This window comes from Panthera leo, chromosome A1 (assembly GCF_018350215.1).
Source record: "Panthera leo isolate Ple1 chromosome A1, P.leo_Ple1_pat1.1, whole genome shotgun sequence".
Lineage (NCBI taxonomy): Eukaryota > Metazoa > Chordata > Mammalia > Carnivora > Felidae > Panthera > Panthera leo.
In genome coordinates this window covers 237,764,445-237,833,113 of record NC_056679.1, presented here as the reverse complement: position 1 = coordinate 237,833,113, position 68,669 = coordinate 237,764,445, and the positions used below count along the sequence as shown (strand labels likewise).

General features: G+C 59.1%; 3 protein-coding genes across 5 annotated transcripts; 1 reads left to right on the top strand and 2 right to left on the bottom strand.

The window, feature by feature from the left end:
• Positions 1–28,049: 28,049 nt before the first annotated feature.
• LOC122198699 (proline-rich extensin-like protein EPR1) lies at positions 28,050–51,208 on the bottom strand. The gene is given in 13 exon segments (XM_042903428.1): positions 28,050–29,010; positions 32,404–32,598; positions 33,237–33,376; positions 33,664–33,747; positions 36,203–36,313; positions 36,789–37,015; positions 37,018–37,128; positions 37,131–37,241; positions 37,244–37,441; positions 37,444–38,866; positions 38,869–39,325; positions 49,271–49,395; positions 51,173–51,208. Coding segments are annotated over 13 exon segments (4,179 nt in total).
• Positions 51,209–56,642: 5,434 nt separating this feature from the next.
• On the bottom strand, positions 56,643–63,600 carry MRPL36 (mitochondrial ribosomal protein L36). Of its 3 annotated transcripts, none has more exons than XM_042953623.1 (3): positions 62,913–63,600; positions 62,117–62,618; positions 56,643–57,057 (listed from the first exon to the last, which is right to left on the bottom strand). In XM_042953623.1, the coding sequence occupies exon 3, from the start codon at positions 57,042–57,044 to the stop codon at positions 56,742–56,744; it is 303 nt and encodes a 100-aa protein (XP_042809557.1). In that variant the 5' UTR covers positions 57,045–57,057; positions 62,117–62,618; positions 62,913–63,600; the 3' UTR covers positions 56,643–56,741. The 3 variants fall into 3 exon arrangements, with proteins under 3 accessions (XP_042809557.1, XP_042809544.1, XP_042809549.1); XM_042953610.1 differs by lacking the exons at positions 62,117–62,618; positions 62,913–63,600 and adding exons at positions 57,356–57,597; positions 57,681–58,089; XM_042953615.1 differs by lacking the exons at positions 62,117–62,618; positions 62,913–63,600 and adding an exon at positions 57,356–57,608.
• Positions 58,761–66,274, top strand: NDUFS6 (NADH:ubiquinone oxidoreductase subunit S6). Its single transcript, XM_042953634.1, has 4 exons — positions 58,761–58,939; positions 59,756–59,809; positions 65,088–65,210; positions 66,096–66,274. Exons 1-4 carry the CDS (start codon positions 58,808–58,810, stop codon positions 66,162–66,164), a joined length of 378 nt encoding a protein of 125 aa, XP_042809568.1. The 5' UTR covers positions 58,761–58,807; the 3' UTR covers positions 66,165–66,274.
• The last annotated feature ends 2,395 nt before the right edge of the window (positions 66,275–68,669 follow it).

Sequence of the window (68,669 nt, the reverse complement as noted above, 5' to 3'; positions counted from 1 at the left end):
AAACAGAGACTACCGATTCTGGCCAACACAGAGTAACAAGAAGGAGGTTAAGATGGAAACAACAAAACCCGACCGTGTACACAGAGCAATGGTGTACGGGGCACTGGACGTCGGGGAGGGAAGACAGACCCCTCCAGCTTACCACCCTGAGACGGCTTCCAAGCCGAGATGCGGGGAGGGGGCTCCACGGGCGGCTGGCGGGAGGCACGGAGCTGAGCGTCCACGCGGGCGCAAGCACCGAGCCTGCAGGTCGTCTCCAGTCGGCGCTGGTGTCCAGCAGAGTGCTGATCAGCTCGTGGGCGTGAGGAGACCGCGCGAGGCCAGAGGAAGAACTTCCGAGGGGATCAGACGTAAAGTGTCCGACATGCTGCAGGGCCAGGGAGACTGCCCGTTCCTGCCGGGCAGAGAGGAAACTCCTGGTTCGTGGTGCATCAAGCAGAGCTCATGGAGGAGTGTTTCCTTGGTAGCCGGGAATAACGGACCCTCGGCGCACGGCACATGTCCTGCCTCACTCTTCCGAAACACGGAACCCAGAAGGATCAGTCTGTGTCAACTTAACTTCGTCTTGAACACCGCTCGAGAATATCTATAGAAAAACAAAAATATTTGGCACCCAAGAAAATAAAATTCTCAACTAGTGGTATCCTACTATGGATTGAATTGGGTCCCTAAAAATTGATACGTTGAACTTCTGTGGTTTCTCTTTGTTGTGAATATGGTGACTTAGGTGCATTTCTAATGGGAGACCGATCTTGTGATACTGACGTGAACTTGGTCATCATGACATTTTATCTCTTTTATATATTGCTGAGGTTAACTTGCTAAAATTTTGTTTAGAAGTTTTACATCCAGGTTAATGAGAAACCTTTTTCTGTAGTTTTCTCGTAAGGCTTTGTGTGGTTTTAGGATCGGGGTAATGACAAGCCTCTGAGATGAGCTGGGGAAAAATTCTCTCCTCTTCAATTTTCTGAAAGAATTTGTGTAGAAATAGTGTAATTTCTTTCCTAAAGACTTGATAGAAGTCACCAATGAAGCCATTCCAGAAGACCGTGGAAGTTTATTAAGAAGTTAAACATATACCCACCAACTTATCCAATCATTTCATTTCTAGGTATTTATCCCAGAGAAACTAGAGCCTAAGTCCATACAAAAACTTGTATGTAAGTATTCTGAACAACTTTATCTGTGTAGACCGAACTGGAAACACACCAAATGTCCATCAGTAAGTGAAGGCACACACAAACCGAGGATATGTCATCATCTTGATTGTGATAATGGTTTCATGGTCCCATTCTTCTGTCAAACCATGCAAATCGTACACTTAAATACATACAGTTTATCATAGGTCAATTATTTTTCAGTAAAGCTGCTATAAGATAAAACATAGCACGAAGCTTATTTTTATGGACAAAAACTGAAAGCAACAAGTGTACTGGAAACAAAACAGCCATATATACTTCTATAAACGTTGAAATGTAACAGTAGATAGAAAACCTTGATAGGTGAATTAAGTAGCAGAGAAGACACAGATAAAGAAATAGTAGAAGACAAATCTGAAAAAATTACCTAGAAGCCAACAGAGTCAAATAAATAAAAAGATGTGGAATAGAGTTTGGCAGATGTTGAAGCTGGGGTAAGAAGGCCTGATATGTTACCTGGTTGGAGTTCACAAAGTAGATCATTGATCACCGACAGGATGAGGGAGAGTCAGTATGCAGAGGGTTAATAGAGGAGAATTATCTAAACTTGGTGAAAATCATGAATCCTTAGCACAGGAAGCACAAATTCAAAGCAAAGTGTCTAAAAAGAACCCTGCAGGTAAATGTAATACAGTGACATTTGAAGACAAGTAGATCTTCAACGACAAATACTTTCAAGATCTATTGACCTATCATAATTGACCTGCTAGAAACCAAAGAGTGAGGCCGACACCTGACTTCTCCGCAGTAAATACGGAAGCCAGGAGACAATGGAACTACATCTTCAAAGTGCTGACACTAAATAATTGTCGCCTTTTCTTGTATACCCAGAAGAACAACTTTTCAAGAAGTTTTCAAGTTTCATCTTAAGGGTAAGAAATGTTTTCAGACAAATGTGAGTAAAGAGGTGAAAGCCCGAGTTGCCTTCCTGGAGGTGGTTTTCTCAGTCTCCACGTTCACCGTTGCTGTACGATCGTTCAGTCCCCCAGTGTTGCTTGGTATCTCTTTTTCCTTCTTCCCTAATACGGTGCACCCCAGAGACCTTACACTCTGAACTCCTTGATGTATCTCACTTGCATCATCTGTGGGTAAAGAATGAAAAGAGAGGAGTATTTCAAGAATGTGCTAGATATTGTGAGTGTTCTTCCCGAACCCTCTACCTCAGTACTTCCGTGTCTTAGAGAAACATTTCCCCCCCCCCCCGCCAGGGAAAATTAAGGGTATCAAAATGGGACTCCCTTAATCCCCCCAGATGTGCTAAATGCACCCAAATTGTTTTCCATCTGTTTGCACCCTTTCTTCTGAGTTCAGAGAAAGAATTGCAAAATGTGTTTAAGGCTGGCATCTCCTTTCCTCACACATACTCCTCCTTGTCTCCTGTATTTCTAACCTCTCTCTCGGGACAGAAGTCCCACCTCTCCCTCTACCTCTAGAGATTTTCCTGCTCCTGTCTTCTCGGTCAAGCCCTACACATCTTTCAAGACTACTTCTCAGGGTCCATTTTCCCATCACGGCTTTTGGAGCATCTCCCCTTAGGCTGGAATGGTGTCTACACTGTGGACCCACTGCCCCTGTGCAGACCTGGGTCGCGGCTTCTATGCTCCTATCTACGTGCGTACCTTTGCTCGTCTGTCCGTTCAGCTCAGCCGGTCGAGGCTTCCTTTGGACAAGAACCGCGTGCTTTTCTCTGCATCCTGGATGCCTCACACGACGTCTGACATTGATTGGTTACTAACTAGATGTCCGGGGAACGTGGGGATAAGCTAATGAGCATTTCCCCCTGGATTACTTACATCTAAGTTTCTGTACTGATGTGTGATGAGGCTCCCGGACCAGGGTGTGAGAGGGTATGGAAGGAACAGGAGACTCCATCAAGGGAGGACACGATGCTGGGGCTGCTTCGGACGAAGAGAGCTCCAGGTGGCTGGCGAGCCTTGCTCGGATTCTGGTGGGACGTCACTGGGGGTGTGAGCATTCGTGCGGTGTCTCGGCAGGAGTCGGGTCGGAGCTGTTAGCCTGCCACGGTGGATTGGATGGCTTCTGAGGCCTCCACCCAAGACGAGAGTGGATGAATGTTACCGGATGCTTCCAGCACTTGTTCCGTCCACTGCTCGTAGCCCTCCAGGAAGGCTGCAGGGCCTTTCTAACGAAGCCCCTTTCGTGAAGGCCCTCCGTCGGGTCGGCCTCACCCCATCACTGGCGCAGGAGCCGGTCCTGCTGGGTCCCCTGCCCCTGTGCCCACGCCTTCTGGCTGCCCTGACCCTGTGGGACGTGCCTCGTCCATTATGGAGCTTTGCTTGGAACTCATCCAGAGATGTCCAGGGGGAAGGATGCAAATTGGAGACTTGATGTTCAGGCTCTTTAGCTGGGAGGAGACTTGAATGTGTCCCCAAATGAAAGGGGATGTTTTACAAAGTGGCAAGTCCCCCACGACCGGAAGTGTCCAAGTAGGGAATAGGCAGCCATTTTCCGTAAGGGTGTTTGACCTCGTGCCAACCCCTCCTACTGCCAAGATTCTGAGTTCCAGTTGGTTTAGACACCTGCTGCCGTAGGTCAATCAGGTTGCTGTCTCGTGTGTGTATCCTCGAGTGTGCCAGCTCCTTCTCCGTTGCTCAAAGAAAGCCCCGGATGCACCGCCATCACCGCCCCTCCCCCGCCGTCTGCCACGTGGTGTCTGGCCCTCCTTTAGACCCCTTGTTGTGTCTTTCTCATTTTTGTAGGTCCACTGCCTGCCTCAGAGCGAGGCACATCGTGGACCCTCCATAAATCCTGGGCTGGGAGGGGAGCGGAGTTGGGGGAGGGGAAGAGAAATCCGCGAGCCCCAGCGTGCAACAGCAAACCTGATTCAGCTGAGAGGCAGTAGCTGCTTCTGGCGTATCCTTTGCCATCACTTATTGGAGGGACAGGCTTTTGGGGACAATTATATAAAACCTTACTTCCTTCTGTATTACTCTCCTGCCATTCCTAATAAGCTATATTTTAATTTAAAATGGCAATTTACAGTGAAATTCATTTACAACGACACAATCCATTGTGATCACAATGCCATAAATTTTATGTTTTAAGTAATTTTTAATGCTTGTAGCAGCTGGCTCTCTGAAGTGTGGAAATAGCTAACATTTTTCACCTTGTGCAGCCAAGGGAAAAAAAAAATCTCTGCCCTTTAATTATATAACCACCAAAGACAGCATGCAGTGAGCAGAGCAAAATAATTGCAAAATACAAAACGATTGGCCTCAGAACACAGCCGAGACCTTAAGTGTAAACATGTAAGTGCCCAGGTTATAGCGGGTGGAGCCTGGAGCAAAATGTGTAGACTCCGCATTCACAAGCTGCCGTGATTGCGTCAAATTGATTAAAAAGGGAGTGTTATGAGGGAGACGGAATTCTAGAAGGAGTGGCCCCTAACCAAAAGGAGCCACATCCACAGGGCCGGGCCAGAGGGTTATTTCTGTTTGGCGATGTCGAAAGCGCTCACACATTCTGGGCTTCTGGGATAGATCACGTGCCAGACCTGAGTGCAGTGATGGCAGGTCGCCTGTGCCCTCCCCCTGCCCCCTGTCCCCCTGTCCCCTGCCCTGAGTGCAGTGATGGAGATCTCCTGTGCCCTCCCCCTGCCCCCTGTCCCCGGTCCCGAGTGCAGTGATGGGAGGTCGCCTGTGCCCTCCCTCTGTCCCCTGCCCTGAGTGCAGTGATGGAGATCTCCTGTGCCCTCCCCCTGCCCCCTGTCCCCCTGTCCCCTGTCCTGAGTGCAGTGATGGAGATCTCCTGTGCCCTCCCCCTGTCCCCTGTCCTGAGTGCAGTGATGGAGATCTCCTGTGCCCTCCCCTGTCCCCTGTCCTGAGTGCAGTGATGGGAGATCACCTGTGGCCTGCAGCTACCCCCAGGCCTCCTAGGGAATTATGGGAAGATAAATTTGCATAAACCTGTGTGCTCCCCCTCCCACTGGCATCCTCCTCTAGGGACACAGACTAAGGGGAAGGGAGTAAGGAGCCTGAGAAAGCCTTGCTGACCCCCCTGATGAGTTTTGTGCAACTTCTCAGTCTCTCTGTGTCTGTTTCTATCGACCGCACTTTTCCCTTCCCCCTCATTTGGGTACCATGTTGGGAAGTATGCAGTTTTCCTGATTTGCCCACCGAGTCCTGGGCTAGGTTCCCCACGGCGGTTTCGCCCTGGCGACTGGGCTCTGGTTCCTCTGCTCCTGAGTGGGAGGTGTCCTGTGTCCCAGGGTGTAGACGCCCCCCGCAGTCCAGGGGAAACATGGTGTGAGCCACGTGTGCAACTTGAGCCAGAAGAAACGGGCGAAGTCATTGTATAATACATTTTATATCACCCAGTGCATCCAAAGTATTTGGCACATACTGACTAGACAACCACTGCTGAGAGAGTTTACTTCCGTTCTTTCCTGCCTGAGGTCGGAGCCGGCACCTCTGGGTTCGGACCAGGTGTGTTTCGAAGGGTCCAGGGAGCGTGGGCTCCCGCTGCCATATTGATGGTGCCGGTCTAGACCCGGGAGGTGCAGATGCTTCAGACTGAAGTTGCTTCAGACCAACCCCGAGCCGGTTGAGTAAATGGGACCCACAGCAGACGATTTCCCGGCGAGGCAGGCAGGCACCCTCGTGACCCTCGTGGTTTGGGTGTGGAGCTCATGTGCCCTGCGGTGAGGGTCTGGGTGAGGGTCTCCCGGGGTGGGGGCGGGGGGAAGGGGGGTCAGGACTGGTCCGATTTCATCCTGCTGGAGACCCCTCCACCTCACTCTACACGCCTGACCCCGCCTGCGGGGGCGGGGCGGGGAGGGGCCCACCGACCCTCCCCCATCCTGGAGCCCCTCGGCAGGTGCACGCTGTGCTTCCCAGCCCCACTCACTCCCCTCTCGGGGCTCAGGGCACCTCGGGGTGCAGGCTCCGCTGACCTTCTGCCTGGCTCCGCCCCCAGACCCCAGGGCTTTGCTCACCTGCCTGCCTGACTCCTCCCGCCCCACCCAGACCTGCCCCGGGGCAGCAAGACGGTCTGGAAGGCTAGGGGGAGGGGGGAATGCCCAGGGGGCCCTCAGCAAGGCTTTCCCGTTCAGTTCCTACTGAGAAGTGTCTGCTCACCGGGAGGTGGGCGAAGGCGGCTGGTGGGGGTCACGCTGGAGGTGGAGCCCCAGAACCTCGGGGAGGAAAATCAGGCTGTAATCAAGCAAAACGGGACTGAAATGATCCGTGGACTCCACCCCAGCCCCTCGCTCCCCCAAAGGCCTCTCTCTCCGTCTGGGGGATGTGAGCCCGAGGTTTTGCAGGAAAACGTTTAAGCATGGCTGCTGTGTAGCCGGCAACGGCATCGGATCCTGACCCCTGGGTCCGGGACTCCCAGCCTCCAGAACCCGGAGAAGCAGGGGGTCTCTGTTGCTGAAGCGCCTGGGTCATTAGGTATATTCAGGGTTGAGCTGGGCAGGGTTTGAGGTCAGGATCAAGGGGAGGAAAATGAACTTCTCTGGTCCAGCACTTCCCACGGAAGAGCAGTTTGCATCAGGATACGGGGCCCTGCCTCTGTTCTCCTCACATCCCGTGTGGGGCCAGCCCCAGGCTCCACCTTGGGGTTCCAGATGCAGCCGCCTCCCGGCTCTGCGGGCCTCTCTCAGGACAGGGCGCCGCGGCGGCCGAGGCCCAGGCTCAGGGGACCACGACGGGGCGGCCGGGACTCCGGGGAGAGCTCGGCCCACAGAGGTCCGGGTGCTTCAGATCCTGAGACCACATCTACCCCGCCCTTCGAGGCCGGCAAACATTCCACGACAGGGGCCTTTCCAGAGGCAAGAAAGAAGTAACTCTGGGAGACAGCTTGGACTTTTGAGGAGCTTTCCTACCAGGGTGGGGTGAAAAACTGAAAATTACTCTGAAGCATGCGCTGTAAACTCTGTGCCTATCGCACGTGTCCTGACTGAACCTGTTTGGTTCTGGGAAATTTATTTGGACGCTTTACAGTCTGAGCTCCAGCGGGAGGGATGGAACCCAACAGCTGAGTTCCCCGCACGCAGCCCCGGGCCGGACGGAAAAAGCGGAGGCGTCACCACGGCCACTGCAGGTGCCCGTCCTTCCCGGGCCTGCACGGAGCCCACTGCTCGGGTCTGTCAAGCGGTTGGTCTCCCCAAACCTCCACCCCCGCTGGGGGCCACGCTCTTCTTGCCATTTGATTCATGTGGCCTGTGCTGCTCGGTCCCCAGCCAATGTGCTGGACAGGCCACAGGTTCTGTAAAATCTTGGCGCGTGCACAGGGAGTGGGGTGCCTGCACTCACTCGTGGCAGAACCCCGTGGCTGCCGTGGACATGAACTAGGCACCGAGTGCCAGGCCAGGGCGGGGGGCGCCGTGGGCGCGGTGTGCCTGCTTCCTGGCCTAGTCTGGGCTGGCAGTCCCCTCTGGAACGCCCAGTGCCCAAGGGCAAAGCCCTGTCACAGCTGTGACCCGCTCTGTGCGTAGTGATGGGAATAGATGAGTCGGAACGGCCTCTCTAGAGCGACCATCACTTTATTGGAGATGAATAAAAAAAAGACTTTTTAAAGGATTTTTTTTTTTTTAAATAAAAGAACACTGTGTAGACGTGCACCTTTGGAGGCAGGACCGGGAGACCCCTTCCGTGTTACACGGGCCGGTCGGTTCTTCCATTTGTCATTGATCTATGTGGCATGAAAATACAGAACGCATGCATAACATAAAGGCTGCGTAAATATACATTAAGGAGAAGCGGTTCCCTTATCTGCATTTGCAGGGTCGCCAGATCCATCAATACGGGTGCAGCCCGGCTCTGGGTCCCGGTCCCGGGGGCCGTGGGCAGGTGGGACCCATGCGTTGTGCAGTCAAATGCAGCCGGCTTCCATTTAGAAATTCCTATTGCGGGGCAGGGGCAAAGTATCTATAATAATTTTAAGGACATTTCCCAAATGTTTATTTAGATAAAAGATGGGTAACAGTAAAACTCGGGAACCTGCAGCCTGATAACAGGTTTTATTAATGACCTGCCATACGCCAGGGCTGGATAATTAAAGTTTTTCCCCCCAAAGGAAGAGAGTGGACAAATTTATTTGATGGTTTGATAACCAGGGACACTGGTTGAAAACTATTGATATAATCGGAGCTCATTCGATTTGCTCAAGACAGCCACTCCTATCAGCTAATTTCACCTGTGCATAGTTAATTATCCTCCGAATGCATATGGGCGAGCCATTAATAAAATTTGACTATGTCATAGTCTCTTTGTCGCCACGTGTGCCTTCTATCTCCTGCATCTCCTTCGTCTTTCGCCCCCTTTTTTCGTTTTCAAAATTCCTTTCCATTCTCTCTTAAAAAAAAAAAAAAACGGAGCGAGGGAAGACGGATGCGGCGGCGCAGGGGCGCGCGTGGAGGGCGCCGGAGCGGCCCCGCAGCTGCGCCCCTGCTGACGCCCGGCCCTGCGGCCCCGCAGCCTTCCGAGCGTGTGCAGGCCCCGGGCGGCAAGCCGCACCCGGAGCTCCGGGCGGGGCTGGGGGCCGCGGGGGGGCCCCCCCCAGGAAGCCCTGAGCGTGTCACCCGCCCACGCACCTGAACTTGTCGAGGCCTGGTCTATCTTCATCCGGTCATGGCCCTGAGCAAGTCAGTTAATTTCTCTGATTTCCCATTTTCTCGGATGTAAAATGGGGTTGATAATATCTACTTTCAGTGAACATGTGGGCTGCAAAAGCGACAGATGTAAAAGGCATGTTTGGAAGACACCCCTAGAGAAGGGAGGCCCCAGAGGCCAGGGAGGGCGGGGGAGGAGGGAAGGGGGGAAGAAGGGAGGGGAAGACGGGGGAGGGGAGAGGAGAGGAGGAGGGAGAGGGGAGGGGGGAGAGGGGGAGAGAGGAGGGGCCGTCGGCACCCCCCGCTGGAACCACCTGGACTCTGCCCCCGTGGCCCCCAGCCAAGTCCAAGGCCCACGGTGGCCTGACCTGGTCACCCTCCCGGCCCTACCTCAAGGTGGGTTGGCCCTGCTGGAGACCCCGTACCCCAGCCCGGCCTGCCGGGTCATGGGTGATGGCACCGGCTTCCCGGGTCACTGGACAGACAGCACGGCCCCAGGATGGCCGTCGCGGCCCCATCATTTGCCCTTCTCCCCAGGTGCGGCACCTCTGTCTTACTCGTCCTGCTCAGACCCTGCCCCACCATTGGAGGGTCCCCTCGGTGACCTGCCGTCCAGGCAGAGTCCCCTGCCCACTGGCCTCCTGCTTCTACTCCTGCCTGGGAGCCTCCTGCCGGTCCCCACAGCCGCTGGAGGGATGCTGGCCGATCCACCCCAGAGCTGGTCACTCCCTTGCCGAGCGCTGCAGAGGCTCCCACGGCACCTGGGATAAAATCCACACCCCTTGCGCCGGCCCACGGGGTCTCCCAGGCCCCACTGACCCGCAGTCCCCGTCGCCCTCTGCCCTCCCCCCCTGCTCTGTGGCCCCCTCGGCAGCCCCAGGGCCTCTGCTAGGCCACTGCCTGGTGTGCTCTCCCACCCAGACCGGCACACCCCGCCTTCCTCCCGCTCAGGTCTCCCCTGACTCTTCGTGGAGGGACCACGGTCCGAGCACCCCTCACCGTCCCCCACCACACATCATATGCTTATCACTCCCAACCTTTCCTTCCCACGTCTTGTGACTTTCTTGCTCATGTCTGCACCCTGGGGGTGAGGAGGGGCTCAGACACCTGGCTCTTGGCGGTGTTCCTGCACAGAGTTAGCACCCCAAAAGCACACGCTGAGGAATGAACATCCTTTTGTGGGGAAGCCTTACTGCACGAACCATGGGTGGAATTTGCACCTGCCGATCAAGCTGACCTGGGTGAGAGAGTCCAAGATGCCCGAGGCCCTTCTACAACAGGGCCCCCGCACCTGCTTCCCCCGGACCTGCATGGGGGAATCCCATAGACGTGCTCTCGCGGGGCTTCCCAGAGCCTGCGGGTCCCCTGCAGAAGGCGGTGGTGGAGAGGGCACAGGTGGGGGATGCCTTGGCCTGTTTTGAGTTTCTTGTCCTGGGCCAAGTCCCTGGGACGTGGAGTCTCCCTGGACCACATGTTCCTAAAAGATGATGTTCTCAGTTTGAGCTTGGAGGTCCCACTGCCATCTGGGGCCCTGGTGCTAGAGATGAGGGGTTAGGGGCCCTGGGGTGGGGGTTGGCTGGGAGGAAAGCTGATAGGCCCCCTTGGGCTGCTGCAGGCTCGGGGTGAGCCACGTCCTCGGCCACGGCCAGCCCTCTGGTGGGGGTGGGGATGTGGGGCCCGGGTCTCTGGAGCCCCTGGAATCAGACAGGTGGCAGCTGGCGGGACCCGAGCTTGCCTGAAGAAGGCCTTCCAGGTCCTCATGCGAAGGGCCATAGGTCCACAGTGGACGCCCCAGTCTAAACCAGGAGCCAGAGAGTGGGCGTGGGGCCTGGGGGTTCTGGTGGGACCTGGGGAGGGGGCCGGGCCTGGATTTCAGGGTTCTCTGCAATGATACCCGGGTCAAGAAGGCCCTGAAGGCTGTGCCTGGTGTTGCTCGTGGGGACCGTGCTGGCTGGAGCGTGGGGAGAAAGGCTGCAGCCTGCCCGTAGCCGGGCAGGGGGTAGAGCGTGGGTGAAATCCAGCAGAGGGAGAGGCCGAGATCTGGAGCCCGGGAAGGCTCGTTACTGTGATGTTGGTAGTGGGTGCAGGAACACGGGTGCGGGCCAGAGTCCTCTAGCCATCTACGACGGCGGCGGGGCATTAGCCCCCTGCCGGCCTCGGGAGTGGCTGGTCTGGTGGACCGTGGGCGTCAGATGCCACACACGGGTGGCCAAGGGGCCGCTACCGGAAAGCGCGCAGGGCGGGTAGAGATGAGAGGGTGCCCCCTCCAACTGACCGTATGAGGTATTTACGGTCGGCTCCTCAAGCCCGAGGGCTTTGTTCTCTGTGTGACGAGAATGACAGCCTCAGCCTCCCGTGGTCTCTGCCCTCGCGCAGACACGTGGCCTGTGTGTGTGCAAGCACGCGTGCCACTCACAGCTCCACGCACCTGGGGCTGTTCGGGGGAGGGGCTGCTGCAGAAGGCAGGGTGCTTCCGGCGTGTGCTACCCACTGTGTGTCAGATGCGTTCCGGGCAGGGGCGCTCGGAGGTGAGCAGAACAGGACACTTCTACTCAGGGGAACGACAGCCCCCAGCAGGGCCGAGTATCCGATGGCTCTCGCCCTGTAACAGATCGCCGAGTCTGGGGGCTGCAGACAACCACCACTGGGATCTGGGTGTCAGCAGGTGGCTGGAGGGGTAGGAGTTCCCACACTCGAGTCCCCACAGCAATAATTTGGCAGCCACCTGTGGACAGAAGTGCCTCTGAGCACACTTCAGGATCAAGGTTGGGACCCGAGAAACCCCAGACCAGGGAAAGTTGTTTTGAGAAGGGATGTCTACTCTTGGATGGCAGTCCCAGCCCCAAGCCTGGGAACCGCCCCATCCCCTTTGGAGATCAGCTACATTTGACCAGGGCCCTGGGGGCAGTTGTACCTGCCCGAAGTCCCGAGCCTGCCTCCTGCTCCTCCCAGTGACAGTCCAAGAACGGTCCTCTCCACCTAGGGACCTGCTGGGAAGTGTTCCCGTCCATGGCCCTGGAGGCAGCTCAGCCACGATCCAAGGGCAGTCCTTGGTCTGCGTAGGAACCTGCCCAAGGACGTGACAGGATTCCTTCAAGGGACCAGGTGGGAGCCACTTCTTCCATAAGCATGGTAACAGGCCTGTTGTTCACAGACCAAACTTGAGATTGAAGTAGACACTTGTCCCAGCAATAGCCCTGCTGACCGAGGACCTGGAGGCAGTTCTGTTCGCCCTGGGACCAGAGAGGGTCCCTACCCTCCCTAGTCTCTGGTGACAAACATGGAAGAGGAGTCATTACAACAGATACCACAGAAATACAAAGGATCATAAGAGACAACTATGAACAATTATATGCCAACAAACCAAATAACCTAAAATAAATGGATAAATTCCTAGAAACACACAACCTACCAAGACTGGATCAGAAAGGACTAGAAAATCTGAACAAATAGAAGGCAAGGAGATTGGAGCAGTAATCAAAAACCTCCCAGCCAGGAAAACCCAGGACATGGATGGCTTCATGTTGCACCAAACATTTAAAGAAGAGTTCATGCCAATCACTCTCAAACTCTTCCAAATAATTGAAGAGGAGAGAACACTTCTAAACTTACTTTATGAGACCTGCATTATGCTCATTCCTAGCCAGACAAGGACACTACAAGGAAAGAGAATTATAGGGCAATATCCCTGTAATGGATGCAAAAATCCTCAACTAAATACTAGCAAATCAAGACTAATAGGACATACAAGGGATCATACACCATGATCAAGTGGGATTCATCCCTGGGATGCGAAGATGGGTTCAACATGCAGAAATCAATCAAGGTGATCCACGACATTGGCAGAATGAAACACTTATAAAAAGCATTTGACAAAATTAAACATCCTTTCATGATAAAAACTCCACAAATTAGGTATAGAAAGAATGTACCCCAATATAATAAACACAGAGATGACAGCCCACAACTTACATCATCCTCGATGATAACAAGTTGGAAGCTTTTGCTCCAGAATCAGGAACAAGGCAAGGATGCCCACTCTCACCACTTTCATTCAACACAGTACTGGAAGTCCTAGCTACAGCAATTAGGCAAGAAAAAGTAAAATCAGAAAGGAAAAAGGAATACATCACTATTTGTAGATGACATTGCCTTACATATAGAAAATCCTCTAATAAACCGATCCTATAAAGTTGCAGGACACAAAACGAACACATAAAATCAGTTGTGTTTGTATACAGTAAGAACAAACCATCTGAAAAAGAAATTAAGAAAATGATCCCATTTACAATAGCATCAAAATGAACAAAATACTTAGGAAAACATTTAGCCAAGGAGGTAAAAGATCTGAACACTGAAAGCTATGAGACATGGATGGAAGAATGAATGAATGGAGGGATATCCCATGTTCATGGATTGGAAGAATTAATATTGTTAGACGGTCCCTCCTACCCAAAGCAGTCTTTTCATAGGAATAGAAAAAGAAATCCTAAAATTTGTAGGTGACCTCAAAAGAACTCACATAGGCAAAACCATATTGAGAAAGAACAGAATTGGGGGCACCACAGCTCTTGATTTCTTAAACCATATTTCAAGTCTATAGTAATCAAAACAGTGTGATGCTGGCATAAAAACAACCACGTAGACCAACGGAACAGAGAGCTCAGAAATAACCACCCCCCCCCCCAACACACACACACAATAGGCAACTAATCTTTGACAAGAGACCCAAGAGCTCTCCATGGGGAAAGGACAGTCTTTTCAATAAATGGTGCTGGGAAAACTGAATGTCTACATGCAGAAGAATGGAATTGTATCCTTATCTTATGCCATTCATAAAAATTAATTCAAAATCGATTAAAGATTGAAATGTAAGGCCTGAAACCATAAAACTCCTAAAAGAAAGCTTAGGGGAAAAGCTCCTTGACCTTGGTCTTAGCAGTAGATCTTCAGTGTTCCCCCCACACATGCACGACGGTAACTGGGCGAGGTGGTGGGTGTGTAAATTAACTGGGTCACGGTAATCACATCACCATATATACATAGGCCAAATCATCACATTACACCTCAAGTATGTACAATGTGTATTTGTCAGTCACACCTCGGTGAATCTGCAAAACCACGTCCGTTCGTCACTCGTGATTCCCTGGATGCCATGTTGGTCTGGACTCCGTGGGGCTCAGGGGAGTCCTGGTGTGGGTGTGAGTTCCAGTTGTGGCTGAGCTTGTGGGTTTGGGGCCCTGGCTGGCACACCCAGCTGGCCAGGCCCTGGGCGTGTGGCTTCTGATGGCGAGAGATTTCCGGAGGGAGGCCCTTGAGATTTCTGCCCCTTCTCCTGGAACGCAGGGGGCCTCCCTGCTGGTGGTGGGCTGCAGGTCATGAGGACATGCAAGCAGCCTGAGGCCACGGGGCGGGAACAGAGGCCTCCGGTCCACATCCAGCATCAACTTTTGAGGCATGTGAGTGAACGCCCCTGGATGTGGGTCCTCCAGACCCGTCAAGACCTAGAGGGACCGCAGCCCCCACGTCTCATCTGCAGCCTCACGAGGGGCCCGAGACAGACCCTGCCAGCCTGGCTGTCTCCACATCCGGACCCAGAGAAATGATGTGAGGAAGTTACAGGCTTCATGTTGACAAGTTCTGGGTAATTTGTCATGCTGCAAGGACAACTGGTCAACCCTGCAGCCATCCGGGCACCACTGTGCACGGTCTCTAAGTCCCAGTGAGGCACTTTCTGATCCCCTGAACTATCCTCCCTGGGTCCTGAGAAAATTGTTATAAAAGCTGTGTGTTAGGGCACAGAAAGTCAAAGTAGCAACAGTCCATCTTGTACCCAGAGTGTGTTCCCCGGACAGCCTGGGCGCTGGACGGGGTGCGCTTTGACACGTCCATTGGCACCCGGCTCCCCGACCATTCCTGCGGCGCGGCTTGGGGGACGGTGGCCAGGTGAGTGCAGGTCCCTGGCCTCTGGCCTTCCCACATCCGGGGCTGTGAGCCACGGCCCTCATGGGAAGAGGGGTGCCCAGCTCAGGAACTGTTCATAACTGGTTATCTTCTCCTTGTTCTGCCATCTGCAGGGCCATCTCGTGTATGGGTGTTGGGTAAGATACAGAACACGTGGTTGAGTTTGAGTTTCAGCTAATGAATTTTTTTTTTTTTAGTATAAGTATGTCCCATGCAGTATTTGGGACACACGGATACCAAAAAATCATTTGCTGTTTATCTGGGGCCCGTCTTCTTGCTGCTCTTGGTTTCTCTACAGCTGGCAAGTCTCTCTCTCACACACACACACACACACACGAGTGGAGAGGGAGCCTGCACGCCTCTGCCCTATCGTTGCAGAGGAACAGCTTGGGGAGCCCTGTTGTGGGGCATTCAGCACCGAGAGGGGCCATGTGCCCAGGGTGCACAGCATTCCTCCAGGCCACGGGCTGACAACTTAGAAGTGCTGTTAAGAAGGCCCAGGGTCTCACTAGACAACTGTGGGCGCAGGGATGAGTGTGTGCGATCACCCGCGGGGCCGGCCCCTGCACCCCTCCGTGGCCGACCCGCTGGACGCAGCGGTTGGTCCTGGGAAACCAGCGTGCCGTCCCCGTGCCCTTGTGCTCACCCTCTCTCTGTGACCTCGACCTGGCCCCTCCCGGGCCTCACCTGAAAAGGGAGAGGCCGGTCGGGTGACCTGTGATAGCCCCGTGTGTTCTCTGATGTCCCGTGTAAGGGGACTTTCATCAGAGGTGCTGTTTAGGGAAATGGCGATGTTCTCGTGGCCCAGGCAGGTGTGTTTGCGCTCGTCGTGGCTGCGAGGGACCCGAGTTTCTTCCGGTTGGCTGCACTGCACTGTGGCCTCTAACACCCAAGCACAGTGAGGATAAGTCACGGCTTCTCACTGGTTCGCGTTCGGTCAGTGACCCGGTTCCCATGTCCCCGGCTTTCGTTTCCAGGCGAATGTGTGCTTCTGGCGCCCCTAACGTAGACACGAGGGTCCCTGGAACAGACTGACACTGAGCCGTGCTTCTTTTGTATTCCAGAAGCAAGAAGATTTTTACACTCAGTATCTGAAGATTTCTCCTTTCCCTTTGGGTTTTATTTCCCTCAGCCACACCGAGGGTTTCGTGCTCCCTGCACGTAGCAGAGGGTTACGAGTTCTCCTCAGTTACGTGTTCCCTGATTCCAGCAAGGGTCCTCACGGACAGGACTGGTCAGTTCCCCCTTCCGCCTGTCCTTTCGTCCCGGAGACGGACGCAGCTCATCCTGGGACGTCCGGCCACGTGACAGACAGCGGCCGGCGGGACGGGACCGCGGCGGCGTGCTTCTGCTGCCTGGGGGACGTGGCCCTCGCTGGCCCTGGCTCGGCAGCCTTTAGGGATCCACCCCAGCAGAAGGGGTGCACCTCTCCTTCTCCAAACTCTGTTCAGACCAAAAGGAGGCCTGATGTGCAGCCCGAGTGGGGCTCACTGGTGACTGTCACCAGAGAGACCCAAGTGCTGAAATACTTGTATGTCCCGGCCGTGGGTAGGCGTCCATGTGGGGAGGATGGTGGGCCCTGGCCCGAGCAGAGCTGTGACTCCTGGAGGAAACCTGGATGCCTTTCAGGGTCACACAGAAGCAACCCGGGCCCCGCGGCAGGGAAGGGTCGCGTGCTGGCCAAGCCGCGGCAGGTTCCTGAGGCTGACAGGGGTTGGGGGGCCGGACTAGTGAGCGATGGGGGCGAGGGCTCGGGGTGGTCCTGCTGTCCGGACCCCGTCCCCCTTCTCGTGCCCACACTGCCATTAGCACCGCCCAGCGAGGAAGCCCTGTGTTCTGGGCCGAATTTTGTCCTCCCGGAAATTCGTGCCACAGTCCTAACCTCCAGGACAGCTGACTGTGACCTCACTTGGAATGAGGGTCTTCACAGAGGTAATCAAGTCAAAGTAAGGTCATGGGGTGGGTCTTGATCCAATACGACTGACCCAGAGACACACACACACGGAGAAGACGCGACAGTAACACGGTGAAGTGTCTACACGCCCAGGAAGGCCTGGGGTTGCCGGGACCCCCCCAGTCTGGGGGAGATTCTCCCTCGTGGCACAGATCTGTGACACCTTGGTCTTGGACTGCTGAGCCATGGTGCTGTGCACCCAGGACACTCTGGCCGTGGGGCTGCAGTCTGGGGACACCGCGTCCGTGTGTGTCCCCGTGCTGGGCAGGTCCTCAGGTGCTCAAGGAGACAAGACTTCTGCCCGCCCGTGCTCTGCGCTCTGTGTGGCCATGTTTACAGATGAAGCCGTGGGGATGCCAGGCCCTTCCCAGTACATGGTGATCACCCCAAATCGGTGGTGATCGGCCACCCTGAGGGAGCCTCCCTTGCCGGAGAGACAGTGGTCCCATGAGAAGTCCGCCGTGATCTTTTCTGGAGGAAACCGAAAGACGAGGCTCCTTCGTCCCCTGATGGACCTGAGCAGCAATCAGCCTGGGCGGCGGAGAAGTTTTCCTGAGGCCCGGCATCATAGACTCACCAGCAGGGTTTGGTGCGAGTGTCCAGCTCTGGGCCTTCCTGACCCGGCGGCTGAGAGGCACAGAGAAGGTCGTCGGCCCCAGGGCCGGAGTGAGCACCGGGATGGGGCACCCGCTCTCTGGCCGGGGAGGGCCCCTCCCCTGCCGTCCGTCCCTTCCGGACAGGACTTGGGGCACGGCGCTGTGTCCTGTCTCCTGGTTCTGGGTCCCTCCTGGGCTGACGCTGGGCGGCCAGGCCCGCTGCGCCCTCCCCGTGGTCGGCTCCGGAAGTCTGTCCTCAGCCGGCCCGGGGCCTGAGCTGCCGCAGAGTTACATCCAGCAGACCATCCTTTCCCGGAGATCTGGCTCTTCTGGGCTTGGGGACAGCTGGTTTTGTCATCAAGACGTCTGCTGTTTTCAGAAAGCTTCTAACTCTGTTTACACATTCACCGTGTCCTTGAGCTGGGCGCTTTCTCTGATTTTCAATGAGATTCGGCAAAACGATTTGCTGACCCAGTCACCGCCTGGCTATTTCATCCAGCAAACATTCCCTCCGTGAGCACCCACTGATTAGGACTTGTGCACACGGCAGTGAGGGTACGGGGTGAACGAGGCCAAGAAGGGCCTGCCCCGATGGGGTTGAGGACCTGACTTTGTCCAAGGGGCGAGGGACCCAGCAGACAAGGACAGAGGCCCCGGGGCCCCCGGAGGGACTGCTGCGCACAAGAAGCTCCTGGGTGCCCAGAAGTTCCCCGAATGTCCCCTGCGGACGGTGCAGGAAGCCTCGGTGGCCGAGGCAGCCCGAAAATGGGATCTGTTGAGGCAGCTACCACAGCCTCCCACCAGGGCAGTGGGAGGCTGAGAGGCACCGCCTTCGAGAAAGCCAGTGAGAGTGGGGGTCTGGACTGGGTCCCCCGAAATGCACCTGTTGGCGTCTTTTACTTTTTTGGAAGCAGGGTGCTTTCAGGAGAAGATGGGGTCGCACTGCAGCAGGTGGGCCCTAACCCAACAGGGCCGGTGACCTCATAAGAAGGGCAAGTCTGGGGCAGGCTCACGTGGGAGGCACCCCGTGATGTGGGGGCAGAGGTGGGGACACTGAGCCGGAGAGACGCAAGGACCAGAGTCCCCTCCCCGCCGTGGGGACCGACCCTGCCTCACGGCCACGCCGGAGAGGACAGACTTGCTTTGTGCGGCCGCCCCACCTGCCTGACCGCAGTCAGAGTGCGGGAAAGGGGAAGACGCTTAACACGAGGAGGGTCTCCGGACCTGCTGAAGAGTCAGACCCGAAGTTTGCGTGCTCGTTATGGAAATTCTGGTAAATGAGCCGATTTCCCATTGCCGTTCTTCTGGAAATGGCTGAGGGAGGAGTGGGGGGGGGGTCCCTGGAAAGCCCCCCCCCCCCCCCGCCCCGCAGCTGTGGCTCTGGGCCCGTCCTGTGTCCCACCGGGAGTCTCACCGACCCCATCCTCCAGGCAAAGCCCCAGGGACTGTGTATCAGTCAGAGTCGGCCAAATCTGGAAAGGAAAGCCCTGCCAGTGACTCCCAGCAGGAAGACTGCACTGTCCCTCCCGGATCGAGGCGGGTGGGAACAGGTGTCTCCTCCAGAGTGGAGCCAGGTAAGGGGCACCGTTGCCCACCTGAGGGGACGCTTACCGAAGGCCGGGTCCGGAGACACATGTCAGGCGCCCCCCCGGACTAACGGCCCCAGGGAGAGCGACCTGGGGGGCACTTGGGGGAGAGAGGGCTTTCCTGCCCACCTCTCCTCCAGACCACCACCCCTCGGGCTGCCACGGGGCACGGGTCGTGGAAGCAGCCCCCGGGCAGGCCTTCCTCTTCCAGGAAGAAGCCCCTGGGCCTCGAGGGCAGTGACTCGGACGGATGGTCCCGGCCCCTCCCAACCATTCCTGGCCGGGCCAGCCGCGTCCCGCGTCTGCACAGAGCAGGCCCGCAGTGAGCGGCGGCCGGTGGGAGGCTGTCCCCTCGCCCCTCCCCTCCCCCCGGTGGGGGATGTGCGGGAGCAGGCTGCCCAGATTAGGATCTCGGCTCCTTACAAGATGTATGAACGCGCGGGGCTCCCTGCTGGGGCGCGATTCTCCTGGCCCATTAGCGGGGTATCCATCACGCAGCCGTATCTCCCTCTGGAGGGCGGGGAACGGCCATCCCGGCCCGCGGTGTGCGGCCCCCGCGTGTCGCGCGATCCATCCCCGGGCGCCGCTGCTGACAGCGCATTAGGACGTGCGACTCCCCGCGGCCCCGGCGCCTGGGGGGTCAGGGAAAGGAGCCGCGTGTCCCGGGAGGTGGCGGCACAGGCCTTGGGAGGGAAGCGTGGCTGAGTGGCCCGGCAAGGGGAGGGCGGTCAGTCTGACGTCCGTGGGCACCCTGGGGGCCGTGGGCCGGGAAGAACGGGCCGTGTTTTCTCCCCGTGTTGAGTAGCGGGCGGCCTCCCGCACCCCCGCTCTGCCTCCGTCCTCACGGGCCTTCCCCCGTGGGCCTGCGTCTCCCCTTTTCGGAGCCTCGCAAAGACACCATCGTTGGATTTAAGGCCTACCCGAAACCGATCTCATTTCTAACTTCTTACCTCAATCACGTCTGGAAAGACCGTATTTCCCGACAAGGCCACGTTCACAGGGCGTCGGGACTTGAACACGTGTTTTTGGGGACACGACTCAGCCCACTGCAATGCTTTAAGGGCACTGGCCTCTGCTTCTGGTGCTGGCCGTGGGCCTGCGGACTTGTGACCGTCACCCCTGCTATTGGGACACCGAGTTTACACTCTGGCCAAACGGAGCACCGGCAGTAACGAAGCAGGATTGGGGCCCTTTCTCGTCCCAACACTCGACCAACCCAGGTCGTCTCTGGGTGACTTCCGGGCCCTCAGCGCTTCCCCTCAGCTGTCAGCTCACCCAGCGGGGAGCCCCTCCCGGCCGCACCGCCAACAGGACCGCGTCCCGGCCCCTTGGGTCCCGTGGGCCTTTGGGTTTGCGGCTCTCGCTGTCCAAGGTAATGCCGTGCACCCCTGGCTACCGTCTGTCCCCGAGACACCGTGGGCTCCCCAAGAAGGTCAGCTCTGGGGGCAGGTGCCCCTGCCTGCCACCCCCGAGCTGCCACGTCCTGGTGGCTCCGCGGAGGAAGCTCTCCCTCCCCGCTCTGCCAGATGCCCTGTGGACAGGCCACGTATGGAGGACAAGAGGTCAGGCCCACCCACCACGGATCTGTGAGCCCCTCCAGCAGCTACGGCCGGAGCTTGGAAGCGACTCCTGCCTGCAGAACCTCCCGGGACGCGGCCTGGCCCCCGCGGTCAGTGGGGACCCTGGGCTGGCGGGCCTGGTGAAGCCACACTGCTTCCGGACCACAGAAGGGCAGCCTGCCGGAAGCCACCCAGTTCTGGAGTGACTTATCCCGCAGCAACAGGTGACTGAAGCCTTGTGTTTTGTGGGCCCAGGGTATCCGTCCTGCTCCGGTGGTCACTGTGGCCACAACACACAGCCCTGTTTTATTTCCCGCTTTGTACGTGGAAACCGCACGAGGGGACATGTTTGGGGGACACGCCAGGAGTCACAGGCCGGATACAGATCGTGGTTCCGTGGCCCGCGTATCCGTGTGGGAGGCGTGCGAGCGACCTCTCCGAGCCCCGCTTCCCCTGGCTGGCTGGGCCCCACTCACCTCGGTCTTCTCTGCGAGGAGGACCCGGAAGGTGCCGTCCCGGGGCGGGGGGCATCCCCGAGGCCCTCCCGGCAGTCGACCTGCTGGTCCGTCCGTGTCCCGGGAAGAGTTAAGACAGCTACTGGCAGATAAGGAAAGACAAGGAGCGCCAACGGACAGACAGACTCCCACGGTGCCCTGCGGGCCGCTGTGACCACACGCATCTCACACGCACTGTGCGCCTAGGGTTTACGCCTACGGCACACACACGCGATACAGCCACGCAGGCCCTTCTGCCCACCCTGCTCCCCCTTTCCTGTCGCCACTGCCCTGGTGTCTGGACACCGGCCAAATCTGGTCCAGTTTGCTCCTTTGAGGAGAATCCAGGCTGCGTTGTGACCCTGCCGTCTTCCTGGGCCCTTCCCGGTGGTGGCGCGTGGGGGGTGTCCGGGCAGCGGCTCTGGGAGCGCGCGTGGGGCGCTGGGACGAACGACTGTGGGTGCGGGGCGGCGGGGCCGGGCCGGGTCGGGTGTGGCATCTTTCGTGATCCAGTCTCTGCCAGTGTCAGTGTCCCTCACGCCAGGTTTGGGGAGCCGCCACCTTGGGGACAGGGTCCCTCCCCGGCTGCCGGCCTTCTGCTCACTCCAGCATCTGGGTGTCTGCTCCCTCTGCCCACAGGCTCGCCGGGCAGGACCTCCCTCCTCAGCCTCCTTGGGCACACGCCTGGGCTGCGGGGCTCAGCTCCACACTGACTGCCCCTCGCCAGCGGGGGGCTTGCCCAGAGCAGGTGCTGTTGGAGTGGGCAGTGGACAGGGAGGCCTTCGTGTCCACCCGTGACCTGTGTGCGGGCTGGTGGCCCCACAGACGGTCCCACCCGTGGCCCCGGCTTCTCCCGGAACTGGGAACGAGGCCACCGTGACCTGGCGTTTCCGTTCGAGGACGCTCAGCCACACACACGGCTTTGATGGGCAGAACTCGCTTCGTGTTCAATAAAAGACGACACAAGAGATCATTAGAGTGACGATGTCAGATTGAATGTGCTTCTGTGTGCAGGAGTTGGGCCCCTTTAGGAATCTTGCAATTTGCTTTGTCTTGCTAGAAACAGTATGGTCCCCAAAGACCCTGGCACGAAGGCCATTACAAAACGTAATTCATATTGCATAAGTTCAGGGTGTTCTGCACAACGACAGATGCAGGCAACGGTGCAGTATTTATGCTCTGCTGTGGACAAGGCATGTATAAGTCATGCGGGTCCCAGGGCCCTGCGGCCAGGCGCTCACTCAGGACGTGCTCGGCCTTCGCGGTTAAAGCCGAAGGGGGTCGGCTTCTTGGACACACGGGGCGCGCTGCTTCCCTGGGCCGCTGCAGGATGGCGAGAACGAGGCCAGCGCCTCCTCGTTTCACACCCCACGCTTGTCATCTGTCTGGAGACCGGGCCTGGCTTTGCCTCATTGCTGTCTGGGGCCTGCGGACGGGACAGGAAACACGGGAGCACGGGGACACGCCGCACGCAGAGAGCTGACGAATGACTTGTTAGAACGTGAAGGAAGGAGGCGGACGGCCCAGGAGAAAATGCGCCACAGACTCACAGGACGGCTCCCAGGGCAGGACGGCAGCCGCCCAGAAAGCGGAGCGCCCTCACGAGCCACCGGGAGACGCAAATCAGTATCACGGGGAGCTGTGGGCGCCGCCAGCGGGACGGGGAGTGGTGCCAGGCTGCTCTTGGGTTGACACAGAGCCAGCAGGTGGCAGGAGGACGTAGGCGTGGAGCCAGCTGTGCAACACGTCCCCCAGGTGTGAAGCTGGGCATCAGCAAGATTCTGCATCAATACGGGGTCACACACCCTGCCTGGAGGGGAGGTCCAGGCCCTCCCCCCAGCCCCCACCCCTGCCCTGAAGCTTCTGGACAGGCCCCTGCTGGGCGGGGGTGGCGGTCACCAAAGCTAGGTGACAAAAGCCATCCCGAAGGCTCACAGTGTCACCCGCCTGGTCCACGGTGCCCACTCTGAGGGGAACCAAGTCCTGGGTGACAGCTGTAGGCTGTGCATAAGCCTTCACACGCGGTGCACACACTTCACACGCCGTGCACACGCCTTCACGCCGTGCACACGCCTTCACACGCACGATGCAAGAGGAAACATGGGGAGGCTGAAACAAAGATCAGGAACAGTCTCCTAGGGGGTTTGGGACGTCCTATTAGACGGTTGGCTCCGGAATCATTTGTGTTTTGTACAAAGAGTAAAATTAAAGCAAAATGAAGAAAATGCAATCCCGAAAATTGAAAACAAGCTAAAACAAAAGAACCTAATTATGTATCAAGTTGGTGACAAAACCCCAGGGAGAAAAGCATTATTTCAAGACTTGAGAACACAGTACTTTGTTCATTCTCCGTGGGAAATATTGTAGGGAGATTATCTTAGGGAAGGAGCAAGAGAGGCCAGCCAGCCCTTCAGAAATGGGGGAGAGGATGGGGGGGGAGGGAGGAGGGGAGAGACAGAAGGGAGGGAGGGGGTTAAGGAGAGGAGGTGGGGGAGGGGAAGGAGAGAAGGAGGGTAGGGGGAGGGCAGGGAGAGTAGGGGGAGGGTAGGGAGCTGGCTAAAGAGGAGAGGAGGTTGGGGGGAGGAAGAGAGGGGAGGGAAAGGGCAGGGAGGGCAGGGGGAGGGAGGAGGCTAAGGAGGAGAGGGGGTGGGGGAGGGTAATGGAGCTGGGGGGAAAGCAGGAGGCGCTAGTGTGCTTCCAGGAGGCCCCGTTGTGGCCCTGGCGGTGTCTGCCTCCGCCTCTCCACGCCTCCCCCTCCCGGCGCCGCCACCTGCGGCCCCTGCCCTGGTGGCCCAGGGACGTGGGAAGCCGCGAGGGCACAGGGGCCCCTGGGCGAGGAGCCGCGTGGGTGCGGACAACGGGCGCAGGGGGGGGAGGGAAGGGCCTCACGGGAAGGGTGCCCAGGGCCCTTGGGGGCCTCTTTCAGGGGCCTGACACCCCGCGGTCGGCCGAGGGCGCTGGCCGCCCCGCAGGACGTGGGGGGTCGGGGTCCGTTCCTCTGAAGGCCAGCGGGACCCCGGGGCCCGAGGGGGCGGGGCTGCGGCAGGTGTCCGCCCCACGGGATTTGCGCGTGCGCAGTGTGTGGTTTCTAGGTGAAGGGGCGGCTGTAATCGGTGTCCGTGACCTCGGAGGGGAGCCGGGTCGGGGAGGGGATGGGGCGAAGCCGGGGCCCGGGGCTTTTCTTTGCCCTTTTAGGTGGGGCTGTGACATCTTGAAGATATTTACCGAATTCTAAGGAAACCTACCAGTCCAACCCCTGAAAATGGAAACCAGGCTCCCTGAAGTCTCACTGTCCGTTCGGTCCTAGGCGCGACCACCCTTCCACGGCAGCAGCACCGGCCCAGGTGGCCGCAGCAGGCGGGAGGACAGGCTGGGGACGCGACAGTCTGGAAACTCCAGCGGTGCTGCGAGCTGTGGGCACCGGAGGGGTCTCCTCTGGAAAGCTGCGCCATGTCTAGAGAGCGTGGGGGCCAGAGGAGCATGACAGGCACCCTGTCACCGAGATCCCATTGGCTAGGGGGGCCCGAGTGCTGAGTGTTGCCGTTTCTGGGGGGCTGGTCACCGAGAGAAGCCGGAAGGCTCGGGGGCCGTGTCCCCCTTGCCTTGGCTGTGGGGACCACCCAGAGAGGCCGTGCCCAGTCCTGCTGTCGGTGAACCGTCGATGGCACTTGCAGCTGGGGATGAGGTCCCCAGAACCTTCCTCTGGGTGCAAGCGGAGGGGGCCGCAGGCCTGGGCGCCGTGGGCCACGTGCCCACCCCATCCTGGGGTAGCTCTCGGGACCCACCCGGACAGAGGGAGCTCGGGGCAGCGTCACCACAGGTGCCCCTTGCTTCTCCCGGCCATGGGTCCCCATGCCGTGCCAACCTGTGGATGGCCACTTGGCTAGCTTGCTTTTCAAACAGCAGACAGAGCCTGGCCCCTGGCATACACGTGCCCGCGTGGTTTTCCCAGCTCCTCTCTGCTGCAGACCCCTCCCCCTCGTGCCACCTGGCTCTCCTCTCTCCCGCCTGAGGGGTCCGTCCCAAGTCGGGCTAGTGTCCCCCAGGGAGAGAGGACTGTGTTTTCCTTGAGAGAGAAGTCTGCTTCTGACCTGGTTTTCTCACTCCATTTAATTTTTGTTTTGCTTTTGTTCGCTGTTTTAATTACCAAAGCAGGGCGTGTCCCTCGTGGCAAGTCGAACTGCGTAATGAGAACGTTAGCCCTCCCTCCCAGCCTCCAGAGGTGCGATGTTAGGAGTCGGGTTATTACCTGTCTACGCTTGTGCAAACGTGCACTTCAAATTACACAAGCGAGCATTGGCTGTCTTGTTACTTTTATTTTTATTTTTTTAAATGTTTATTTTTGAGAGAGGGAGACAGAGCACGAGCAGGGGAGGGGCAGAGAGAGAGGGAGACACAGAATCCAAAGCAGGTTCCAGGCTCTGAGTTGTCAGCACAGAGCCTGACGCGGGGCTCGAACTCACAGACCCGTCAGATCATGACCTGAGCTGAAGCATCTGTCACGACCTGAGAGATGCTTAACCGACTGAGCCACCCAGGCGCCCCTGTCTTGTCACTTTTAAACAGAACCAGAGGCTTACCACGCCCACTGCTCAGCAAAGGCCCTCTCTCTTAATGCACCTGGCAGGCTGCTTCTGAGTTGGACCCCCCCCACCCCCGCCACACAGCTAACACACTAGGGGGCCTGTCCACGTGTCACAAACACGGGAACAGCCATTGCGTGTGCTTTACCAAAGCCTCCGGAGAGCGGACTGCTCCCGCTGGCCTGACGCTCTGCGGGAATGGAACGGCCGTGTCAGGAGCCGTTTGCCTCTGCAGGGGACGCGCACCGTGTTCTACTCGCCTTCCGCCACGGGAGCGTAGGCCGGGGCTTCAAGTTGTCACCAGTTCAAACCCTTGACTGTGTGTCATCGCTCGGGGCCCCTGAGCGGCTCGGTCGGTTGAGTGTCCGACTCTGGGTTTTGGCTCGGGTCACGGTCTCGGGGTCGTGGGATCGAGCCCCGCATCTGTGCTGAGCGTGGGGAGCCTGCCTGGGAGTCTCTCTCTCCCTCTTTGCCGCTCCCTCAATAAATAAAACATTTGAAGATGTCGCGTTTATAAGTTAGTCTTTCCGCGTGATGGATCCCCCCAGAGCGTGAGCGGGCGTGAAGCACATTCACTTCTCAGCAGACACAGCTTTCTTGAAGGTGGTTTGGATTCGCGCCTCGGCCAGAGACGTGAAGGGCACCGATCCCCCTGCGCCCTCGGCGCCCGTGAGCAAGTGTGCGGTCGGGCGGCCGATCGCCAAAGCAGGAGGGGGTCTCTGCTTCCGCCACCGTCTGCTTCCCCTCACCCCCTCCTCGGCTCTGGGGGCCCCCCTCTCCAGTGGCGGGCTCCCATCTTCACTGTTCTCCCACCGATTGCTCGGCTCTTCCTAAGGAAGAAGGGCGAGGGCTTGTCTAGGAGGGAGAGCGACCCTTTGTCCGTCACGCGGCCCTCCGGTCCCCTCACTACCCGTGTTTCTGCAGCGTGGCCGTGCCGTGCAGAAACACACAACTTGTTAAAGTAAACGGTATCTGACATCCCTTTAAGAGTTGGGGTCTTAAGAAAAATTCTCCCAACTTCCAGCTTATAAAAAATTACCATCAAATTTCCTTCTAATGATTTTATTGTTTTATCTGTAACGTAATCTTTCGGTGGCCCCGTCTTCCCCGTAGAGACTGTGTGAAGGCTGGTGCCCGTTTTCTCCCGGAGAGGAGCTCAGGCGGGCACTGCCACCCCCTCCCGGGCCCAGACACTCAGCCTGACGGACCCTCGTCCCCAGCGTGCTGGGAGACCGTGTATGTGCCTGCAGGGCCCCCCTTCCCACGTGCACACACGGCACCTGGACCCCCGGCTCTCAGGAAACCAGCCGTGTAGAGGTTAGGATGTGTTAAACCAGCAGCAGGTGACTCTAGAGAACAAATAATTCCCAGGTCTGAAACGTTACTAAGAGTGTTTTAATTAGTATCTACAGTTTATACATTTATAAAAGTTTTTTAAAAGCCAGTTCCCAGCAAAAAGAAACAGAGAACGATTTTCTAAAAAGGAAGAGAAAAAGAAGAAACCTACTAGAAACTAAAACTATGATTGCCGCCCTCCGTGCCCTCCACGCCCTCCACGCGGTCCCAACAAGGCACGTAACACAAGGCAAGTCAGCAGTGTGGACGTGGCTCCAAACCGCATCAGAGGGATCCTTCAGCACAGGAGACAACAGGTGCTGGCGAGGATGAGGAGAAAGGGGACCGTCCTGTACTGTTGGTGGGAATGCAGACTGGTGCAGAGATTGTGGAGAAGAGTGTGGAGGGTCCTCAAAAAGTTAAAGATAGAACTACTCGGGGCGCCTGGGTGGCTCAGTCGGTTGGGCGTCCGACTTCGGCTCAGGTCATGATTTTGCGGTTCGTGAGTTCCAGCCCCGCGTCGGGCTCTGTGCTGACAGCTCGGAGCCTGGAACCTACTTCGGATTCTGTGTCTCATTCTCTCTCTGCTCCTCCCCCACTTGTTCTCTGTCTCTCTCTGTCTCTAAAAAACAAATAAGAATGTAAAGAAAAAAAAAAAGATAGAACTACTCTAGGACCCAGCAATTGCCCTACTGGATATTTACGCAAAGGATGCAAAAATACCGATTTGCAGGGACATGTGCACCCCAATGTTTATAGCAGCATGGTCGACAGTAGCCAAATTAGGGAAGGAGCCCAAGTGTCCACTGACTGATGAATGGATGAAGAAGATGTATATCTACACAATGGAATACTACTCGGCAATCAAAAAGGATGCAATCTTGCCATTTGCCACAATGTGGGTGGGGCTACAGAACGTTCTGCAAAGTGAAATAAGTCAGAGGAGGACACACCCCATATGATCTCACTCACATGTGGCATTTAGGAAACAAAAGAAATGAGCCCAGGAAGGAAGGGGTGCGCAGGGCGTGGGGAGGCAAACCTGGCTTCAGCCTCGCAGCCTGTGGGGGTCAGACGGGGCGCCCCGAACCCTCGTGGGCCCGGGGGGAGGCCGGCACTGAGCGCGGCGCACATGGTGAGGTCACGGTGGAAACGCCCTGCCCCGCGTCCCCCACGACTGGCCCTCCGGGGCGCTCACCCCGGGCGTCACGCAGGCCTCGGAACGTCCCAGGCTGTGACCTCTGCCCTGGCCCGCTGATCAGCAGCAGCCTGGGGGTGCAGGTACGGTGGGTCTGGGCGGCCCCGGAGTGGGGGAAGGGGCGTTGCCGCAGCGGAGGGGCCGCCGGGTGAGCCGGAAGCATGCGGAGAGGGCCCTCCCTGCCGACCGCAGGGGTGCAGGTGTGAAGGGTTGAGTGTGGAGCAGAGCAGGGCGCCGGCCTCCTGTGTGTTCATTTCCTGCACGAAGACCTCGTCAGGTGGGAATTCAGCAGGACCTTCCCTGTTGAGGATCCCCAAGCAGGTGGTCCCCACGTGGCAGGCGGTGGACACGGCCGGCCACCAGCCTGCCCGCGTCCAGGGTGGCCGCCCCGCTCCCAGTGGCTGACAGGCTGCCCGTGGCGCCAGCGCTTGGGGCCCGGCAGGGACTTCCACCTGACCAGCCTCGAATATCCGGGAACCACTCCGTCGGGAGGTTTGGGGCCCGGGGAGGGAGGCCCGAGTTGGACGGGCCAGCCAGGCTGGTCCTCCCTGCAGGTGCTGGAGCCTCAGGTGTGGAGTTGACGCCCGGAGCTGCAGTCCTGGTTTTGTCTCTTGGACAGTGGCCCGGCGGGCACGTCTTCGGCCCCCTGAGCCCCGTGCTGGCCGCAGGCCCGTGTGGGGACCGTCACCAGCCACCTGCACGTCCGTCCCGGCCTCTGACCCCGAGTGCTGGTGAAGGGCAGCACACGGCTCCTCTGGGAAGGGGGTCACCCAGCTGTCGCCCGGCCCTCTCCCGTTTCCTTGCACCATGTCCCTGACGGTGGAGACCTCTGTGGGCACCGGGCGCCGAGGCCCGCTCTCCTCCGCACGCGGACGGGGTGCACACGGCTCTTTCTGCAGGCGTGGGCACTGCTGGATCTGCTGCTTGCTGAGAGCCCGTAGCCCCTGCCCTGAGGAGCGGAACCGACGTCTGGGGGCCACGACACGGGGCCACGGGCGAGGCCTGGACCCCGGAGCCCAGCTCTAGTGGGGGACGGCGAGCTCGCCCCCGGGGGACGAGGCGAGGAGGGAGGACGGGGGGCAGCCGGGCCCTCGCGGGGACTCCCCTGCGCCAGGCGGCTCCGGGAGGAAGATCCCGTCCCCAGGCTCACGCGCCGCGGGGCCCCCGGGGAACCCCGGTGTCCGTAGAGGGCAGTGTCGGAATACTGACGGGAGGCTGCGGCCCAGAATCACGTTTGTTCTTACTTAGCAGAAAACTATGCCATAAATTTGCCACTACAACGAAATCAACGTGTCTTTTTTATTAAGAATGTCACAGAGCCAATTATTAGTGTTTATGTCACAGCTCTGTGTGCGGCTCCTCTTAGAACAAACAACACCGGCTCCTTGCCGCGGGAAGAGCGTGTTTGCGACGAGACCGAGTGGCTGAAAGGTTGAGCCATGCTGGCGGGCGGGAGAGCCGTGACGCACACGCGGGACCGACGGAGGCGGAGGGGCGGCCGTGGCGGGGGCCCTGTGGCGGTGCCGCGTGCCAGCCCGTCCTTCCCCCCCCCCCCCCCGCCCAATGCCACCGCGGCCACCGGGCCACCCCGGGCTGAGGCGAGCGTGCGGTCGGCACGGCCCCGACCGCGGTGTCCGCTGTGAGGGCGTCGGCGGCTCTGCAGGTGTCGTGGGCCAGTCCGTTCACCGAAAACCGCATCAGACCCGCCACGTCAGCTTAGTCTTTCACAGGAAGTTGAGGTGCCAGACAGAAGCGTGCGAAACGGGAAGGAAGATGCTCTCAGCCGGGAAGCTACAAGGCACGGGGGCTGCCTCCTCGGGGTCCTGCGGCCTCTGCGGGACCCTCGCTGTCTGGCTGCTGGGTTTCTGAGCTCTGCTGCGGCCCCAGAGTCGCCGGCGTCTTTCCTGGACCGCTCCCCGCCCGGCCACCTTCCCGCTCGGGCTCTCCACCTGGCCAGCGTCACTGCCACGTTCGTATCCGTTATCAACGCAGATTTTGCGCCAGAGTCACAGGTGCGGGTCAGAGGGTCGGCTGCTTGTTCGGAGTCCGGCCCTGGGCCCGTCTGTCTGCGGCCATCATCTGCCTGAGTCCTCTCAAGAGGCTTCCTGGGGGCCCTCCCCTCCGGGCGCGTCCCGCTTCTCTGTGCTCAGTCGGAGGGACGTGTGTCCTCGTCCTTCTTCCCCTACGGGCCCTGGGCTCTCGTCCTGTCCGCGTCCGACCAGACACCCGGGGCCTGACCGGTTCACAGAAGGAGGAATAAATCGCGGAATGGATGAACGAGCTTTCGGCATTTCCGTACACGGGCCTGCGTGGTTTGCTGTCTTTACGGGGAGCAGGTCCCACGGAGGAACAGAGCGAAACTCGGTGAGGCCACGGCACGGCCCCCTCGCCTCCCGACACAGGTGCCACGTGCATCCACGTGGGCTCATTCTCCTTGTCCGTGGCCGGGACAGGTCAGGGAGACACCGCTGGGTCAGGGGCGCCTTCCGGGCGTCACATTGGGCTGACGGCTGGACAAGGACCAGCAGACCTCACCCCAGAGCCCTTGCTCCAGCCTGTTGCCTCGCCATCTCGGGAGTGAGGAAGGTCGGTGCTTTCGCCACCTTTCGCTGACTCTGGTGTGTGAAAGACCCCCCGTGACTGATCAAGCAGAACGTTCTGGACACACAGGACCCGTAAGCCGGTTCCTGTGCTCAGTGACTTAAAGGCCACCTCCCTCCATCTCTCAGTCTTTCCCTCGTCCTTGGTTCCTCATGGTTGCAAGATGGCTTCTATAGCTGCAGGTGTGGCCACGTTGCCCCTCGATGGCCAATTTATGCGTTAACTCAGGTAGGTCACGGTGCCCATTTGTTGAGTCAGACGTCAGTGTGGATGTTGCCACGAAGGTAATTTCTTTTTAGATGTGATTAGCATTTAACCCAGTAGATTTTGAGTAAAACACATTAGCCTTCATAATGCGGTGGGCCTCATCCAATCAGTTGAAGCCCTTAAGAGCAAACACAGGTTTCTCCTCAAGACTGTAACACAGAAGGTCTGCCTGAGTTTCTGGCCCACCAGCCTGCCCTACACGTTTAGAGCCAAGACTGCAACCTCCATTCTTCCTCGAATTTCCAGCTTGCCGGCCTGATCTACAGATCTCAGACCCACCCCCGTAATCACGTGAGCCAACTGCTCGAAATCGGTCTACCCGTGTGCGTATTTACAAAAACCAACGTGCACGCTGTCGGCTCTGGTTCTCTGGAGAAGTCTGACTCCTACGGCCCCGAGGACAATTCTGCTCCCTCCCAGCAGGCCAGAACCGGGTCACGTGGCCACTCGCTCTGCAGACAGGTCGGGAACCTGGGCGTCTCGGCTGCCCTGCTTCTGAGCTGGAGGAAGAAGGGCTGGACGGTCCGCTGGGTTCTCCGCCGTTGTCTGCAGTCCAGGTGCGCTGGGACCACAGAGGACCGGAGTCGGAATCGTCCCCGCCCCTCCCAGGACACGTGCCCAGGATCAGTCCTGCACGTCAGTGAGAAATCACAGGTTGGAGCCCAACGTGCAGACCCGGAGGCCCGCCCCAGGCTGTTTCAGGGTCAGGTGTCTTCTGCGTGCTCGGATCCCTAGGGAAAAAGCAAGCTTTCCCGTTATTTGTTAGTCCCTAAAATTCAGTTTCTGTTCCCTTGCACATGATCACGGCAGGATGAGGTCCACACAGTTTAAGAGTCTTCGTGCTCCCAGAGCGGTGGCTTCCTCCCGTGCCGCCGGGTTAGAAGGGCGATAGGACAATTTTAAGAAAAAAATTCTTGACTGAATTGGAGACTCATGCCTAATTAAATCCGTTAGTTTCTAGGTACATAATAATTTACATGCATAAATAAAATAAAATAAAATAAAATAAAATAAAATAAAATAAAATACACAGGTAAACGGAATATGCAAAGTTGATTTAGCGTGGCATCACTGATGAACAGGAAGTGCAAGCTCTCTCAACAAGGAGAAAATACGGCCTTTTTCAAAAAAGGCGCCGCGTCCCACACGCCGAATGTTGATTAAAATTCTGAAAAATCAGATGGCTTGAAAGGGCAGCCTTAAATTTTTTCTTTCTTCTGAAGCAGAAAAACAGGTGTCTGTTTGCCAAGGATGACATTTTGGTTGGGAGTGAGAAGAAATGATGGAAAACCCCCATCCGGCAGCGGCAAAACGGCGGAAATGGAATCTCGGGCGGACAGAAGCTGCACCGGACCAACCTCGGGAGCCGACCGAGCCGCGGGGGGGGGGCGGCTTCGCTGGGGTTTGTGCAGAACTAGAAGCGTCCATCACGAGCTTCTGGAGCTTCCGTGGCCCCCGGGCTGTGAGCGGGGGGGGGGGGGGGGGGGGACCTACCTGCACCTGGCGAGGGCCTCGGGATGATGAGCCAGGACCACGGCAGGAAGGACCGCGGAAATGTGGAAGCACGTGCGCGTTTTTAGCTGCTTGCCCGGATTTCGTGGGTCTCGCCCGTGATGCCGGGGGCAGGTCCCTGACCTGGTGGGGGCCGTGCAGGTGGCCGCAGAGACTCGGGAAGGGGTGTCTGGGTTCCTGCGGACCACCCACGTGGCGGTGGGCACGGGGGCCCGTCCAGCCCCGCCGAGGCGTGCAGGTAAGAAGCCCGACGGGGTGACGGGAGCCAGGGGGTGGGTGTGCGTGTTAAATCGGGGAACGGTGCCCACGTTTGGGCTTGGAGGCTGGAGCGTGAACCGGACTCCTCCCCCTGGTTGTCCAGCATCAGCTCAGACGCTCAGAGGGGTGACCGGGAAGCCGACAGCCACAGAAAGCCCCGCGGGCCTGGGGAAGGGGACAGGACAGCGGTCTGCCTGCAGCAGCGTGTGCCGTCTGGGCTGGAGCTGGGCCCCTCGGCACGGGGGCCTCCGAGCTCGCTGTCCCAGGGAGGAACCGAGTTCCCAGCCAGGAGTGGGGGTGGCATCGAGCCTGTGGGCAGCCGGCACTGAGTGGTGAGCACATCCCCCACCAGCTCAGGGACCTGCCCCTGACGGGAGAGACCCACGAAATCTGCCTCCTTGTTCCTGACGTGCGGGCGGCGGGTGGGGGTGGGGGTGGGGCTCCGTGCCGCTGCCCAGACCTCAGCGACCACCCTCAGAGAGGCCGCCTAACAACCCGGGGAACCCGCCACGGCCACGGTAATGAGCTTGGGTCGGGCCAGAGCAGCACGAAGGCACCTCGTCCCTCCTGCAGGGAGGTCCATCGGATGGCCCGTTAGACCAGCAGGGCCTGAGCGCAGGTCCATTGGCCGGGTCAGGCCAGCGGGGGCGTCGGTGGGGACCGGGGGCATCAGCGGGGACTGGGGCGTCAGTGGAGACTGGGGCATTATTGGGGACCGGGGGCATCAGCAGGGACCGGGAGTGTCATCGGAGGCCAGGGCGTCAGCCGGGATGGCCAGGCTCGGCCGGGGGCGTCAGCGGGGCTGTTCAGTCCCAACGCAGACACAGCTGTGGTCCGGGTCCCACAGCTGAGCCTGTAGGCGGACCCCACACCCACGGCGCTGGACCCCACGGAGGACCCTGCCCAGGACTCAGCCTTCCCTTCCCTGGATTCCCACCTCCTGAATTGTCCCGCTGGAGCCCTCGCCACACGTGGCCAGCTTACAGCCAGAAGACCCCCGCCCAGGGACGTGGAGCCCTCATGCACCACAGGGGAGAAGGTGAGGGGGCGGCCACGGTGGAAAGCAGGCTGGGGGGGCCTCAAGGGCTAAGTGGGGTTAGCGTGTGGCCCAGTGAGCGCACTCGTAGGGCTAGACCCGGGAGGACTGAATACGGAGTCTCGAATGAGTGTGTGTCTGTCCATCGACGGAGGTTGGGTAAGCGGCTGCCGGCGTCTGTCTGTCTGTGGCCGTATCACCCACGATGTATCGCGGGGCACCATCTGCCGTAAGGGGCGGTGCAGCCGTGGTGGGTGCCACAGTGTGGATGTCCTGCAGACCACACACGTGCGAGGGGCCAGACACGGAGGTCACGTGCTGATTCTTTTGACACGAAGTGTCCACACTAAGTAAATTCAGTGATGGAACACAAGTCCGTGATTTTGGGGGTGGGAGGAGGGTTGGGGATCAACTCCCAGGGCTCCTTCCTGGGGAGGGTGGGGTGGAACGTTCCAGAACTAGACAGAGGTGGTGGCTGCGCCACACTGCGGACACGCTAAATGCCACGCAGTTGCTCGCTTGAGAGCGACTGCTTTTATCTGCGAGAATCTCACCTCCGCTGGAAAAAAAGAAAGGATGCCCCGCCCAGTGCCCCTGAGACCCCGCTCCCCCGCCTCGCTGCCAGTGCCAGATGCATGTGGCTCGGCCCCGAGCGCACCGTGTGGCGGCGCTCCGTGTCCCCAGGCGTGGCGGGTCACAGACCACGAGGTCCGAGGGAGCCCCGGCCACCGGCAAGGACGGCGGTCCGCGCCCGGGGCAGGGGGGTGGGCGGGGGCGGGGAGAGAACTCCTGTGCCCAGTGGCCAGCCCTCTGGGCTCCCGGGTGAGGACGGGCACCAGACTGAGGGCGGGCGGGCGGCAAGCCGGCTATGTCTGCATGTGTCGTTCTACGGGAAATGTTTGGTGCTGCGTCTGGGCCTGTGGCCAGGCCGCATCTGGCTCGTGTTGTGTCTCTTTAACTGTGAGGCACACGCTCTGATCTCCCGGCTAGCACGGAGGGGGCCCTGGCCTCCGCCTGGTCGCTGGAATGGAACCGGCCGTGGGGGGCACGAGGGCGGGGGTCCACGGGCTGGTCCGCAGCCGGTCACATCCTGGAGGGAGGCTCTGGGCCCTCTGCCTCCGTCCCCCGCTTCTCACGGGCCACTATTTCCTCTGTGTTTCCTGAAGCCCCACTGGCCTTTCTGGTGTCAGATCTCCCAGGATTTCCCGGCAGACCCGAGCTCACTGGTCTGGGGCCTCGGGCACTGGATCTGGAGGGTCCGGAATCCCCGTGGCTACGGCTCTCACATCTTTGCTCACCCGGCGCCCACCCGCCCGGACCGTCTGGGGAGGGTCTCCGCCTCTGCCCTTTCCCTGGGGAGGCCGCACCTGGGTGAGCACCCCCCACCCGTTCCCGAGCGTCCTCTCCCTCCGGCCCCATTTGTGGACGCGGTGGGGCGGGACGAGGAGGGCAATGGCACCTGTACCCCCTTTACCTGGAGCCTCTGAGCACAGACTCGTCTCCTCCAGGGCCCTCCCGGAGAACCGGGGGCACGGTGCCCGCTGTGACCACGGACCTTGCCAAGCAGGATGCCCGGAGCCCGTGGACACGCCGTGCCTGGCTGTGCTGGACGGGCTACTCCTTTCACTGGAATGGAAAGGATGATGTCAGGCTGAACTGAGTGGCCCCGAAATTGATAGGCGATGCCCTAATCCGGTGTGACTTGTCAGAGACTGGCCGTTCAGGAGGTACCTGAGGGACGATGGGGTCACGAGGGTGGCCCCCATCCAATCCCACCGCTGTCTTTGTAAGAAGAGGAGATCAGGACACAGACAGGCACAGAGGGACGTCCGTGGGGGAGCACAGTGAGAAGCAGCGGTCCACACGCCGTGGAGAGAGGCGCCTGGAGAATCCCCCCGGAATCTCGATCCCGGCCGTGCAGCCCGCAGGACGGAGGGAACGCGGATGTCTCTTGTTTAAACCTCTGGATCTGTGGTATTTCTTATGGCCGAGCTAGTCAGGCCAGACGGGGACTTGTGAAGAGGGTGAGGTCAGGGGGGCGTCAGGAGACCCAGCTTCTGGCCGGGCTGGGGGCACTGAGCCTGGGCTGGGCCAGGGCAGAGCGCCCCTGGGCAGCCCCGTGGCCCGAGCTCCGCAGCTGCTGGGCGACCACGGCCACGGGTGGCCGGGCGGTGGTGCCGTCCAGCCTCCCCGGAGACCGTCTGTCCACTGCCGTCTGTCCCACGTGAGCCCCTGGTCTCCGAGAGGGCGGGGTGCGTGTGTACGTAGACACAGGTGCGTGCACGTGCGTGCACGTGGCGCGTGGGTGAGCGCGTGTCTGCGTGCACGTGTGCGCGCGTGGGTGCGCGACGCGGGGGTCGTCTGCGGCGTTGTCCCAGGAGGCAGCGAGGGTCCAGCTCTCGTGCCCCGTCCGCAGGGGCAGCGTCTGGGGTCTTGGAGCGGGACGGGGTGCCGCCTCCGCTCCCGCGAGCCCCCCGGTGCCCGTACCCCCAGACCCGCGGAGGAATTCGGCCGGCCCCGCTGGCGGTAGCCAGTCCCCTGCATCTGCTTGTTTCTCCCGAAAGAAAGCTTCTGTTTGGTTCTAATGAGTAGCTTTTCCTAAAGAGAAACAGTGGGAGCAGCGGAAACGCAAGTGGGTTCTGTAAACTTGTAATCACACGTGTCAAACACCGGGCAGCATTTTCCCTCTAAAATAGACGCGGTGCGAAATAACACGGGCCTGCGCAGGGAACGGTGTTTCCTCTGACAGAAGTTAATTCTAAACTAAGTATTCCCTGAAAGAAAAGCGGGGGAAACATTTTTACATGTCTATCATTTGTCCTCGGAGGACACAAAGCAAATATGTTTTTTAACGCGTGACACCTGCATTATTCCGGTGGCCTCGGGCTATGTGCTGTTTCCAGTTTGCAGAATTGGAGAAGCAAACAGCCCTGCATTAAGAGGAACACACGGTACAGGCTAATCATAACGGCGCAGGAATCAGAGGCGGCCGTGGAAGAAAGGGGCCGGGAGCCGGTGGGGGGTGGGGTGGGGGCGGTAGGGGGGGCGGGGGCGGGGCTGGGGGGCTGGGAGCCAGGGGTGCTGGGAGCCAGGGGGCAGAGGAGCCGGGGGACTGGGACTTGGGGGGCCGGCCCGGGGGACTGGGAGCTGGGGGACTGGGAGTTGGGGGGCCGGGCCGGGGGACGAGGAGCGGGGGGCCGGGAGCTGGGGGACTGGGACTTGGGGGGCCGGGCCGGGGGACTGGGAGCCGGGGGCCGGGAGCTGGGGGACTGGGACCTGGGGGACTGGGAGCCGGGGGCCGGGAGCTGGGGGACTGGGACTTGGGGGGCCGGGCCGGGGGACGAGGAGCGGGGGGCCGGGAGCCGGGGGACTGGGACTTGGGGGCCGGGCCGGGGGACGAGGAGCGGGGGGCCGGGAGCCGGGGGACTGGGAGTTGGGGGGCCGGGCCGGGGGACGAGGAGCGGGGGGCCGGGAGCCGGGGGACTGGGACTTGGGGGCCGGCCCGGGGGACTGGGAGCCGGGGGCCGGGAGCCGGGGGACTGGGACTTGGGGGGCCGGCCCGGGGGACTGGGAGCCGGGGGCCGGGAGCTGGGGGACTGGGACTTGGGGGGCCGGCCCGGGGGACTGGGAGCCGGGGGCCGGGAGCTGGGGGACTGGGACTTGGGGGGCCGGCCCGGGGGACTGGGAGCCGGGGGCCGGGAGCTGGGGGACTGGGAGCTGGGGGCCGGGAGCTGGGGGACTGGGACTTGGGGGTCCGGGCTGGGGGACTGGGAGCCGGGGGCCGGGAGCTGGGGGACTGGGACTTGGGGGGCCGGCCCGGGGGACTGGGAGCCGGGGGCCGGGAGCTGGGGGACTGGGACTTGGGGGGCCGGCCCGGGGGACTGGGAGCCGGGGGCCGGGAGCCGGGGGACTGGGAGTTGGGGGGCCGGCCCGGGGGACTGGGAGCCGGGGGCCGGGAGCTGGGGGACTGGGACTTGGGGGTCCGGGCTGGGGGACTGGGAGCCGGGGGCAGGGAGCTGGGGGACTGGGACTTGGGGGGCCGGGCCGGGGGACTGGGAGCCGGGGGCCGGGAGCTGGGGGACTGGGACTTGGGGGGCCGGCCCGGGGGACTGGGAGCCAGGGGCCGGGAGCTGGGGGACTGGGACTTGGGGGGCCGGGCTGGGGGACTGGGAGCCGGGGGCAGGGAGCCGGGGGACTGGGACTTGGGGGGCCGGGCCGGGGGACTGGGAGCCAGGGGCCGGGAGCTGGGGGACTGGGACTTGGGGGGCCGGGCTGGGGGACTGGGAGCCGGGGGCAGGGAGCCGGGGGACTGGGACTTGGGGGGCCGGGCCGGGGGACTGGGAGCCGGGGGCCGGGAGCCGGGGGACTGGGAGTTGGGGGGCCGGCCCGGGGGACTGGGAGCCGGGGGCCGGGAGCTGGGGGACTGGGACTTGGGGGGCCGGCCCGGGGGACTGGGAGCCGGGGGCCGGGAGCTGGGGGACTGGGACTTGGGGGGCCGGCCCGGGGGACTGGGAGCCGGGGGCCGGGAGCTGGGGGACTGGGACTTGGGGGGCCGGGCTGGGGGACTGGGAGCCGGGGGCAGGGAGCTGGGGGACTGGGACTTGGGGGGCCGGGCCGGGGGACTGGGAGCCGGGGGCCGGGAGCCGGGGGACTGGGAGTTGGGGGGCCGGCCCGGGGGACTGGGAGCCGGGGGCCGGGAGCTGGGGGACTGGGACTTGGGGGGCCGGCCCGGGGGACTGGGAGCCGGGGGCCGGGAGCCGGGGGACTGGGACTTGGGGGGCCGGCCCGGGGGACTGGGAGCCGGGGGCCGGGAGCTGGGGGACTGGGACTTGGGGGGCCGGGCCGGGGGACTGGGAGCCGGGGGCCGGGAGCCGGGGGACTGGGAGTTGGGGGGCCGGCCCGGGGGACTGGGAGCCGGGGGCCGGGAGCTGGGGGACTGGGATTTGGGGGGCCGGCCCGGGGGACTGGGAGCCGGGGGCCGGGAGCTGGGGGACTGGGACTTAGGGGGCCGGCCCGGGGGACTGGGAGCCGGGGGCCGGGAGCTGGGGGACTGGGACTTGGGGGGCCGGGCTGGGGGACTGGGAGCCGGGGGCCGGGAGCTGGGGGACTGGGTTTGGGGGGCCGGCCCGGGGGACTGGGAGCCGGGGGCCGGGAGCTGGGGGACTGGGACTTGGGGGGCCGGCCCGGGGGACTGGGAGCCGGGGGCCGGGAGCTGGGGGACTGGGACTTGGGGGGCCGGCCCGGGGGACTGGGAGCCGGGGGCCGGGAGCTGGGGGACTGGGACTTGGGGGGCCGGGCTGGGGGACTGGGAGCCGGGGGCCGGGAGCCGGGGGACTGGGAGTTGGGGGGCCGGGCCGGGGGACTGGGAGCGGGGGGCCGGGAGCCGGGGGACTGGGAGTTGGGGGGCCGGGCCGGGGGACGAGGAGCGGGGGGCCGGGAGCCGGGGGACTGGGACTTGGGGGGCCGGCCCGGGGGACTGGGAGCCGGGGGCCGGGAGCTGGGGGACTGGGACTTGGGGGGCCGGGCTGGGGGACTGGGAGCCGGGGGCCGGGAGCTGGGGGACTGGGTTTGGGGGGCCGGCCCGGGGGACTGGGAGCCAGGGGCCGGGAGCTGGGGGAGGTCGGGAGCCAGGGAAGGAGAAGCCAGAAGCAGCAAACAGTGGGCACCCACAACAGCACACGTGAGCAAATACTCCACTGGCTGGAAGCTCATTTCAGAACTTCTCAGGATTTCCCAGAGACGTTGGGTTTAAATTTTGAAGGGCAGCCCTGGGAAGGCACAAGGCATTTCGTCAGTAGCCCGTTTCCCGGAAAGAATGGATTCAGGCTGGGGGCCCAGAAACCACTCCGGGGCTGATCTGGGGACCACCATCAGGCCTCCCCCTGAGCACAGACGTCACGCGCTGCACAGACCTTCAGGGTGACAGGGCCCGGCTCTGGAGGGCAGTGTTCAGAACATGGTGATGCTCCCCTGGCCTCGCCCCTCCTCACCTCTGCCGGCCCCGCTGCTGCCCAGGACCTTCCTGCTGTGTGCCTGGCAGAAATCCCTCGGGCTGGTCCTCGTTGGCCCCCAGAATGCCCCCCACCCCGGCCCACTCCGGGACAGGCGACTGGCTCGCCGTGCACAGACAGGAACCCCGGGCCCATCGGGGGAGCCTCCAGCTGTGCACTAGGCCCACGGGGGCGCTGGAGCCCCAGGCCGGGGCTCCCCCCTCCATCCCACCCTCTCCTGGACCCGGCAGCCTCCCTAGATTCTCAGCGGCCTCCCTTGGACCACTGGGGTTTCCGGTGGCTGTTGAGTGTCAGCCCGGACCTTGACCCTAACCTGTGCTCACCGCTCAGGCGGAGGGAACTTCCCCATGGAGGATTCCAGACCTCTGCCTCCCCTCCCGTCTTCTTCCCCAGGACTTTTAAGCAGCCCTCACCCACCCCCAGCAAGTAACCGTGGACGTTACCGGCCCCCACGAGCCCCCACGGTCCACACCGCTTCCCGCAGGGATGGCGTCCCCGGCTTTCTCCCTGTCTCTCCCATGCACATACACGCAGCACAACGAAGGACCCCTCCAGGCCGTGGCCGGCCACCGCTTCCCCCTCCAGGCCGTGGCCTGGCCGCCACTCAGCTATCCGTCCTCAGTCCTAGGACAACCACTCTCAACTCCTTCCAAATGGGGCATCTGATCCCAGTTTGGGACATGCCCACGGGGGACACCGCAGTCATCCCAGTGAGGGCCTGGGGCTGGGCAGTAGGCCTGGGGGGCGAGCCTGTGGGGGCCCCGGGAGCCGGCTTCCCGTGCACCCCGCGGGGTACTGGGAAACCAGTTGGCAGGTTCCCTCCGTTTCACAATTCAGATGGGCGCCTGCAAATGCCCCAGGTGTGCAACCCACACTTGCGCACCACGCCACACGTGTGTGCATGCCACACCACAATGCGTGTGCACACACACCATGCCACACGCGTGTGCACACATGCACGCTGCATCACATGTGTGTGCACACACGTGCATGCACACATGCTCTGTCCTAAAGGAGACCCAGCAGGTCCCCGCAAGCCCAGTCCCTGCCCCTGGGGGTGACCGTGTCCCCCAAGTCCCTGCGGACGATTGTGAGCTCTGTGCCCGGCGCCCCCAGTGCTTCCTGGAAAGGCCATGGCTCTGGCCAGCTCTGCTGGTACGAACACGTGTTCTAGAACGAGGCCTCTAAAGCAGTCGCCCCTCTGCTGTAGTTGGTAGTGACCAGAGTCCCTGGTGCCGCCCCTTGTCCCGTGTGGACAGGCGCACGAGGGAGGCCGGGGGACTTGTTCATAAGGGGAATTTGGGCCCGTGAAGCAGCCTTTTATGAGTCTGGAGGCTCCAAGTTTGGCCCCGCGCACCTGCTCCGCGGGTTAACGCACTCACCTATAAATAACAGTGCTGACAGGTCCCCTGTCAGCACCACTGATGGACGGTCCCTTCTCCTGCCATTACAGCCTTGTGACTGTGGGAAAATTAATTTAAGTGGTAGTTAATTTCTAATGAATTCCACTCAAGCGGTTAATGTGGTCCTCGGTGTTATGGTAACCTTCATGGATCATTGCATTATGTAAATAAATTCTACTTTACGCTGGTTTATTAAAAAAGAGAGATTGGGGAGTCTGGCTAAATCCCGTCTGCACGCACACACAGCGGACTCGTGGCAGGGACGCCCTTAAATGGGGAAGAAACGGAACATCCATCAGTCTCCGGGAGTGCAGAGCCACTCCCTTTCACCTGCCCCGCCGACCACACTGCCTGCTTCCACGGCTCCGGGTAAACATCTCCAAATTCACTCTGTTGTTGCATTAGAAGGAAAAGGAGGAGAAGTTTTGCCTCAAAATCCGTGTGAATTTGGTAACAGACCTTAAAGCGCGTCTTTCCTGAAACCCCGTGTGAGGACAAGGCCAGGGCGGGTTCGCTCGGGGGCCGGTGGGGGGAGAGTCGGCAGGCTCGGCCCGGTAGGGCTGGCCTGGACGCACTCACTCGCTGAGCCCCAGGGGCTGGCCAGTGCGCAGGGGTGGTGGCCCCCACGGCCAGCACCCCAGGGACGCTCTGAGTTCACTCCCACGACCCTGGGTAACCCGTCTCTGCTTCTTAGCTCGGCCGCCGTGACCGCACCACACGTCTTTCTCTGAGGTCCGGAGGCTGGACGTCCCTGGGTCCCCTCTGGGTCCCCTTCTGGGCTTGCAGACGCACCTGCTCCTGTCCTCACCCCGGGGGGTGGGCGGGTTCGTGGGGGTCTCTTCAGGCGAGGGCACTGATCACATCCGGCCACGGCCCCGCCCTTGCCACCTCCCGATGCGTCACCCTGGGCTCTCTCTGTGGGCACTGGGCGCTGGCTGCGTCCTGCTGTCCGTACCTTCCCCTGCGCGCCTGCCCCCGTGGGGGGCCACGTCAGGAATGGGCAGGACAGACGTCCCCGAGCCACGCCACTAGGCCGCCCCGCCGCTCTGAGGGCCTGACGCTTTCTTCTCCGGAATCTCTCTGGCGCCTGGGCTGAGACGCTGGGCTTCGTCTCGCGCTGCCGTCTGGAGCCTCGTGAAGTTGTGGACCGGGAGTGGCCGCCGTGGCCTGCCCCGCTGCGGCCTTGACAACGACCGGCACCTGGGGGTGATCCAGCAGCGCGGAAGGGAGCTCGGCACGCCCACAGCCACAGCTCACAGACACGCACGAGCGTGCGTGCTGAGGGCAGCCCCGCTGGCCCGCGCCCCCACGTGGGCGCCTCACGGAGGCCCCTCTCCCCCCGCCGAGGCCGTCACGTCTCCGCCCGCCTCGGGTTTGACTCCCAGGCAACGGGCAGACTGGAGGTGTGTGCTCCGTGTCCAGATCACGGTTGGGTCAGCGTCCACGATGGCCCGGCGGCCAGAGGCTGGAGCCCACTGAGCGCCGCCCCCGACAGCGACCTCGAGAGCCAGCAGCCCACCCGACACCCCCGAGGGCCCCCTGCCCCGTTCGCGGCCCGTAGCCCAGCAGGACACGGTGGGCAAGAGTGCCCTCCTGCTCCCTCCACCGTGGCCACTCCTGAGTCTCCCACGTTATCCCAGCAAGAAGGTCAAGAAGGTCTGCAGGGGTGCCCGGCTGGCTCGGTCGGCGGAGCGAGTGACTCTGGACCTGCAGGTCGTGGGTTCAAGCCCCACGCCGGGCGCGGAGCCCGCGGATACGACACGAACGTGAGCGGGTGTGGCACGGAGTGTGGGCCCCGCCAGCCTCCCCGCGCCTCTCTGTGCCTGCCCTGCTCCCCGCTCTCCGCAGACCGCCCTTCCCGTCCGCGCACCTGGGCTGGTCACCTGGCTGGACACGTGAACCGTGGCTCCTACGTTTGCCTCTTCCAGACCCTGCTGTCAGGAGCCCAGGTCCCAGGAAATGCAGTAAAGGTGTTGGTCCTGCTGGTGGAGGAGCCACTCAGTGCGGAGGGGACGGAGGGGGCAGGGGGAGGGGTGGCAGATGGCTGGGACTCACACGCGGGTGCACGACCGCTCCCTGGGGTGGCCGGTGCTGTCCCGGCTTACAGGTGAACTCGCCAGGGTGTCGTCTGAGCAAATGGCCATTCGGAGGGTGGAGGAGGCCGGGGAAGGTATGGAGGAGAGCCCAGAAGCCAAGTTTAGGCTTTGGGGGGAGGGGTGGGGAGGGAGGCAGGGACAGGGGAGAACAGATCGGCCTCCCGGGACCCTGAGCCCCGGCCCGGTATCTCCTGCAGCCGAGACAGGGCAGAAGCCGGCTGTGTGCGGTCTCCCCATCTTTCGTCGCTTGTGAGACGCCTCCAGGCTGACCCGCCACCGGCTTCTGGCAGCGACAGCGAGGCTGATTTGGTTTCTCAGCAGAGTCGAACCGGAGCTCAAATGTGGAAAGAGAAAAAGAGAAAAAGGAAAAGCCTGCTTTGGAGGATCCAGAATAATATCCCCGAACTCCGTCAGTAACTGCACTAAATCCTGAACGAAGCCGGCAGCAAAACCCGCAATGCGGAACACTGGCAGTCCGGGGTCAGACCAGACTGAGATGCCGCGAACTGAGAAGCCGTGCGAGGCCCTTCCAATAAAAACGTCGAGGACGTCAAACCCACCCGACTGCTGGAATCCTAGCGTGTGCGGTCGTAATAAGCGGGTTTACTGAGAGTTCTGGATGTGAAGCCCTTCCTTCCCTCGCACAGAGGGGGCCGCGGCCCACGGTCCTGGACACGGACGTGAGCACCGTGAGCCACTACGGGCTGGGCGCCAATTCCCTCCCCCCCCTCCCCCTCCCCCCCCCCCCCCCCCCCCCCCAGCAGCAGACCCTCCCCAGCCTCACACACCTTGAAAGATTGTGCTTTTCCTCCTCCGAAGCCCGGGGTAGCTTCTGGTAAGTTAGCCAATTGTTGGATGAGTCAGAGAGAGCTGCTTATTAAAAGGATGGGAGGGATGTGACCAGGGCCGAGTGTCTGGTTCGTCCCCCAGCCCCTCCCTGCCCGTCTGCTTGCTACGTGGGATGTAATACCGGGGGCCCCAGCCACCATATTGTGCCCTGAGGTTACTGTGGGCATGGCAGCCGAGCCCGGACGGTTGTCAGTGAGGGAGAGGATGGAAAGAGACCGGACACGGACAGCAGCTGAGAGATGCCTTCGCCTGCCTTCCTCCAGCACGAGGCAGTGCGTTGCATATTTTGTTTAAGCCGCTGCCGTTTCCAGCCTCGTCTCCTGCGGTGGACAGAACGTATAGCTGACTGCACATCTTTGGGTGTTCAGGCAGGACTGTCTTAGGGCACGAATCCACATATACACCATGTGTTTAGCACCGTACGTGAGGCAAAATAAAAGCTTAGCAAGTATTTGGGTGAGCGGATAAATACATGAAGAATCGCGTGTGATTCACCAACCAGAAAAGTCTCCCCCCGTTATTCTACCTCAAACAACACGTTAGGTAAATAAACTTAAAAGTGGCAAGTAAAGAAAAAACCCAAAACCTACGGCTTCGTTCTCCAGTAGGTGAGTCCGTGCTGTCGATCACCGAGGGAGCACTTGCACCATCGGACGGAAATCTCAGGACAGAGCCACAGCCTGGACGCCCCGGGGCAGCCGACGACCCGCCGGGGTTTCTGCAGTGACTCATGTTGTGTTTAGTATAACGGCCTCACTGGGTAAGAAGAAACACGCATCCCTTTCTGAGGAAAAGACGACGAATCCTTCATGGTGCGGCCAGAGGCGGAAATCTGTCTGAAGCCCGCACGTGGGGGCGGCTCGGCTGGACCCCTGGGCCACCAGGGACGCTTCCTGACAGCTCTGTTTCTGAGTATTGACACAGCCAAAGTCAATTTCTCATGCAACGCGCAGCAGCCCTCTTTGTTCTGTACGTTTCTCCCTTCCCCCACGCTTTAAAAAAAGAAAAATGGTAAGTTCGGAGGGAAGAAAATGACTGACCTCTAGTTGGGAATCACAAGCCTCATTACAAATGCTCAAATGGCCAAAATGCTTAACTCGTTAAAAAAGGAAAGGGGAAATAAAAATTCCTGTAGGTGCAGAAAAAGGCCCCGAATCAGAAACGAGGCTTCCGTGATCCCATCCCATTTTGTTGAGGAAGCCAAGGGCAGAGGCGCCAGGGGGAGAGGGGCTGGCCCTGGGTGCCTGCGGGCACCCCGTACGGATGCATCCCCAGGTCTGGGATGGGCGTGCGAAGCGGGAAGGGGACAGGAATCCCAGGGATCTGCTCGGGCGTTCACAGGACCTAACTGATGATCCCGCTGCCTTCCGGGGACAGGCCTGGGGCTGGAGTTCAAGACACGCACTGACCACCACATCTTCAGGAGTCTTTTGCATTTTGAACAGTGCAGATACATTATCTATTAGCAATGAATTAAAATTATTTTCAAAAAATATTCTGTGTCACTCGTAGTGGATGAAATTAGTGTCCTTGCTACCCGAAAGCTCAGGGTGTGACCTTATCTGAAATAGGGTCCCTGCAGATGTAATTAAGCTAAGGATCTTGAGGTGAAATCACCCTGATTAATGTGGGAGAATAAATTTTTGTTGCCTTGAGCCACCGAGTTGGTAACTTGTCACGGCGGCCACAGGCATCAGCCCACCACCGCCTTCCCCGGGCCCCCTTGACGTCCAGTAGAGAGCACTGGAGGTACAATCAAGGGGACACGTCAACTCACGTCCCTCTTACATCTGCATCGTTTGTAGCCCTTCCCCAACCTGACTGGCGCGTAACGCGCGGTAAAAAAACGCTACTAGCCTGCAGCCCACCTGGCCACTCAGACGGACAAGACCGCGGGCAGGCTCTCTGTGCGACAAGGGACGTTTTTGTAAACACAAGACCGATGCGCCCTTCACACGCTTCCCAAAGAATAGTCTTACTGCCATGAGAAAACTGGGTCTGTGAGCTCTTAAAGGCTTTAAATTTTAAGTTTAGGGAAAGCACGTCATTTCAAGATCTAAACTCTGCAACAGCAACAGAAACCCATACCAGTGTGCATACAGGAAGGGAGGGTCGGGTGAGATTGGGGGACGTGTGCAGACGGTCCACGGGGTGTCCCCGAACAGCACACCTGGGGTGATATGAATGAAAAGTACATGCGTTCAGTCGGGTTTAGAACAGCAAGCGCTACAGGGAGGGCGGGAAGGTCATGACGGTTTCTTTAAATCTTCTTTTTATTTATTTACACGGGGTGACTTTTTAAAATGACCAAGTTTTGGGGCCCCTGGGTGGCTCAGTTGGTTAAGCATCGACTTGATGTCAGCTCAGGTCATGATTTCATGGTTTGTGAGTTCCAGCCCCGCGTCGGGCGTTGTGCTGATGGTTTGGCCCTGCTTGGGATTCTCTCTCTCTCTCTCTCTCTCTCTCTCTTTCTCTCTCCCTCTGCCCCTCCTCCGCTAGCTCTCTCTCCCACTAAAAATAAATAAATAAAGTGAAGAAAATGAGTAAATGTTGTTTAGGGTCTTTGGAGCTGAAATGAAACCCCCAGGCCCCTGAGATCCTCTCTGCACTGCTTACTGAACTGACCGTCACATACACTCACATACAACGTGGGCTCCTGGGGCCAGAGGCTGTGCTTGCTGCAGAGTGTTCTAGAACAGGGTTGGCAGATGTTTTCTGTAAAGGGTCAGAGAGCAAACGTTTCAGGTCCTCTGACACAATTGCTCAGGTCTGCCCATGCAGCGTGAGAGCATCCCCAGACGCATGAATGAAGGAACATGGGTGTGTTCCAATAAAACTTTATTGACAGGAGCAGGGAGTGGCAGGGCCTGCCCACGTCAGGCTAAGACGAGCAAGAGATCCTCCTTTGGGGAAACCGATGACCTGAAGCTCACACGCACCAAAGGGATAAAGAAACGGAAGGAGAACGTGCCCATCGTCTCCGCTCACGCCGTAAGATGAAAGGAACATGCTGTAGGAAAACATACCGGGGCTACTCAAAAAATTACACAGGGCGACCCTATGATGCCTCAATCCCACTGCTGGGTGTTTACCCAAAGAAAATGAGGACACTCGTTTGGAAAGTTCTCTGCACCCCACGCCCACATAGCCAGGGCACGGAGGCGGCCCAAGGGAGGGAGCCACGAACGCACAAAGATGGGGTGTCTACCCCGGGGAAGACTACTCAGCCACGAAAGAGAAGGACATCTTGTCACTTGCCACGACGAGGATGGAGCCAGAGGGCAGGCAGTGTGCTGTGTGAGACCCGTGAGTCGGGGAGAGACAAATACCGATCCCCTCTTACGCGTGGTGTGTAGAGAACAAAACCCGAGCAGGACTGGGGGCCCGAGGCGGGGGCGGGGGCGGGGGCGGTGAAGTGGGCGAGGGGGCGTCTAGCACCGCCAACTTCCGGTTTACAGGAGGCGGGTCCTGGGCATTAACGTATGCACGACGACCACAGTTAACGACACCGTATTTCACCTTTGAAAGTTGATGAGAAGTAGGTCGTACGAGTTCTCACCACACACACACCAGGTCTCCGGGTACGTGTGGTGCCCGACGCCGATCGCGAACACTTCCAAAATGTACAAACGAGCCATCACGTTGTGCACGTAACACTAAGCCACTGTACATCAGCCAGAACTCAGTAGTAAAGCAGCAATGCCTGCACGTTGGTGCCAGTATTTCGTGGGCCCTGCGGCCCCCCAGGAGAGGGGCAGCGAGAACGGTGGGGAGCGGCCTCGTACAGTGATCACACACAGGAGGCCGTCCTGCAGGGCGGGAGAAGAGGGCGCGTGCAGGCTCAGGCAGGGTGGAAGGCCTGGAAGCCTGGAAACCAGCTCAGACTGGGGGTCCTCCCTCCACCCACGGAGCCCCCCTGGGAAGCAGCGGCATCCACAGGCTGGAGAGGAGGTGTGGACGGCAGGTGCTCGGGGTGATTCCCCGTCACGGTCTCCGTGCGGCTCAAACTCGCTTGTGTCCGTGGCTCACGGCCCAGTCGTTTGTCTTCCCGTGGCCTCGTGGCTGCCTGTACCTGACCACGTACCCCGCGGGATGCCAGACTTGTTCCGGCTCTTCGCCGTGTCAGACGCTGCTCTGGGAACGGCCCTATGGAGTCCTCTTTCTGCGCAAGCGTCTCACTAAGGATGCCGTAACACGGGGTCAGGGAGGATACGCGTCTTCTGCGTAAAAGTGGCTCGCTTGGTCTCTGCAGCCATGCCACCGCCCACGGCCTCCGGAATCCGTGCTCCCCACCAGAGAGCGTTCCCTTCCTAAGGTCTGCAGCTCTGATGGGCAGACTCGTGCTTCATCTGTTCGTCGTTCTCACCTCCTTGACCAGGAGTGACTTCGGTCACGCTTCAGTGCCGATTCTCGGACACTCCCGATCCGTGCCTTCTGCCCGTTTTTCTTGGACCTTGTTTTCCCTTAAGGGTGTGCGATGCCTTTTGCGTGCTTGTGACCTCCACTGTTGTGTTATGGTGGGTCCGTGCCCTGTTTCGCGGAATGTGCTGAATGGCAACATCTCCCTTTGGTTCTGGAGTCTGTTGAGGTCCGAGCAGAGGGCAGCGGGAGGACTGTCCACCCCTTGTAAGGAGAGCTTATGGACCGACCTTCGGGCCCAGGCCCCCAGGGTGGTGCTCCTCAGAGGCAATAGCAAGGATGGATAGGACCTGGGGCCCGGCACAGAGGGAGCCACCCCAGCGGTGTGTGACCATGTCCCTGGACTTGGGAAGCTCAGGCCACTGCTGGGGCCCTCCTGGGGGGGGCCCCTCAGGGGACAGAGAGCCAAGGCGATGGGGTGTCCTCTCCATGGCAGGAGGGAGGGGATCTGATTTTCCTTCCATCCTGACCAGGAGCCAGAGGCTACGTGGGAAGCCGTGTTTGGAGATCTGGTTCCTGGAGCAGACAGAGCCTGCCCTGGTGTTGGGAAGCAGCGTAAGGAAAATGGGTTTGTTCTCTGACATCCAGCACCTGGGGCCGAGGGGCTGCTTAGTGGCCGGCTCCTCACGGCCCAGGGCTGCGGGCTTTCACCTGCTAAAGCGAGCCCGTGGTGTTTCTCGTCTTTTGACTTCTGGAGTCTGGATCTTGCGATGAGGTTTTCCCACCACAAACTGATGCAAATGCTTTCCCGCACTTCTCTGTAACTTCTGTCCTCACCTTGCATATTTGCGGCAGGTAGAAACCTGCCTCAGCACGCGGAGTGTGGCCGTAACCCGACCCTTTCCCAGGCGGGACGCGGTGGTCCCCAGGCCGCCCACTGAAGCCTTCATGCTCTCCTTCTCCTGAGGAGCCACACCGATCCCGTTCCTGCTGAAGTTTCTCCCCGAATCTATTCAGTCCCCGGGTCCCTTTGTCCCTTTCTACGCACACACGACTGTTGCACCCTCGGTGTGTTTTCACCTCTGCGGGTGAACCTCTGTGCACTTCTCAGGATGAAAGAACATCCTGGCTTCTGTTTACTTTCCTTCTTCCAAGCAAAGGTGGAAGCAGCCTGCAGACTGCGGCCTCCGTCAGCCTTCCTGCTGGCACTTTGGTGGCTTTGAGACATCAGCGGGCCGTGTCCCCCTGAGAGTGGAGCCTGTGATGGCGACAGGTGAGCATATACGTCTCACCTGTGGGGCATCTTATGTGCTTTATTTCTGCCATTTTCCCATCACCTTTGGTGAAGTTCCACTTTAAGGATTGGGTTAACTAAGGCTCATCGGTGTGTGTGAACCACATGGGAGTCACCGTGAGGACCGTGGGCTGGGCATCATTCCCCTGTGGCCCTTCACCCACGGGCTGAGGCTTGGGTGTCAACCCCACAGTCCTGGTCTTATGGGGCTTTGGACAAAACCCCGAGGAGGGAAAAGGGATTGTATGGCCAGTGGCAACGTGCAAGGTCAGGGGACGTGCACGGAGTGGCGAGTTCCAGGTCCGTCTAGACGGTACCTCCCCTCTGCCGCGCCCACGGAGCCAGTGCACCGTGCTTTAGAACGATCAACCTCTAGGAGCACCAGCTGAGGCCGGGCCACGGTTCTCACCCCGGGAGGAACCCCAGACACTTCCTTTCTGGCAGAACTTGTAAATCGTGGACGCCTGCCGCCAACACGTAGCCTTGGATTTGAGACTTTGGGCTTAGGATGGAGAGGGGCAGGCGGTGTATTTTTTTCATTGGGTTCTATTGAGACACAATTCACATAAAATAAAATTTACTGGTTTGATGCGTTTCAACAAACGTGTACGGTTGTGAACCGGCATCACAATTAAGATTTCTGGTGTTGGTATTTGCATCTTTTTGCTTTCTTCTGGACCAGACCAGCCAGACATTTATGTGTCTTGTCCCTGTCGAAGATGGAGCCTTTGTGTTCTTCCCTTCTCCCTGCTGTCCCTCGGTTTTATAGTTTCGATTTCGCTCTCCTTTTTCTAGCCCCCTCAGGTGGAAGGTGAGACCATTGTTTGCAGTCTTTGCCTTTTCTCATGTAAGCGCTCAGTGCTATAAATGTCCCTGTAAGTGTGGCTTTACCCTTTCCACGCGTGTTGATGTGTTAGTCCCCATCTGGTTCCAGTATTTTGTACTTTCCCTTTCGAGTTCTTTGATCCCTGGTTTATTTAGAACCGGGTGGTTTAATTTCCAATTATTTGTGTGATTTCCCAGATATCTTTCTGTTGCTGAATCTTAGATTAATACCACTGTGGTCAGAACATATATTTTTTTAAATGACTTCAATCCTTTGAAACTCATCTCTTGGCCCAAAATACGGTCATTTTGGGTGCACATCCCATGTGAACCTAGAAAAGACGCGTATTCTGATGTGAGGGGGGATGTTTTAGAAATATCAATTTGATTAAATTGGCTGATAGGGTTGTGCAAATCTTCTGCATCCTTAATATTTTCTGTCTACTTTTCTGAGCAATTATTGAAAGAAAAGTACTGATGTGTACCAGCCTGATTTTTGTCCGTTTCTCCTTGTGGTTGCATACATTTTCGCTTTGTGTATTTTGCAGCTCTGTTATGAGATGCATAGACATTTAACACTGTTATCTGTCCTTGGTTAATTAACCCATCTACCGTCATACCTGGTAATATTTGGTGATCAAGTCCACTTTGACCATCATTAGTATATCCCTCCAGCTTTCCTTTGATTACTGTTTGGAGGCTATTATCTTCTACCGTTTGCCCTCTCAGTCACTTGTGTTTTAAATGAGTTTCTTACAGACTGCATACATGTGAGTCTTCGTTTTTTATACAGTCTGATGTTCTCTGCTGCTTGACTGGATGCTTACGTAGGTACACGTGCTGGGATTATTGATAAGGTTGAATTTACATCTGTGGTCATTTATTTTCTATTTTATCATATCAATACGTCGTTCCTTTTTTCTCTTTTGGTTTTCTTATTTTAAATTAATTGGATTCTTTGATATCTCACATATTTGTCCATTGTTGCCTTATCACAAATATCTTTTTATTTCCTTGGGGGCTGGCCCAATGTTTAATTTTTTTTTTTTAACGTTTATTTATTTTTGAGACAGAGAGAGACAGAGCATGAATGGGGGAGGGTCAGAGTGAGGGAGACACAGAATCTGAAACAGGCTCTGGGCTCTGAGCTGTCAGCACAGGTGGCCCAATGTTTAGAGGGCACACTGTAACGTCACAGTTCACCTTCAGACAATACTTGCCACTTCACATGTGCAAGAACCTTGTGAGTGTCTGCCCTTGTCCTGTGCTGGGCACACTCACACTTCAGTCCTGCAGATGCCGGGACTTCGCTCTCATTTTTTCCTTACGTGATTTTTAAATGAGGAAAGAGTATCTTTTATATTTATCCAAATAAACGGTCACTGTTTCTAGCTTTTCATGTCTTTGTGTAGATCTGTGTTTCCAGCTGACTTCTCCCAGCTTCGGTGGATCTTCACCCTTAGTTTTCGGAGCTGTTTTCACTAGACGTAGATTTCTCCGCAGCACCTCAGAGGTTTTGCTGCCTTTCAGGCTGCACGGTCTCTGAGAAGTCTGCTGCTGTTTTTGTCCCTCTATGAAGAGTGAATCTCGTTTCTCTGTCTGCATTTTTTCTTTTTATCTGATATTGATAGATTCAATAATGATGTAGAATTATGTGGTTTTCTTTATATTCCTCCTGACTGAGGTTTGTTAAGATTCTTGGATTTGTGGATTTATTGCTTCCATCAACCAGGGAAACATTTTGGCCATTATTTCTTCCACGGTTGGTTTTTCTCCACCCTCCCCCAGGGCGGCAATGCCATTTACGCTACAGTGCTGGATACTGTCCCACAGCGCACTGCGTTCCTGGGTCTTTATTTATTTGATCTCAACTTGCTATCTGGAAATTCCATTTGGATATTTTTTTTGCAAGGCTTACTGAAGTTGAGTTCTATGAGTTCTATAAGCGTATATTGTCATGAAATTGCTGCCATAATCAAGACAGAACATTTCCATCACCCAAAAGCATTCCTTCACGTCCCCTCGTAGCCAACCCTGGCTCCCCACCCCCAGCTCCCAACAACAGACTTTCTCTTGTGCCCATAATTTTGGCTTTTCCATAATGTCATATAACTGGAATCATGAAGTATATAGCTTTTTGAGTGCAGGCTTCTGTCAACCAGTGTGGTGGATCTGAAATTCTTTCCTTCTTGTTGCTGAGAATTCCACTGTAAGAATGTATGCTTGGTTAATCCGTTCACCGGCTGAAGCCCATGTGGGCTGTTTCCAGTTGGGGTGGTTTTCGTTTGAATTGTAAATAAAGCCACCATAAACACTGACATAAAGGTTTTATTGTGAACCTAAGTTTTCATTGCTCTCGGGCAAATACTCAAGGGATTGCTAAGTGATCGCATCATTCAACTTTTTGACAAATGGCTAAGCCGCATTCAACGTGGCTGTGTTATCTGCAGTGAGGGTCATACCCTTGCTACACGATCTCACCAGAACGTGGTTTTTCCATTTCTCAACCATTCTGTTGGGTCTGTAGTATTATTTTGTCATGGCAGCAATTTACTTTTTGCTAAAGCCAGTGTTAAACGTTTTTTTGTGTTTATTTTCCATCGGTATGTGTACCTTTGTGAAATAGCTCTTTGAATCTTTTGCCCACTTTGAATTGCGTTGGCTGTTTCTTTGTTATTGAGTTCTGAGATTTCTTTATATATTCTAGGTCCATTCCTTTATCAGAAATGTGTTTTGCAAATATTTTCTCCCAGTTTTTGGCTTGTCTTCATTTACTTGACAGTATCTTTTGAAAAGCAGAAGATATTAACTTTGATGAAAATATGTTGAAGATACTAACTTTGGTAAAATCTAATTTATGAAGGTTTTCTTTCATGGATCATGTTTTTGGTGTTTTATCTAATAAATCTGCATAACCCAAAGCCACATGTATTTTCTGTTTTCTTAAGATTTTATAGTATTAGGTTTTACATTTAGGTCTGTGATTTATTTTTAGTTAACCTCTGTATATGGTGAAAGGGATTTTGTATATATGGAAATCCAACTTTCTAGCACCATATGTACAAAAGCCTATCCTTTCTTCACTGAATCGCCTTTAAACCTGTTTTGAAAATCATCTGACCACATATGTGTGGGCCTATCTCTGACGTCTCTATTCGGTTCTACTGACCTATGAGCTGTGCTGCATGAATACTATGGTGTCTTGGCTACTGTGGCTTCAAAGTAAGTTTTGAAATCAGGGAGCATGCGTCCTTTAACATTTCTTCGCATTTTCAAAATTCTGGCTAATTTCACATACTTTGCCTTTCCACGTAAAATTCTGAAGAAGCATGGCATTTTGCACAAAAATTCCTGCTGGGATTTTTATTGGGACCACAGTGAATTTGCAGACTAATTTGGTGAGAACTGACAATGTCAAATATTCTAATCCATAACCATGGTACAGCTCAATACTTTACATTTTACTCACATTCTTTCAACAGTGTTTTACAATTTTAAGTATATAGAATGCGTGCAAATTTTATTACTTTGGTATCTAAACATTCATATTTTCGGTGCTATTACAAACACCGTTTTTTATGTCAATTTCTATGTGCTTATGGCTAGTATTTACAAATACAAAAATCCTTCTCACTGTGGACGACGGAGAGCCCGTGAAACACTTCTGGCAGGTTGTGGTCTCTGAAGTCAAGCCCCAGGGTGAGGTGAGAGCTTATGTAACGTTCTAAACAAGGAGTTGGCACACTTTTTCTGCACGTAGAGCTCAAATAGTAAATATCTTTAGGTTTTTCAAGCCATATGTTCTTTATAGCAATTACTCAGCGGCTACCCCGCTGTCATAGAGGCACAGACGATACATTCGTGAGCGCACACGGCTGTTTTCCAATAAAACTTCACTTACAAAAATGGGTGGTGGGCGGGAGTAGCTTGCTGTCTCTTGTCCTAAACAACACTTGCTGCTAAGCTGGAATCCCAGGGCTCTGAATGCTGGTCCCTACAGGTAGACCCTGGGACTCTGAACGCTGGTCCGTGCGGGTATCGGAAAGGGAATGGGCTGTGGGAGGGTTTGGTCAGCACGCACACGGTCACCTTGGATCAAATAGGGACGAAAATCCCAGGAGGGAGGCAGGACTTAAAAACCCATCAACAGCCTGTTAGAATTCCAGCTTGTCAACTGTAATCATGGGTTCCTGTGGACTTGGGGCCCATGGCTTCACTACCCCATTACTGCCTGTCCTTTGAAGATCTCCACAGAGGCACGTACCTGTGGTTGTGACAACACCGTCAGCCCCACACAGAGCCAGACACGCACAATGGCATGTGAAACCTCGCACCTGTCAAGGAGAAAACACTGAGAAGGCATGCCTGGTGCGTTGTGGGTCCGAGACGGGTGTGGCATCAAACTCTCCCCCACACGGGAGGTGGCTGAGCCCGTGGGGACAGGGCCAGTCTGCCACGTCTTCGGAACAAAGTTGTGTGCCGAACCTTATGGATGAGCCTGTTCTGAGCGGAGAGGACAAAAGGCTGTGTATTTACAAGCAGGCACGGTCGTCTGATTCCACTGTTATCACTGAGTGCCTACGGCGGGCCGGGCCTGTGACAGCCGGAGGGCGGAGCACGACAGAACCGGGCCCTGCCCACCCCAGGTCTCGGTTCTCAGAGGAACCCTGCGGGGAGGGCTGGGCGGAATCAGCCCCTGCGTGTCAGCCCCTCCGGGGCAGATCGTGCCCGGGGAACGTCTGCCACGTCTGGAGACACTTTCGGTTGTCACAACCAGCGATGAGGTGCTCCTGGCCATCTAGTGGGTGGGGGCTGAGCATGCTGCTGCACACACTTCAGTGGCCCGGACGGCCCTGCACTGGGAAAACTGTGTCCTGAGGGCCAGCTGTGCTGAGAGGGGAAACCTCCTAAGGTCACAGGGCTCCTCTGCAGCTGCTCTGGGACTGAGGTCTATGCAGGAGGTAATTACCCTCAGAACCCCTGCACTCAACACAGCTCGCTTCAGAGAAAACGAGTCTAAGCGTTACAGCGTCTATACGGGCTGGCTGTTCTCAAACCAGGGCAGGGGATCCGGGACCCCCTGAAGCAACGTGGGGAAAGAAGGTCTTTACTCCAGCAGAACTAGCTGAACCCCGCCTTCTCCCAGGACAAACTGCTCTGTGACATAATGTGCAAAGCCGTGTCACTTCTTGTCCTGAGCTGCCTCCTGGGCTCTGCGCTGTGGTTCCGGGCATCGTGGTCAGGATCCCGGAGAGCAGGACTGTGTGTGCGCCGCGCCTTAGCGTGGGACATGGAACTGCCCGCGCGCGGTGCGATGCCTGTACCGCTGTCCTAGTACAACCCGCTCCAGCTGTGGCCCGGACACCAAGGCTGCCAGGGGGGCCGGGGACATTGTGTGGGGGGCTCAGACCGTGCGGGTGAGGCAGCCGCTGGGACACGAGACACAAGAACACTGCACGCCACGGGCTCCAGGCCACATGCCTGCAGAGTCCCACGGAGGCTCTGCTTAGTACACACCCTCCAGGTGCGTCGTGCGTACATGTGTACAGATACATGCACACACCACATCCACGCAAATGGGGACATGCACGTACAAATACGTGCACACACCACCCACATCCATGCATACGGGGACATGCACGTGTGCACAGCGCACCCACACCACACATGTGTCCATTCGTGCGTCACCAGAGATGACAAACACGTCTAACTGGTGTCTAAAACAACTTTACACACGGGGAGCCAAACTTTCCTTGACGTAAGGATTGCCATCAAGGCTTTCATGCTTATCCGCGGCCAGGGAGCAGAGCAGTTGGCACTCAGAAGCTGCAGGCGGGCTAAATGCGGGGACAGGGCCGGACGCCGCCTTGCAGGGGCGCTACCTAAGCAACTGGGGCCTCAGAGGCAAGACCCGCGCCCCCTCCATCTTGCCTCCTGCCCTGCGGCCCGAGCACGGACGGCTTGCCCAGAAGATAAAAACGATGCGCTTTCCATCTGGGGCTCTGGCTTGACCAGCTGACCTGGCTGCGCTGCTACAAGGGGGTGAGGTGCCCGGCGGTAGAGTCAACAAAACCCGAGGCTCGACAGATCTTAGATTAGGCACTGCTTCACTTTTATTTTCCTTTCCATGAGGTAGTACCGTTCCTCAAGGAAGGGACACAGTCTTGCACATTATTTTACGGCGGAGACCTACATCTGTCTCTGTTTGTGTTTTGGGTTCGTTTTGCAGTAGATGAACCAGCGCCCGCGCCTCTTCACCCGGTAGCAGTCCCGACAGCGCTCCTTGATGACGCCCTTGGTCTTGAAGCCCAGGGCAAGCTGCAGGCCGGGCAGGAGGCGGCCGGGCAGGGGCCAGGGTCCCGCGGGCCCCGCGGTGCGAAGAGGTCCCGCCAGGAGAGTGGAGAGCGCGCGGGGCTTCGCCGGCCCGGGGCTCCCCCGGAGCAGCGGGCTCAGGGCGCACGCCAGCATCTTCGCCACGAGCACGCGGGCCATGTGGTGGCCGGGCCTGCGGGGGACCGAGAAACAATCCGTATGGCCTCCGCGCGGGAGGAGGAGTTTCGCCGCCAGGCCCCCCCCCCCCCGCCCCTCCGCCGCCACTCGGCTGTCCCCGGGCCCTTTCCGTGGCTCCTCCGCCCCTCCGCCGCCCCTCGTCTGTCTCCGGGCCCCAGGGGAGCCCGCCGGCCGGGGACAGCATCCCTCCGGGGCGTGGACAGCCCGGACCTGAGGCCGCGACGCACCCGGGGACTCCCGGGCCTCCGCCCCCTCCTCCTCCCCGGCCCCACGCGACCCCCAGGACCACAGACCTGGGAAGAAGGCGCCGGGGACTGTCGCCCGCGCGCCTCGCATGCGCCTGCGCAGTGGGGCGGGGAAGCTGCCGCCCACGGCGTCCGCCAGAAAAAAAGATGGCGGCAGGGTCACGTGGTCGTCCCCGCAGCGCCGGGCGCAGAGGCGGAGCTGCAGGAGCCGCTACCCCCGCGCGGACGCCCTCCCGCCACTGGGTACCTACGGCCTCGGAGGCTGACAAAATGGGAACAGAAATACACATCTGGAATGAAAAATAAGTCACAACCAAGTAGACGTTTAAAAAAAACGAATACCGGCTCAAAACAAAAATCTAGAAGAACTCACACGCTTGTATTAAGTGCACATCCTGGGAGAAATGTGGCGAGGCGCAGGGAAGCAGTGGAGATAGGCACTGGTCCTAACTGGTTGCAGTTACATATCTTTTTTTCCCGCCCGTATTCTTTAATGAGACACTTCAAACAAAAGGTGAAGGACTACGGTGAGCACCCATCTACCCACCACCAGAGTCCACACTGAACCCAGTGCGTCTTGTCATTCCGGGTATGTGTGCCCACCCATCCATCTACTGTCCGTGCACAGACGGCGGCCCATCTGCGCACCATCGATAAGGCAGCGAGCTCACTCTTGCACCTGCCCAGGTGAGCTTTGGGCCTGCCTCTGGGTACCTGTTTGTGGGCATCTTTCCGTTCTGAGATTTCCGGTGCATCTCGTCTCTCCTCACCTTGCTGAGTTCTCTTCCACCTCCCGGAATCCCGGCTGTGGGTGTCCTCAACTCCTGGCGGGTGGGGGGGGGGGCAGCCCCACCCTAGCTCTGAACTCTGAGTCTGCCCCCCGTGCCCACCGCCCTCGGCGTAATTGACCCTCCTGACCCATCTATGAACAGGCAGTTCGGAGAGGGAAGCACCGGGACCGCCAGCGCGGGTGTGCACAGGTGTGCTCTAGAGCAGGGAGCCCTCGGGGCTGATCTGCATGGGATGACATCGAATGTGTCTTACTGGTAGCTTCACTGGAGTTCTGCAGAAATCCCAATTTCTGCTGTCCCCGCGCCCACACACAAATGCACGCTGCGCAACGTGAATGTACATACAGTTTACTCAATGCAAGGACCCTTCGCCAATAAAAACATTCGATACGCAACCTCCTCCCATGATTATCAACTGTCATCGAATGTGAAGAGTGTCCTTTCATTTTCCATCCTGCTCTGCCCTAGCCCTGGCAGGGGGGGCCACTCAGCAGTCGATAAATGCTCAGGTTGCGCACAAATTTTCCCGCCTTTTCCGTACTGAGCCTCGGCCCCACCGTTGCACCTGCTGGGCGGCACTCGCCCGAGCGCACTGCGCTTGCGCGTCCCCGCCCCCAGCGTAAGTTGCCGCAGCAAGCGCCCCTCCCTGCGGAAGCCGTGCGCACGCGTCAGCGCGTCGGTGCGCAGGGTCAGGGGTCAGCCCGCAAAGATGGCGGCGACGGTGACCTTCTGCCGGCTGCTGGGCCGGAGCGGTCCGGCGGCGCTGAGCCTGCCCCGTGGCGCCCGGTGTCTAGGGGTGCGGACTTCACCGACCGGGGAGAAGATTACGCACACCGGCCAGGTAACCGCCGCGGCGTGGAGGACGCCCTCCATCTCGGCTTCCCGTCCCTCCGGTCCCCTCCCCCTGCGGCCGGGGGACGCGCCGGCCGGTGGGCAGGGTCTCGCAGGCCGAGTCCCGGGCCGGCCCCCGTTCACGTTAGGGTGGGTGTGTGCGGGGGTCCCACGCTCTGACCGACGAGACGGAAGCCGCCCCACCCCCACGGCCGCCGCCGTGCCTCTGCAGTCAGGGTGGGCTCGTCCCCCGAGCGTCGCCAGCTCCAGCATCAGGCCCGTCCCGGTGGACAGGCTGACCGTTGGGGCCCGCGTGCGCTTCCTGTCGTGTCCGCGGTGCTAGGCCGTACATTTTGCATCAGGCCCGTCCCGGTGGACAGGCTGACCGTTGGGGCCCGCGTGCGCTTCCTGTCGTGTCCGCGGTGCTAAGCCGTACATTTTAACAAGCCGAGGGGCCGCTGTAGTCTAAAACAGAAAGCGGAAAAGTGAGCGAGGTACCTGTGTTATTAAGGAGTCCCCTAGCCGACACTTTTATCCGATGTCGGCCGGAGGTGAAAGAAAATTGGGGGTGCCCCTCCTCTGCCCGAGTTGGTCTCTGCTCTTTCAGACCGCACCTCGCCACCTTCTGATTCCGATTGTTGTCCCGTCTCACTTTCGGTATCTCGCTGGAGAATGCCCCTGGTCACGAAGTTGGTCACGAGGGGCCAGAATGTTAAGAAAAAAAACACTTTCCTGTAATGTTTACTCTTGGTATGAAGTGACTTCTTCCCGGACCGGGCTGTGAAAATCATATAAGGTCTTTTTTTTTTTTTTTTTTTTTTTTCAGGCTTATGATGATAAAGACTACAGGAAAATCCGATTTGTCGGTCGCCAGAAAGAGGTAAGCCAAACTTGTAGTGAAAGAGAGGTAGGCTTTGGTAAAACCTTTATGTAACCAACAGGAAATAAAAGTTAATCTCTGGACTTAAATTCTCAAACTGGGGGCACCCTGGAGGCTGTGGAGGTTTGCCTGTCTTTGAAATGCTAAATGTGCCTGTATTTATTTTGTCCCCCCCCCCCCATTGTAAAGTGACATCTTGTGTCTCTCGGTTTCTGTATAAATGGGAGTGATCTTTTTCACCCCCTCCATTTCTGTGTCTTACACTCCTGAGATCTTCAGATTAAAGGAAGTCACAGCAGCTTTTAAAAATTACTCTTTTGGTCACTCTTTGGGGTACGCTTGTCATATTTACTGCCAGACAGACCAGACTGTGTTCTCACAGGGACGGACATGCACACGCTGAAACCGGCACGAGGGTTGTCCTTCCCCGCGTGGGTCTGACGGCTCACCCACCGTGTAACCGCTGGAGACAGGGCTGACGGTGGAGCCAGCCCGCAGGGGCCTGTTCGCGTCCTGGTTCCTCACCCGCGCTGCCAGCTCCCCAGTCTCCGTGCGTGTTGGTTCGGCCGGTTTTCCACTTCTGAGTCCGTTTGTTTTCCACGGTCGCCCTGAGTCCGTCCTTCCCTCAGTCAACCTTCTCCTTGCTCCTCAGTTGTCCCTGAATCGTGTTCCCTTCCCCGTTGATCTTGGTTACATTGTCCGTTCTTATCGTCTACATTTCTACTTCCATTCCTGCTTTGTGGGCCTGGTGGGGCAGTTGGAGGAGGCGGAGTTTGGTGCCCTGTGGGGAATGCATGGGTCCTGAAGCTTGGGGGTCGTCCCTGTGGCCTGGCCCCCGGCCCCCTACCTCAGCTCTTCTGATGTTCCAGCAAGCACCTGCGTCTGTCACAAGCTCCTCTCAGCTGGAAACTGTGTGGCCTCTGGCTTCTGATTGCCGGGGCCAGAGGGGCGGGGGCGGGGGGTGGTGGGGGAGGGTAGGGGGCGGTGGCGGCAGAGGGGTCGCATCAGGGAAGCAACCTAAAATTGAAACTGAACAAACAAAATCAGAGTTGGCGAAGCGAGTAAAGTGGGAACGGGGCAGTGCTGAAGGTGTCGCCTCGCTCTGTGAGCTCCCCCAGGTCTGCACCCCTCTCCCAGCTCTGGGTGTGCGTGGCCTTTTCCTGGCTGAGATCGTGAGGGCCCAGGGGCACATCTTCACGTTGTAAAGGTGCACAGTGTGTCTGTAAGTGGTGAGTAGGCATCTGCTCCCGTTTTCCTTCCTTCTGGAAGAAGTCAACACAGCTGGGCGTCGCATTCATAGGCATGGCTCTTCTGAAACATTTCCCTTCCCAGGTATATCCTCTCTGTCTTGACAGTGGGGTGAATGGGGTCCACGGGCCTTTGGCTTCCTGGGGGGGGGGGGGGGCATGGCCTGTCCATATGTTTGCCCCCCGGACCCAGAGGAAAACCCTTGAAACTGAGTTCCTAAACTGCAGGGTCCAGACACTGCTGGCCCTGGGCGCCGAGCCTCGCGGCTGGTGGCTCTGCAGCCCCGTGCTGGGTCCTGCTCCGCGTGTCTGAGCTCGCCCTCCTGGCACCGGCTGGGTGGCCCCTGAACCTGTGTCACCCCAAAGCACCCGTGGACACTGCTCTACAAAAGTCCTAAGGGGTGTTTTTGAGCATTTTCTCCAAATGTAGCTTACTTTTTAATTTGGATGAAAGCTTCAGTTTTTATTTTGACCTGAAAATTATACACGTGTGTGTACACGTGCGTTTAGCTAGGTATAAACGTTGGTATTAGTATGAAAACAGTCGATATTCCAAATAATTGGATTGGGGCTTTTACTTTGCTTTAAATCTGTAGCTCTCCATGAACACGGTTAACGTCCTGCAGGACACTGGTTGCTCAACTGGGCTGCGATTCCTTTTGGACAGTTTAATGCTGTCCCGTGTGGTCCTGTGTTTGGCGTTGTGCCTTTGATCTGCACTTTCCATAGGAACTGTTGCTGCCAAAACACCAGCTAAAAAATACAAACGGCTCACTAGGTATTTGGACCTAAACATGTTCGTGCCCAAGTCGGTTGACCAAGAGGCACATAACAAGGTAGTTTCGTGTTTGCTACACTAGTGACGCGCATAGGACAGCTGTCCGGCCATCGGCTTATGGCTTGTGACGCAGCGTGTGCTCACAGCTGAGGCGAGGCATGCGGGGCGCCGTGGCATTTCTCTGTTCGTCCCTCGGAAGGGCTGGGGACGCTCCTGGCCGTGCCCGTGGGAACCGGGTCGGCAGCTGGGCGCGCTCTGGCGCTGGGACTGGGCCCTGCTTACTCTGCGGCTCAGTGTACGTATTCCCGCGGTCGGCCTGAGTCCTGGGAGCGAGACGTTCATCACGGTAGGTCAGGGTCACCTACTGAGTGACGGGGGCAGTCCTGTGTCAGTCTCCGGTGTCAGCTGCCCTTCCCGCGGGAGATGGTGGTCTGTCTGACTCCGTGATGGGACCTGGGGGTTTGTTAGTGTGCCCTTTGCGACACGTTTGTCACTCAGGTGGACACCATACTGTTTTACAGCACGAGGCTTTATTTGTGGGGCGTGTGGCTCTGTCTGCAGCAGAGGTGAGTGAGCGCGACATCCCTCCCTCCGCAGCCCGCCGTGAGGTGCCGGCATCGGGAGCGGCGGGGCGTCCACAGGGCGCCGAGCTCAGAGCGCCGGTGGGACAGCGCGGCCACACCCAGCGCGTCCGTACCCCGCGGCCACGCTGCCTGGCCTCCCCGCGTACCTGGTGTGTTGGCTCGAACGCAGCCGTACTTCCCAGTAACTTCCTACTGTGTTTCTGGAAATAGAAGTTGGAGGAAAAGTCTTACAAAGTCAGGGTCTGTAGCCGTCAAGCTTTTTAAGAAATAACTAAACTTTCCCAAAGTGTCCCCGTCCCGTGGATTTGGGGCGTCAGGTCTGGTGAGGTGCCTGGGAGAGCGAGGGGCCGGGCCGCTCTGGGTCCCGCGTCCTCTGGACGGAGTCAGCTGGCTCCGGAGAATCTGAGGTCAGTTGTGCCTTTCTGACTGACCCCTGGGTTTTATCACCCGGATTCAGAGGCCCCACCCCCGTATTGGTAAAGATGGTGCCTGACCTTTGTTTCCTCATCTTCACTGAGGCGGTAGGCGGGGCTCTGGGCACACGGGGTGGGGACCCGCAGGGCCTGGTCACCGGGACTGACCCAGCGCGCACTTCTCGCCCGTAGTGACACGTCAGAACTGAGGCGGATGGGGCGAGCGGGTGGCGAAGTCTCCGGGCGGTGTGTGCTCCGTGCGGCCTCGCACTTCCTGTCTTGTCTCCTGGGGCATCTGTTGGGGACGTGCGCGATGTTCCGCTGCTGACGGCCTTCCGGCTACCGTGCGCCTCGGTCACGTGACCCTCAGCCTCCGGGCGCGGGTGACCCTCCACGTGTGGCCACGCCGCTGTGTCCCTGCCTGGGTGGGTGGACGATGCTCGATCTGGAGGTGCCGTCGAGCGAGCCGCTCCTCGTCGGCCTGAGCGGGGTCCACACCTGCCGCCGACGGTGAGAGCGGGGTCCCGATGGCTGCGGACGACGGCGTCAGAGAGGGGGGCGAGCCGGGGCAGGGGCCTCCCGAGGGAGGCCCTCCGGGAGAGGAGGCTGCGGCCCCTGGCACGGCCGGCCCACCGCGGCAGGACACCGGAGTCGGCCCCCCACACCGGGCCGTGGGCTCGCCAGGGACCGTGTGGTCTCGGCTTCGGCCCTTGCCCGGGACACCGACGCCGATGCTGCACGTGCACGGCCTCCCCGGCCCTCCAGGCTTTGTCTGCGTGGCGCCCACCAGCCGGCCCCGAGTGGCGGGCTCGCCGCGAATCCCGTGCGGGCCAGGCGGGCCCCCTGGCCCGCGTCCGAATTTTGCCGCGGCGGCTCGTCGTCAGAGCCGTGAGGTGCCGAGCCCCGACGTTCGAGTGGCCGTTTGAACGCGGAGGGAGCGTATCACGGCCCCCTGGTCCCGTGAGCCCAGCCGCTCCGATTCGGCAGCTTCCAGCGGCCGCGCCGGCTTCCGCTCTGGTCCGGAAGCGCCCTGCGGCCCGCCAGCGCCGGCCGGCCGAGCGGCTCGTGACGTCGCGTCGCTCCGTGGCGTCGGGTTCACCGGGACGGACGTGTGTCCCAGAGATGCCGACGTGACTGCGGCACCGCTTCCCGTGAGTGAGGTTCCCGGGAGTCCTTGAAGCGTCCGGGGGGGTGGGGGGGGGGGGGGGGCAGGTGCGCTCGGTGTGTCCCGTTACGAAAAATCTCATTTTACGGTTGTATCTTGGAGCCTAAGCTCCGCGCACTGCTGACGTGTCTCAGTTTCTTTTAAGTTTATGTGTTGCGCCCCCTCCTATCTGTCCATTTGTGTCCTTGGAGCTCACTTGTCAAAAGACCCGGGTCATTTTCTCCTGTGGGGTCACCCGCAGCTGGGTCTTCCTGACTGTGGGTGGTCCTTAGAGGAGTTGGTGCCTCTGTTCTGTGAGTGTCTAACGGGGGCGGGGTCAGGTCCGACTCCTGGTCTCTTCATGGCGAGGGGCGCTTCCAGCCTTGAGATGCAGTGTCCCTGGGGTGGGGGTGGGGGGCGGGCCGAGGGTCACGTTCTCTTGCGTCCCGGGAGCCCGAGGACCTGCGTGAAAAGAAACTTTGGGCGGCCTGAGGAAGGTGAAGAAATCGGTTCTCTGCTTTTGTTTATGGGCTTTTATCTCTAGTAAGGCGCTTACTGAATTTTTAAAGTCTGTGAAGTCACAGACTTGAGCCTAGCGTGTTTTGGTGCCTGCAGTTACCGTGAGTGCCCTTGTCCCTTGGATTCCCTCCCCTGCCCGGCCCTCCCCAGTTGGCTGTTTCCCCGGGTCGGCTGACCTCTGGGGGCTGTATTCCTCTCCTCTGTGACAGCAGGGGGCTGCTGGGGACAGTCCCTCCCATGGCTCTTCCTGACCTGTCCCAGTGGGTGGCTGGTGCGGGGAGGGGAGCTTGGACAAAGCCCACCGGGCAGTTGTTAAAGGTCTGGAATCCAGGTTCTGGCAAGTGAGAGAAGTGAGAGGGGTTTGTATCCAAATTCTTGCACTGTTTCTGTACGTTGAAATTGCATCCACAGGAAGCGCCAGAAGAGTGTGTGTCTGCACTAAGACACTTGTGTGCGACTGTGCCCGTGCCGGCTGGACCTGGGGGCCTGGGGGCCCGGGGGCCGGGGGGCACTGTCCACATGAACTTGGATTGCATGACATTATGAAGCTGTTGGTTTTGGCTCTACGAATTTTTCTCTTCCTCTTGTTCCAGGTGAATGAAAACTTTGCCATCGATTTGATAGCTGAGCAGCCCGTGAGTGGAGCTGGCAGTCGGGTGGTCGCGTGTGACGGCGGCGGGGGGGCTCTTGGCCACCCGAAAGTGTACATAAACCTGGTACCGTGTCCCCTGTCCTTGCTGTCCTAGTCTGAGGTGCCCTGTTGAGAGCGGCCGTCGCAGTGCCGACCTTGACCGCCCACCTTCCCGCTCGATCTGCCCGTGGACCCTGCCGCAGGGACCCCGTGAAGGGCACCTGTCCCCCGGGACGCGCCTTCACGCCTCGGGATGCGTCGTCTCGCGCTGGGACGCGCCGTGAGGTGCTGTGTGAAGTACTTAGTGTGGCCAGCACCGACTGCCCACTCTCCTTCCACGCGCCTACTCTGTCTTCCTGGGACCGTCGTTTCGGCCCCTGTGCACGTGGATGAGTGCGCGGAGCCTTAGGGAAGATGAGATGCGGGGCCGTTAGAGCGGAGAAGGCGACCGGGGGCTGGGGCTCAGCTGCCGTGGCGTCATGGAGGGGAAGGGGCTCAGCAGTGCCCCGGTGTCCCGTCCGCTAGGGGCCGGCGTGCGCCCGGACCGGACCCCGGTCCGGGGGTGCGCGGGTGGGCCTCTGCTCGGCACCCCACGCGCTCCCGTCCGTTGAGTTCTGTGCTCAGGGCCAGAGCTCGGCCGTCCCGGGCCGGGAGGGCAGATGGGCATCGAGCTAAGGCCCCAGGCGGCCGCTGTGCTGATCCCCGCTCCCTGCGGTGCTCCCTCGAGAGGACCACAGGTTCTGGCGTAGGTGCTGAGCTGGGGTTCGGTGCACTGCCCCGGCTGCAGCGAGTCAGGGTGTAGCGGGACCTGGGCCCCCGGTGCCACCGTGGTTCTTGGTCCCGTAGCGACCTCAGAGCTTTTCCGCCGTGTCTAGGTGAGGCTGTAAGTCAGGTCCGTGTCTGCTGTCTCAGTGTTTACACTTGAAGTAGAATGTGGAAACATGAGATCTTTCCTCTTGAATCTTTTCAGGACAAGGAAACCAAAACTGGGACGTGCGGCTACTGTGGACTGCAGTTCAGACAGCAGCATCACCATTAGCGTGGCCAAGCTGTGCCCGCGCGGGCGTCTCCGCCTTAACACGCAGCAGCCAAGAGCCCGGTGCCGTCACGGGGCGCCGCCGGCTGAATAAAGGGCGTTGTGACCCAGGACGGCGAGCCGCACGCGTGCTGCTTTCAGAGAGGACTTGGGAACGAGCACCCACCTGGAAGGGCAGGGTCCTCCTCCGGGCGCGCGGGGGGCCTCGCGGCACCTCCTGCGATCCGGGTCACCGCACCGGGTGGCCGAGGGGCGGGAGGGAGAAGGGCTTCTCCGATTTTGCGGACGAATGGGAGGTTGGTCAGGCTCAGGAGCTCCCACGGGGGCCGGTGCTGGGTTCAGGCCTCCACCCTCTGACTGGAAGCGTGTGCTCTCCCTGCCACTCCCCTGCGCCTGTGCTTCATTGTGTCCTCATCTTTCGGGTGAAATATAGACTCTTAAAGCCCGGGAACTAAGCATCTTCGGAAAGTACGGTCACCTACGGGCCAAATTCAAGGCAATCCGTGTAATGAAAAGAGTAATGGGTGTGAGGTAACACAGAAGTAACAGGACTTCAGAGGGGAGGGGAAGGAGGCTGGGTGCAGCCCCCGTGGGCTCTGACCTGTGGTCCGTGGGGTCCCGGAGGAGGCTCCTGACGCAGATGGAAGGTGAGGCCCTGACTAAACCAGGAAGGAAGGAAGGAAAGCCACAGACCACGGGGCCCCCACATCCCAGGGGGACCCGTGAGAAAGGACAGCGGGGCGTGTTCTGATCACAAAGCACTGAAGCCCGAGCCTTTAGGGGCCAGAGGAAAGGAAACTGTTAGAGCGTCAGGAAGAAGGAATAGATCACCCAGTGCAGAGGTTCGCGCAGGGCGCCTCGGTTTTCAGTCCTGGAAGCTGGACACAGGAGTAGTGTCACTGGCCTAGAGCAGTCAGGAGTCCTGTGCACAAGGTCGTCCCCCACGGCGTGTGGAGAAGTCGCAGAGGCCCTCCTGGACCCCATCTCCGGCAAGGGAGGGCGCCAGGTCAGTCTGGGCGCCACCTGGGAGCGCACAGTGGGTCCTCATGAAGCTCCTTGGCTGGAGCCACACAGGAGGGTGGGCCTCCGAGCAAGTGTCGGAGGAGGGGAGGGGTGGGGGGAAGGGGCCAAGGGACCCTGAGGCCCTGGGGCAGGGGCAGGGGAGTGGGAGGATGCACATGTGAGGGAAACCACGCTGCCTCGGTGTCCCATAACCTCAGGGACTGTCCGACCACAGCTGGCTGGCCGCGTGGGGTGGGGCACGGGTGGGGGTCGGAGGGTGTCTGTACATAGAGCACGGGGGTGGGGGGGGCCCGATGATGTCATCGTGCAGAGCAGTGGGGCGGGGGCAGGTGGCATCACCATGCAGAGGTTCAGGGACCTGGGTGAGATTGTCATCCACGTGAAGGCCAAGGGTGCGGCGTCCCCGTGACCTCACGCAGAGGCGGGTGTGCTCGAGTGACGTCAATGTGTGAAGCACGGGTGTGGAGTCGGGTGACAGCCTCACGCAGAGCACCGGACGCGTGGCCTGGGTGATGTCATCAGGCGGAGCAGGGGGGCCTGGGGGGCCCCAGTGATGTCATCCACGGGAGTATCTGGGGCAGGTGGGGGGTTTCTGGATGATGTCAGCCCTGAGCCCCTGTCCCCTGTCCCCTGCCTGGCCAGGTAGGGGTCCTCCGGGGCCGAGCATGCCGGGAAGGGGCTGGTGACCCAGTGTGTCTGTGTGTGGCAGTCGCCTGGCTCTCCGGCGGGATGTGTCGGGGACCCCCTCCCACCGCGGGGTTGGTGATCTCCCGAGGACGAGTGGGTGGGCGCCACAGACACCGGCATCCAGGGAGGAACGGCTACTGCAAACCGGGGGCTCGAAACCCAGGACCGCGGCCAGAAGTCTGGAATGGGGTGGCCCCAGGGCCCCGGCGCCCGCCCTCCGAAGGCACAGGCAAGCCTCCTCCGGGCGCCCTGTGGTTTCTGGGCTCGCAGGCCATCGCCCCTCTCTGCCTCGCCCCTCTTCCCTCCGTCCTGCCCCTGAGTGTCCTGTCTGAGCATGGTCATCGGCAGGGGCCCTGCTCCACTATGACCTCGTCTTCACCAGTGACCCCCGCGAAGACCGGGTTTCTAAATAAGGCCTGTTCTTCCACTCAGTGGATGAGGGTTTGGGGGACACGTCCCCCCCAGGGAGCGTGGGAACGGGGTACGTGCTCCTCCCACCTGGCGTCAGGGCAGACCGCACCCCGAGAGTCTGGGCGTGTGCCCAGAGGGACGGCGTGTCCTGGCAAGGAGCCACGGGAGAAGAGGGGGTTCGCCTTCCCTTTATGAGAACGTTTTCTGCATAAACACACACGTTTGACAAGTTTGCGTAAGGTGAAAACACAACATTCTGTCTCCCAGTTAACCTTGAGACATAAGAATGGAAATACGTATTTCTGGAGCCAGAGGAAGCAAACGAAAACCCACTAAAGTCGGAACAGCCAAGTGCAGGTTTCTCGAGAGGGAGCAGTGGAGGTCCCA

Excerpts from the sequence above, each read along its gene's own strand:
- MRPL36 (XM_042953610.1), bottom strand. The coding sequence starts at position 57,597 with ATGTGTATTTCTGTTCCCATTTTGTCAGCCTCCGAGGCCGTAGGTACC. Across the intron at positions 57,058-57,355 it reads CCCCGGCGCCTTCTTCCCAG|GCCCGGCCACCACATGGCCC; the intron begins GTCTGTGGTCCT and ends GGTCCCCCGCAG.
- NDUFS6 (XM_042953634.1), top strand. The coding sequence starts at position 58,808 with ATGGCGGCGACGGTGACCTTCTGCCGGCTGCTGGGCCGGAGCGGTCCG. Across the intron at positions 58,940-59,755 it reads AGATTACGCACACCGGCCAG|GCTTATGATGATAAAGACTA; the intron begins GTAACCGCCGCG and ends TTTTTTTTTCAG. Across the intron at positions 59,810-65,087 it reads TTGTCGGTCGCCAGAAAGAG|GTGAATGAAAACTTTGCCAT; the intron begins GTAAGCCAAACT and ends CTCTTGTTCCAG.